The 72089-nt window shown below is 29.4% G+C and overlaps 6 protein-coding genes across 8 annotated transcripts in view; 3 read left to right on the top strand and 3 right to left on the bottom strand.

Moving 5' to 3' along the window:
* Positions 1–2163: 2163 nt before the first annotated feature.
* Positions 2164–5765, top strand: MTM1 (manganese tracking factor for mitochondrial SOD2). The gene is made up of 10 exons (XM_028049600.2): positions 2164–2483; positions 2892–2981; positions 3173–3301; positions 3414–3473; positions 3564–3734; positions 4629–4731; positions 4878–4969; positions 5045–5197; positions 5279–5337; positions 5427–5765. The coding sequence occupies exons 1-10, from the start codon at positions 2283–2285 to the stop codon at positions 5563–5565; spliced, it is 1197 nt and encodes a 398-aa protein (XP_027905401.1). The 5' UTR covers positions 2164–2282; the 3' UTR covers positions 5566–5765.
* A 2192-nt stretch (positions 5766–7957) lies between these two features.
* LOC146883937 (arabinogalactan protein 41-like) lies at positions 7958–8601 on the bottom strand. Its single transcript, XM_085666218.1, has 2 exons — positions 8329–8601; positions 7958–8198 (listed from the first exon to the last, which is right to left on the bottom strand). The coding sequence occupies exons 1-2, from the start codon at positions 8444–8446 to the stop codon at positions 8125–8127; spliced, it is 192 nt and encodes a 63-aa protein (XP_085522344.1). The 5' UTR covers positions 8447–8601; the 3' UTR covers positions 7958–8124.
* Positions 8602–9125: 524 nt separating this feature from the next.
* Positions 9126–12606, bottom strand: LOC114162373 (uncharacterized). Of its 3 annotated transcripts, none has more exons than XM_028046243.2 (3): positions 12445–12606; positions 10331–11943; positions 9126–9457 (listed from the first exon to the last, which is right to left on the bottom strand). In XM_028046243.2, exons 2-3 carry the CDS (start codon positions 11884–11886, stop codon positions 9277–9279), a joined length of 1737 nt encoding a protein of 578 aa, XP_027902044.1. In that variant the 5' UTR covers positions 11887–11943; positions 12445–12606; the 3' UTR covers positions 9126–9276. The 3 variants fall into 3 exon arrangements, 2 of the variants coding, with proteins under 2 accessions (XP_027902044.1, XP_027902043.1); XM_028046242.2 differs by having other exon boundaries at positions 10316–11943; positions 12445–12605; XR_014984415.1 differs by having other exon boundaries at positions 9321–9457; positions 10254–11943.
* A 24418-nt stretch (positions 12607–37024) lies between these two features.
* SPCH (basic helix-loop-helix (bHLH) DNA-binding superfamily protein) lies at positions 37025–40231 on the top strand. The gene is made up of 3 exons (XM_028046271.2): positions 37025–37957; positions 38511–39056; positions 39836–40231. Exons 1-3 carry the CDS (start codon positions 37553–37555, stop codon positions 39899–39901), a joined length of 1017 nt encoding a protein of 338 aa, XP_027902072.1. The 5' UTR covers positions 37025–37552; the 3' UTR covers positions 39902–40231.
* Positions 40232–43571: 3340 nt separating this feature from the next.
* Positions 43572–45519, bottom strand: LOC114162400 (putative WRKY transcription factor 53). The gene is made up of 3 exons (XM_028046269.2): positions 44978–45519; positions 44770–44898; positions 43572–44654 (listed from the first exon to the last, which is right to left on the bottom strand). The coding sequence occupies exons 1-3, from the start codon at positions 45295–45297 to the stop codon at positions 44042–44044; spliced, it is 1062 nt and encodes a 353-aa protein (XP_027902070.1). The 5' UTR covers positions 45298–45519; the 3' UTR covers positions 43572–44041.
* A 23788-nt stretch (positions 45520–69307) lies between these two features.
* Positions 69308–72089, top strand: part of SIGE (sigma factor E) — a 3350-nt gene continuing 568 nt past the window's right edge. The window contains exons 1-5 of the mRNA XM_028086846.2: positions 69308–69455; positions 69757–70464; positions 70674–70820; positions 70955–71191; positions 71476–71739. Of these exons, the coding sequence (XP_027942647.1) occupies positions 69775–70464; positions 70674–70820; positions 70955–71191; positions 71476–71739 (1338 nt within the window). The 5' untranslated portion in view covers positions 69308–69455; positions 69757–69774. The remainder of the gene's footprint in view (positions 69456–69756; positions 70465–70673; positions 70821–70954; positions 71192–71475; positions 71740–72089) is intronic.

Raw genomic sequence — 72089 nt, 5'->3', positions numbered from 1 at the left:
ATTTCAATCAATTGATTTTTTACTACTTAAGTTAAATTCATGCGTTTCATTTCAACAATTTACTTTATACAATTTAATTCTTTTTCAAGTAAATATTTTTATTTAATTCGTGAACTTAATTTTCAGCAATTTGTTGTCATTTATTTTCAATTCACTTCATCTTCATTAACTAATTTGAATGAATTAAAAAAAATCAAATTCAAGTACTTTATATTGGTTTAAACCGTTAATCTATTTTAGTCTAACTTTAATCAAATTTGAGATCTATGAGTGACCTATGTAACTGTGTGCGTACGGTGCACATGTGTACGTGCGTGTGTCTGTATTCATGTGTCTATGCGCATGGGAGTTTGCACGGGTGCATATCTTAATGTGTGTTTATGCATGAATGCGCACGTGTATATGTATAAATTTTTTCTTGCATTTATATACTTATGTTAGTTGTAAATATTCTTCTTTTCGCAACACTTTTTGCCAATATAATTAGTGATTTCATTGTTGTCGTTATGGATAACTTAAATGCTAACAAAAATAATTAAGTCTAAGTTGAAAAATAAAAAAATCTTTTAATGTTGTGTTTTGAATGTACTTCTAATTTAACTAGGGCTCAATTTGACATAACAAATTACACACTAATAAAGTTAAGAACTAAAAAAAGCTTTAAATTTGAAAATTTAAATAAAAATTCAGTTTAATTTTATATCATTTTATATTTATCAACTAATTTAATAATTTTATAAGCAATAGGTTAAATGTTTTATTTTAAAATAAGTAAAGGAATTAAACACCTATTAGCGTGTAAGTTAAATTTATTACTCACATCCTTAATTCCTATATTGATGAACAGGAAATAAACTTCCGCCTTCGGAACTTATATTGGATATTAGAAACATATTTTTAGAAATATTATAACTGAATGTTATTCTGAAATAGCTAAAAATAAGTTTGGTTCATTTTCTTATTTATTTTCAGAAGTACTTTTCAAAATTATAAAACACAAATAAAAATAAAATCAAAGTTAAATATGGACACTACAACAAATTTATCATATAATGACTAATTTTAGTGACAAAATAAATAATCATCATAATGACCAATTTAACTAAACTTTCTTTTATTTTGAATAAAAAATTATAATGATTTCTAAATTGATAATTAAAGAAATTGGTCTCTAATTAGTCATTTGAAGTCTAATTTCATTGGTAATAAAAAGTTAGTAGTTAATGTTAGTGACCAATTCATATTAGAAATTATTTTACCAATTTAGAGACCAATTATTCATTATAAAAACTATTCTGATTACCAATCACTTTTAGTTTATAAATTAATATATAAATTAGTCACAATGAAGTGACTAATTATTTTTTATCACTAAAATTTGTCATTATTAAGAGATTTTTTTTGTAGTTGGACAAAAAAAATAACTCTACTTTTTTCTTGAAAATGTAATATTTTTATTCCTTGGAAATAAAATTTGTACAAACATAAAAAGATAAAATTTATAAAAATAAAATATATTTATAACATTTTGTATTACTCTATAATGAATCTGAAAACAAATATTTCCAATTTTACAATTCTCAAAATGCAAAATAAACGCCTCCTTTCCTTCCGATATACAAACCTAAAACAATTCAGACCTAAAGTTAAAGTTTACGATGTTGAGATGCAGTGGAAAAGTTTTAGAATATATTGCAGACGAAGAATGATAGATTAATAAAGTTTTTTTTTTTTTACAAATTTTGATAAATTATCTATTTAGATAAAAAAAACTATTTTATTACTTTATTTTAGTTAAAAAATAAAAAATCAATCTATTTTAATTTTATTTATGAAACTTTATTAAATTTGTCAAAAAGATAATTTTTCATTGCAGGCTGTACTGGTCGTGGTTAGTCGCACTGCAACACAACCCTCCAAAACCTAAGGTGGAGACAATTTTAATATTTACACAGCACAACCACTTTCTAGGGTTTATTCTGTCTATAAAATGACGTATCCCAACTTTTCAACAAGTATTTAGGCCCTCCACGTAAGCCCTCATGTATGCCTCTCGCTCTTCTTCCCGTGTATATTCAACACCTTTTTAGTACTTTTACGTTGATTTTCTTCCAACTAAAAAAGCACACAAAACAAATCTTATTTTTGGAGGGCATAATTTCACTACTATTAATAAAAAAAAAAATACATAGCCATTTGAGTCATCATTTACCATTGAATCATAAAGAGAAAAAAAAAGTAATAGATTAACAGGATTCAAAGTGAATCCAAAATTTGTGGGGATGGCTTCGGAGAAAATCGAGCGAACTGCAATTGAAATGAACAATGAGGATACAAATTTGAGGGAACATTCTTCTCCTCCTCCTCCTCCATCGCAAAAATCATCCAAAACTCAAAATTTGGGAATCACAGAAAGATCTTTCTCTGCTGCAGGCGCCGCCTTCTTTTCAGTCATCATTGCCAATCCCCTCGATGTTGCCAAGGTGCCTTTCAATTTTATTCTTACACAGCGGAATCTCTCTTACATTGTTTTTTCTCTATCCTTTCTTCTTCCTAACCATTAATGAATTGTAGTTTTGATAGTCCAAAATTGTTTTCTTATGTTCAGTTTGTGTCGATACCTTTACGTGGCATTTCGTAACCTCATTTTTCCTGGTGTCTTATAGCTTTACGCTTTCTTTTTCTTTCTTTTCGTTTGTTCGGATTAATTATTCGGAAATCATTCATGGACAGCAAGAAAAGGAAAAGATAGGGTAAATTATATAATATAATAGGAAGAGAGGCAAAGAAAAATTATAGGTGCTATCAGATGATTGATGATATACAGTAGTGTTTAAGTTTCATTACTTCTAATTATTGGTGTACTGTGATTTGTTTTGCCCATGTATCAGACAAGGTTGCAAGCACAAGCAGCAGGGGTTGCATATTCTCATCCACTCAGTAATATGACTAGTAGAATGGCTTGTTTTGGCCCAAATATGGTACGCAAGGAACATAAACTTTTGCTGTTTTGTCTGTCTACAAAACAAACTCTTCTTAAATGCTTGTTTTGTCTGGTTGAATGATTTTGTTTTGTTTTAAATCCAACTTAGTTGGTAAAATGAAAAATTTATATAAGATTTTCCTGAATAGAGTTGTGCAATTAATTTGGCATTACCAATGTTATTCTTAGATGTTTGCTGATTTAAGGTGTTCTCCATCATGCCACCGGGCTGGAATCCAAGGAACAGTGTCCATCTGTCCTCCTGAGTGCTTTCGTTACAAAGGAACACTGGATGTCATCAACAAAATTATCCATCAGGTTCGTTTTCTTTTTTCTATTCTAAAACTACTTAGAAGATGTCATGTTAGAATATAAGAGAAAATTGTCAAAATATTATTATTTATTATGGAATGACAATTTGGTATTGCAGGAGGGAGTTGGTAAGCTGTGGAGAGGCACAAATGCTGGCCTGGTTCTTGCAGTACCAACTGTAGGTTAACATTTTGAATGAACGGAGATTTATTGATGTGTTAATAAAAACAAAATGACTCTGACATAACTTTTTGTGTGGTGAAATAAGGTGGGAATCTACCTTCCTTGCTATGACATTTTACGCAATTGGTTGGAGGATTTCACAGCTAAAAATGCTCCAACTACAGTTCCTTATGTACCGTTAGTGGCTGGTTCATTGGCGCGCTCTCTAGCTTGTGCAACTTGCTATCCTATTGAACTTGCTAGAACTCGTATGCAGGTATTTACAACATATATTTTCGCACCCAATGTGGGAAAGCTCTAGCTTTTTTCACTTTTTATATTCATCAAGTGTTTGTTTAAGTCACATTTTTCAATGTCATTATGCTAACTCAATGTTGTCATCATTATCATTGGCCAATTCCAATTTCTAATGACACTATTGTGTCTTTGTTTATTTGGAGGCCTAACAGTCTTACTATGTTTGAATCGGTGAAAGTTAGTGGACTAGAGTGACATCTTACTTAGTTTTTTGGATTGAAAAATTAGGATATATAAAACCTATAGGAACCTATTTCATGTTATTTAATTATTAATTATCTCTATAATTTAACAAAAAATTATGCTTTTAGTAATGATCATTGTTTTGTGCTTGTCGATTTTTTTCGTGATCATTCAACCTTCAACTTTCTTAGTTGTGGTTGGCCTATTGATAAGCTAAGTACGTGCTTTCACTATCCAATCTGTCTTGTTCTGCCAAATCTTTTTAATAACTTTATGATTAATGTCATTTCATTCCCATTCAAAAGATGGAATAGGAATTTTGGTTCCAATTTATTATAAAATATCTAAATAATAGAATCATTTCTTTGTTTTATTATGTTCTAGTCCCTTTCATCGTCCTGTGTTGCAGTCCTCCCTACCATGTCACATTTCATATTTTCAATAATCCAAACATGGACTAAAATTGTGTATTATTCTATTGTAACAAATGTTTCATATTTAATTTATTCTGTATGTTCTATTATATATTTTAATTCTTCTAAAAGTTAATAGTGATGTAATTAAGTTTTATGTTGACTTCAAGTTATATGTTCTATTCCACAAACTCTTTGGGTTCTGCTGATTTTGTTTGGAGAATTATGGGGTTTTGATTTATTGATTTTGGATGTAGGCATTTAAAGTAACTCAAATTGATAAAAAGCCTCCTGGAGTGTTTCAGACACTGCTTGGTGTTATGTCGCATGTCAAAAGCACAAATCATCCACAAAGTAATTGTAAGTTCTTAACATAATAAATTTGATTAGGTAACATCTTCTTCCAACTGCGACACGAGGCTATAAATATATATAAATTAATAAGGTAAAATGGTAAAAGAATTATTACATAATCATGGGATTGTTGATCATTTGATAATATATAGTGCGAGGTTATCGTCTTTTGTGGACTGGCATGGGAGCTCAACTTGCTCGTGATGTACCCTTCTCTGCCATTTGTTGGTCCACACTTGAACCAGTGAGTTTCTTTCATGAATATTCATTTCTTATTCTCTAGCTTTGTTTTGTAATGCCAATTACTGTTGCATTGCAGACTAGAAGAAAACTTCTTAGTTTTGCTAGACATGATGAGGCTAATGTGTTTAGTGTTGTTGGAGCAAATTTCGGAGCTGGTTTTCTTGCTGGAACTATAGCAGCTGGAGTTACATGTCCTTTAGATGTTGCAAAGACTCGAAGGCAGATAGAGGTTTCTGCTCTATTTTCTTAAACAACTATTTGAATTAATATATGTTTCATAAGTTGATCTTATTCTTATGTAATGTTGTAGAAGGATCCTATGAAGGCATTGAAAATGACTACGAGACAAACATTAATGGATGTGTGGAGGTATGCCATAGTTTGGATTATTTGTTTGAATTAATGAATGTGTTGATATAAATTGTTACTGATATGTTTGATTTAAACAAAATTTTCAGAGATGGAGGCTTGAAAGGATTGTTTGCAGGTTTTGGTCCACGAGTTTGTCGATTAGGGCCTTCTGTTGCATTAGTGATTTCGTTTTATGAAGTTGTCAAGTTTGGTCTGCATCGTCAACACTACAACACATCATCATGATTCAATCCTTCTTATTATGCCACCTTTCTTGCTGCAAAAACAAATTTTAATCGAAAGTTTTGGAGATTGATTGAGCAACATTAACTTTTTGGAACAGAATAGAATAGGAAAATCATCGGCATAGGACAAACTCTTAGGTTTTTTTGAGTTTTTCTTTTTATCCTTGTAAATTGATTTTGACAAGCACAAGTTTTGTTACAGTTGAGATTCTACTTATGAACTGATTGAAACTTTTTTGTTCCTCTCAAAAATCTCTAAATGTGAAAAAAAAAAAATCTTAGCATAGTTTTTTTTATTATTATTATAAAATGTAAAAGATACACTTTGGAATATCCTTTTCATAGCGTGTAAGAATTGCCTGGAATACTATTTCTGAGAAACATAGGCCCAAACATAAGGAAAAAAAACAAAAATACTTTTAAAAATAAAATACAATATGATAAGTCTTTACATGTTAACCATGAATATACCAAAGCAATAAATTTTAGTTAGTAAAGTAATTGATAAATCAAGTAGTGATTGATTCACATATTGCATTTATAATTTCGTTTAATCAAAAATGTCAAATTAAAAATGCACATACCTTTGTAAAAAGTGTCTTATCATGTTCTAGAAGTTTTTTTTTCGAAAACATTTTCTTTGTAAAAAATAAAATAAAATATTTGTGGTGTAAGCAAAACATGTTTGTGTTAAATGTGAAAACTTAGTTTTATGACGTGTGTGATTGTCTTTAAAAAAAATTAAAATTTTGCTTGAAAAACTTAGTTTGGTAGAAACAAGCGTGCAAACTTAATTTTAATGCAAAACTTAGATTTATTACAATTTTAACCCGAACCTAATTTACAAACTTTAATTAAGCATAGAAATCAAAATTATTTTTTCGTTAAATTGATAAAATGGTGATTTTGTCTTTAATCTTTTCTCTTGTTAAATCGATAAATTTGTGATTTTCTCCACACTTATTTTTAAGGTTTTCTGTATTTCAAGTCCAGCACATGTAATTTTAAACTCAAGTTAAATCCTTTCATCAAACTCCATGATAATCATATTACAAGCATGTCTTTACAAACTTTAAAATTGCTAGTAACTTATCCGTTTTCCTAACTTGTTATTTATTTTATAATCAAAATTAAATTTATTTGTAATTCAAAATAGTTTCTCCTTATAGTTGTTTGGTCTTAAACAATAGTAAAAAAGAGTTAAATACACCAAAACCTAATAAAACATTACCAAAATATAGCTTGACACAAATAAAAGAACTAATTAGTTCAAATAATCACATGTTATTCTCTAATAAAAAAATGGGTTGAATGTGTTGTTGTTTGCTAATTTTGAGTTAAAATTAAAATTAGTCTCCTTTCAAAACTTTGGTTACTACATTCCAAATATTTATTACATTTTTTCATGATTTATTCTAAAATTAATTTTATTAATTATGTGATTCATATTTTAGTTGATATATATATATATATATATATATATATATATAATTTTTTCAGTTTCAAAAATAGAATAAAGAATTAAAAATATAAAAAAGAAACATTAAAATTCTCTTAAATTATAAAAAATATTATATAAAAAAATTATCCTGTAACCTTGAGGCGTAGGTAATGCTGTCATTATCTTTTTGCAGTAAAGCCAATTTTGATCTCCCTACGCAATCCACAATTTTACTTTCCTGTTTTACAAATGAAAAATTGGTTTCATATTCACAATTACTCTAATATTCAATTATACCGTTGTTTTATTTCTTTTATTTGGGTTTATTTGAACCTGAATATAACACATACATTTAGTGTACCACAAACAATTATGTAAATAAATAAAAGTAATAAGAATGAAAAACTGAAGATTGGATTAAAATTGTAATTCTTTTGCAAATTTAGAAACTCAGTGTTTCGGTTTTAAAATGAAGAGACTACCTTTGCGAAATGAACAAAAGAGAGACAAGAAAGGTATATATGAAGTCTTTTACATTTTATATTGTATTATGAAATTATTTGTTTCACCTCAAATATAAGGTAAGATAGCATGTACATTACTTAATCTATTATTTGGTGTGCATTAAACATCGTAACAGGATATTATAACAAAATAAAATTTGTTGTACTTAACAATAAATACATGAAATAGAAATAGAAAACTCTGCTTCATTGCTTCAAATACCAAACTGGTTTGGTATAAAACTTGGAACATAATGTCATTCCAATGTTCAAAATATCTGTCAATTAACCTACAAAGCTTAGCCACATTTCATCCATGTTATTATGTCTGTTATCCCAGAGAGTTTCGTGTTTCGTTTGTTAAGTATTATTTATTATCATTATTTAACATCTTTTATCTTATCTAAATGTTTGAAAAGAAAGACAAAGCGCAATAAGTAAATAAAAAGTAGTCAGAAATAGGATATACTCATTGAATTCTTAAGATATTACAATAAGACCCGAATTCGTTTAAAATTTATCCCTTCCTAGTCCTCCAATGCCTCTCTCTCTCTCTCTCTCTCTTTGCCAATGACCATCCATCAATTTAAAAATAAAGCAGTAGTCCCTTGATGACTTAATGCATTATATAGGTGAGCACCAAGGCCAGAAGCATAAGAACATATGCAACTGCTTGGTCAATTGTGGTGCCTGCAAAATACCAACAATTTATTAGCTATCTGCACTGTGCTCCTTCAAAAATCTTCAGTCTTTAAGTATTGAAAATTGTTCACAGAAAAAGCAATGAAAGAAGAATGAAATCCAGAATAGAGAGAAATACCATCGCTTGTTGGGGCAGGAGCTGGAGCAGTGACTTGTGAAGAAGCCACACTCATGAGAGCTGCAATGATGAGGAAAAGAAAGGTAACCACCCTGAATGAAGCACTGGAAACGGCCATGTTTCTCTCTGCAGGTATGTCTTTCTTCTTCTTATTGATTTTCTTTTCTCTCTCTCCTTTCTTTTCTCAAACTTGAGAGAGAAAGAAAGGAGAGAGAAGACAAAGTAGCTAAGCCTGTGTAAGAAAGATGTTTGGGGTGGTGAGATTCAAGAGCCCTATCAAAGCCCTTTTATAATGCCAATGCACTCTTTTCAGATGTGGAATGAAGGGTGCACCCGCACTTTCAGGGTTCTGTTTCCCTTTTCTTTCGTTCAATATTGTTACTAACAACATTTGGTCAAACCAACTCATATTTACTTAATATACGTTTCGTTTACCTTAAAACAACCCATTTGAGTAGTTTCAACAATAACTTCACAGTTTAATTGATAAGTATTGGAAATGTAAAAAAATTGGCCATATTAACTAGTTAGAATGACTTTCAAAATAATTATTATAAAAATTAATAAGTTCATCATTTATAATAATTGTTAATAAATGACAAAAATATATTAAACAACAAATCAAACTAGTTTAGCTGGTTTTCAGTTTTCTCCTTGAAATAAGATAGCTGCTGTTTCACATAGTTCGCAGTTCCATTATTTTGCTACACGTATTCTAATTATTGCCCTTAATTCCTTAAAATAAACAGAGAGGACAAACTAAGGATTTCATGTTGAGAAAAATAAAAATTGCGTACTTTTCTTTGCCATAATTACTAAAACTACGATAATAACTATAAAAGAGTAACAGTGGACAGAATATGCATGCACGTACAGGCACCATAATATTTAAATTGAAACAAACAAAAGACACACACACATAACTGTGGATCCTAAGACTGAACGAAGTTAAGGAAAGAAAGTGTTCTCTTTGTTTATGTAGATCTGGTATAGTTGCTTTGAGTAGCGAATGGCAAAGGTTCTGCATAGTTCAACTGCTGTGGGGTCATATTCTTGCAATTCCTTGACAGACTTCTTCAAACCACCACAAGGATCTCCATGAGTGAGGTACTCGGCCAAAGTGCTGCCTCTGTAAAAGCAAGAAAACACGAGAAAGAAACTGATATAAAATAGACTTTGAACTCACTAACTAAAATTGCTAGTTTTTTCTCCGAACTACTTTTCGAATGGTCTTTAACATCGGAAGATAAAAGATGAACAAAAATTATATTATTTGACTATGAGATGAGATTGCAAAGCAGAGGGGAGGGCAGAGTCTGCGTATGGCTTCTGAATGCACTCTCTTTTACTACATATTCTGTGTTCATTAATCAATATTGTTTCTCTCATTAACATCAGTTACTATCAGATCAATTCAAAGAAATGGGTTAACCCTGTTATGCATGCTAATTCATAAATGCAATTTTCAAAACAAAAATATGTCCAAATAAGATAGAACTAAATTAATTTTTAACTACATTCTAAAACTCTTTTCATTTAATTATTTAAAAAATAATAGTTTTTAGTTGTGCTCCCGGACTCAGAAAATCTCCAATGACGATCTAATGGTAATCTATGACTAGAGTATTTAAAATTGTGTTGTCCACGCTTTAAGACCTGAGGAGAATTTTAAACTTGGTCTGGTTGGCGGTTATTCGGATTATGTGAATCTCTTGTTATAGAGAATCTTATCTTCTCAACCGCCAATTCCCTCCAAAACAGGGTTCCAATTTAGAGAGATAAGATCCTGCATCAATTCACCCCGTCCCACCCCCACACAGAAAAAAGAGACAATGTGCAACTTCTACTCTAAAACAAACATAATATTTATGTTGTAGATGTCTCCAGCATGCGTAGAAAAACCATGAACCTTTTAGGAATCATACCATGTTAAATAAGTGCAGCATAGCCAACATTATACATTGTCAGTTATTATCTGTGCTTCTACCTGTTAGCATCAAACCTGCTGAATCCTCGCTGGTTAGTATACAATGTTCCCCTGCTCATCTGTTCCTCGGAAGTTTGCTGTTGATAGAGAGCACACACAGCCTTCATACACAATTCAGAATCTTTCCCAAAAGCTGCAAGCATATCAGCCTCAAATTCCCACTCCATGTGATCTTTCTTCCTCTGAATTTGTGATAATATCTTACTGAAGTCTATGTCCTCATCAGATTCACCTCTTGCATCATCCATCTGATTATCTGGTACATCTTGTGAGTTACAGGAATCCGAGTTCACATCCCCATCAGATGCATCTTGTGATTTGCTTGATGCATCATCATAAGACAACTCATCAAGATCGTCAACAATAAAATCACTCAAGCCTTCATCTCCACAATCAGAGAAATCCTCTTGTGACTCCTCATCAACAGTAGTAGCATTTTTTGGATTACATTGTTGATGTTTGGCCTTACTAGATGTATACGATGTTCTACCTTCTTCACTTTTTTTGGCCAATTTTCTGAGTGGCTTTATACGCTGCCTAGGTGTTACTGTCCCGGTAACGTTGTACACTGCTGAAGTAGAAGCAGCTACTAAGTTATTTGTGTCACATCTGACTTCATCAGGTCTTACTGTCTGAATATGCATCCTCTTTAATTTACAAATCGGCACATCATCATCGTCACTTTCTGACTCACTTGAGACAACATTACAATTTCGTTTCCTCTTAGGTGTTACCACAAAAGGTAAATCTTCACCAGAATTCCTATCTTCCTCCTTGTTTTTGTCATAACTGCTAGACATCTTCTCATTTTCTGCAGGAACACACGATGTAACAAAAATATCTCTGCTACCCTCACTATCTAGAAAAGGGTGTTGGGCAACATTGGGTTCATCATCACTGTCAACGATATCAATTGCAAAAACAGAAGCAGATTCTGCAACAAAGGGTGCAGATAGAGCCATCGTTTTGCTGGGTTTCTCTCCAATCTCAAATGTCATTTTCCTTTTAACTCTCCCAACACATAGCACTTTAGACTCGATAACTGGTTCTAGATGCGAACTACCACCAGTCCTAATCATACCACTTTCCTCGTTCTTTCCACTTTCTTCATGGTAATAATTGCCACCTTCCAGCTTCAACTGTGAGGCCCATGATTCCAGTTTCCGGTACCTGTCTTTCCAGACCTCAAACTCACTCTCATACTTTTTCTTCTCACATTCCAGAATACTGTTTTCAATCAATAGTTGTTCAACCTCATTATCACGTGTCAAATCAATAACCATGTCCACTTCTCCATCTTTTACATTGCCAACTTTTTTCTCATTACGCCCTCCACTAAACATCCTCAAAACTTCCACCTCGCCTTCAAGTGCCCTGAGTTTAGCCTCAAGTGCTTCACATTGCTCATCTTTCTTCTGAAGCTTAAACTCTAACTCGGCACACCTCATTTCATCTTTCTTGCTTCTCTCTTCCCATTCATTACATCTACAACTTTCTGACATGTTATTGATAACAACATTGAGGTTTGACATTTCTTTATCTACCTTCAATTCCTCTTCAACAACCTCCATCAAAAGGGATTTGCAATATTTTTGTTAAAGAAGACCTACATTCCTGTCTCAGAAAGCCTGCGTTCGTAATTTTTAATATGATTAAATCCAAAAATTATGATAATTAGAAATGGAAAAATCCACTTATAGTATACTGAGAAAGAGAGAGAAAATGCAATTTCTAAAACCCATCAAAGCGCGCTTGCAAAAACAAAAGAACAGAACTAAATCAAATGCTTTTTACTCTCTAGTTAAACCATAATTTGCCTTTAAAAAATTTGGGTTCCAATCCAATTTCATTTTTTCGTTGTTCATTTTTTGTTGTCTTGTTTTTTCTTAAAGAGTTCATATCTCATGTTCATGCTAGTATCGAGTCACACTAGTAAACAAGCCACAGACATGAACCAAAGCAAATACCTCTATTTTCTTCACGTATTATAGTAAAACTATATGAACGTAAGCTACCTTACAAAGAAACAGTGACTTCCATCCTGGGTTCAATTTTCGTTTTACCAAAAGGAAAATAGAAAAAAAATATATATTAAAAAAAGTAAATTGGAATAACTGCAGTGAACTTACATTAGAGTGTGCTTGGTCAGAAAAAGCTGGGAAATTTGGGGAATGAGTGTGTTTAGTAGAATGAACATAGTTAGGGTTTGTGGGGATTCTTTTGCCCTATTTAGAAGCATTCGAGTGACATTAGCGTGTGAATCAGACAAACCCAGTATAAAGAACAAAGAAACGTTGGTGAGAAGAACGAAAACTTTAACTTCGCGCGGTAACCGTAGACATGACGTGTAGCATCTCAACGGATCTCAGGCCCAGTAGCCAACATTGTAATGGGGTTGAGGCCAACTTCTTACTACACCTCCATAATTTCTTCATGCAACCTCCATACACTTAAAATTCTAATTGTACCCCTTTTCTAATTTTGAGTTTTGTAATACATAATTTAAAAATATTTCAGAATGTGTAATTTGAAATGCAAATATTATATTCTAAATTTTACATTTCAAATATAAATAAAAAATACATATTTCAGATTATATAATCAAAATACAAAATTTATATTTTAGAACATAAAATCCGAAGGATAAAATATAAAATATAATGTTTAACTTGAAATATAAAATTTATATTTCAGATTATACTATATAAGAAAAAAAATTATGTTATAAATTCAGTTTTGCATTCCAGTAACTATTAGATTAAATAAATGGTGATGATCCAGTTCTCGAAAGATGTTGTATTTCATTCAGGAATTTACGAGGCATGTATTTTATTGCACTTTCTTATGTATTACAAGCACAAGTTGTTTATTATTTGAGGGAAGAAGTACATATGAAACCCAAAATGAAGAAAAAAATAATAATTTAATTGGATTGTATATTTCATGTAAATATTATAATAGAAAATGTACTATTAATAAAAAAAAAATCGAGCGAGACATGTGATTGACAACGCATACAACAATTAGAGCTGTCAATTTAATTCAACTCATAAGACTTGGTTTTGTCCTCGTGAACTGAGACAATAAAGTGTATGGGACTAAAAGACTTTTCATTAAAAAAGTCTACAATTTTGGTCCTAATCGTTTAGGTCATTTGTAGCCTGTCTAAGTCGTCAACCTAGTAATGTCGGCTAAAGGGTAAAGCGAGTATAGGTCCGAAGGATAAAAGGGCCTAATTTTTTTTACTATTTATATTTTTTTATTAAATTAATTATAAAATTATGTTTAAGAAAAAAAGACCTCAAATTGTTTTTAGTACTAATTAATATACTTCTATTAAACTAATTATAAAATTATGTTTAAGATAAAAAAAAGGCCTCAAAAAAATATTTGATTACTAAAATAGCTCTATTAAATTAGTTATAACTTTATGTTTGCAAATAAAATTTAATTAAATTATTGTTAGTGTATGTTAAATTTTATTGGTAATAATTATCTTTATTCTCTTATAATCAATTTGGATTTTATTTCCATCCTTTAAATCTCTTGAATCTCATATTGTTCATGTGTATCAATTTTTTCATCCTTATTTCTAGTTAATATGTTTTTTCTTTCTATTGGTGTTGTTATTTTTATTCTGTTTTGTATTTGTATTAAAAATAGAAATGTGTTTATTTTGCCTAGTTTTTTTTTTTGTGAACATTTAGATTTATGGATTTCGAGAGTATTTTTTTCATATATCTTGAGGAAAAACTGAATTCTTTTACAAAATTATTAATTAGATTATGGTTTAGTCTTTTAATAGATTAATTGGGGTATAATTCAAAGTTTAGTTTTTTGTAGAAAAATAATTTAAGTTTAGAGAAAAAAAAGACTTACTATCGAGTTTAGAAGAACAATATTTTTGTAATTATTTTTATTGATGATTAATCTTAAAATAAACAACTTTGCAAGTTTATAAAAAAAGTTGAGACTTAAAAATGAAAAAGAGACTTGAGACTTCAATATACTTATTTTCTTGACAATTAGAACCAGATTTTATTGTTTTAATTCATTCGTTTTATATATTTATCTTTAGTAGTGTTTTATATATTATCAATTTTTTATTTCATGTAAAAGTATATAGATATGTCAACTATAAAATTTGAATAAGGCTATTCAAAAATTCAAAAGAAAAGAAGAATTGAGACTTTAATTACATAACAAAAAAAAAAGCAAATATCTTGTGTATTACACGGTGTGTAGATATTTCTTTTTTGAAAGAAAAATGCCTAAACCTTGAAAAATCTTTAAAACATGATAATTTGTTGGATATTGATAATTTGATTTAATTTTAGAATTAAATAACTTAAAGAAAAATTATAGGTTTGGAAAATGATAAACCAATTGACATTCTTAATCATATAAAAAGAATAATTTTGTTTCAAAGTGCATATGTAACATATAGAATAATGTTAACAATTTTAATGTCAGTTTTTCAACCGAAAGGGTATTCTCAAAACTAAAGATAATAAAAACTTATTTAACATTTATAATGTCTCAAGAAAGATTAAACATATTACTTCTAATATCTATTGAGAAAGAAATATTAAATGAGATTAATTATGAGAATTTAATAAATATTTGTGCACCAAAAAAAGCTTGAAAAATAAATTTTAAATAAAATGCCTCATTTTTTAAGTTTGCTTTAGGCCTCCCAAACTGTTGAGCCGCCTTTGCGGCCTGGATATGACCATCTTGACTTATCGTCCAGATAGGACAGTCTCGGGCGTCATCCGAGTCGACCCGTCTTAGTTGTTGACTCGGACTAACTGATTAGTCTTGATTTTCAATCTGGATTGGTCCAAGATGACACAGTCAGACCCAAAATATTGTTTTTAGGGATCGTAACCCACTTGAGAGGAGGTTGAATTTTTTTTTAATCCCTCATTTGAGAACCCTTTAATAGGAGGCTTAATGAAAAGTTGATCAGAAGTGGACCATGGACTATTAATTAAATTGACATCTCTAACATAGTGTCCATGAGATAAGAAGAAGATGAAGTTGGGAAAGACGAAAGAATTTGGTTTATATTATGTTTTTCATTAAGGGTAAATTGGACATTTCATTATCAATGTGGTGATGGAAATTGAAATCATGGAGGTGCGGGAGTTGGCCCGGGTTGAGTTACTGATACTAATTAATTTTTTATTACTATTTTTTAAAAATGTTAAATGATAATTTGAATAAAATGTCACGTCAATAAATTAATTTATGTGTTCAAAAACAAAAAACTAAGTTTGGATGAATTCAGTCTTATTAAATAAATCCAAACACAAAATCTAAGTTTGATTAATTAAGTACATTTGAGTTTCTATGTTAAACTTAGTATAATACATCGAGTCCTTCATTTCTTTTCAATAATAATAACTCATACAAATCACAATACTTTGTCCGACATCAATTATATATGAATCATCTTGAATGGACATACTACAATTTCTGTTTTAATTTTATTTCCGTCTTGGTACCCATGCATCAATGCAACGAAAGACTGTTAAATTTAAATTCAACACTATTGAGATGCTCAGATAAATTTATGATGGACCATGCTTCTGGTAAGTGAATATGAAACCAAACACATTTACACAATTATAAATTCCATGTCACTTCAAAAGGATGGTTGATGTGATAACACCAACACATGAAATGTCACCATAAATAAACAAATATTATTTGAGAAATATATCTGAACTTTTTTTTTTTATATTTTACGTTTATTAAAAGCCATCTGAATCTAACAATTTAATTATTTACTCATTACTATAGAAATAAATTCAAAATACTAAGAATTGCTGGATGCACACATATATGGACATCCCTTTCCCCCACATAAGTACTATGTATGTATTATCATTAATATCTGCTTTGTTGGATTCGAGATGAAATACCTAATTAATATATATATATATATATATATATATATATATATATATATATTTGTAATTTATCGTATTATATTACGAAAATATATATTTTTGTAAAATATTATAAGAGTTCTACATTAGAGTAGAAAACAAACTATAAATTTAATATTTTTTCAGGATATTTATATAAGTTCTCCTTGAGTAAATATTTCAAAGAATATTTTTTGAAAATTTATCAAACAACTCTTGGTGAGCATGTTTTTCAACACATAAATTTTAACAAACTCAATATACAATAAAAATTGTGGGACCTAAAGATTCAATCTTGTTTTATGTTACATATCAAATCATACTTCATTTTTTCTAATCTATGGTATTAAATATTATTTTTAAAAGTTATTAGGTAATTGAGTATTTATTATTGAAAATATTGGTACAATCACAATTTTTTTTCTTCAATATATCATTTATTTATTAGCCTATAAAAGAGATTACTCGGTGATATTAAGTACGTATGATATATTTTTAAGTTTGACTTATGAATATCCTAATCTAGAACCAGCTACTTGGTAAATATTTCATTGAACCCATTATGACCCTTGCCTTTTCGTCTCATACTATATCAAACTAGGAGCTTCACTATGTTTGAGTGAGTCTTGGCCTCTCTTAATTTGACGTGAAACTGAAATTCATCCTTATTTGAAAATTTGATACATTTTTTTTCTCAAACTTTAAAAACTAATTAATATAATTCTTTTAACATAATTAGGTTAATTTTTATGTATTAAAAGCGTTTCATGTTAATATTTGAGTTGTTTAATGTGTTTGACATGTTCTCGCTTAATGTCAGTTGGAAAACACGATTGACATGTAAAAAAATCAATATATTTGGGTTAAAAGGACAATTATCCATTTATTTTAAAAAATTTGAAGATCAAGATACCAAAGTTGCAGACAAGGAAAAATTTCAATTTTGCGTTAAATTTCAGAGATTAAAAACATGTTAAACTTTTTTTTTAATATATATAAGTTAATATATAAATAAAAGTATTTAATTTTACTTCATTTTTATTATTATTTGATATATTTTTCATAGAAATATAAAAATGATATTTAAGTAATACAGAATAAAATAAAATAAAATATGAAACAAATTAAAAACTTTAAATAAATAATTGGATCATAATCACTACTATAAATTCTCATATTACATGAAATTTTTCTTGCAAATATATTAGAAAAATTTGCAAAAAAAGACTTTTTTCTACCATTTTTTCCAAGAATCTTAATTGGCAGGTAATTCCTTTGTGGATAATTATTTTCTACATTATTATAAAATTTACAAGTATTTCCTTCAAAATATTTTACAAAAAGTGTTTTAGACAAAATATTTTACAAAAAAATCGTAGCAATTTCTTGCAAATTTTTTTTTACAACAAAATTTGTAAGTATTTCTTACAAAAAAATTTTCAAAACACAATTAACAGAACATATGAGTTTTTTTAGTGGTGAATATTACAAACAAATAAAAAAATATCTTTAAGAAATTGTTTAATTAATATTTAAAACCGTGAAAAAAACGCATACATATATACTCATTCTATAAAAATTTATATCAATTAGATATAAGATAAATATTAAAATAAGGAATAAGATAAAGGTAAATGCTTCACACGGTTTTTTTTATCGTCCCTGTTTTTTTTTTATCAGCAAAGAATAAAATTTAATTAAGTAGAGCATTTGAGGGGTGTTCTAACCCTTATACAAAAAAACACAATCTGTAAGTGTTGATGCATAACTTAGCAAGAAAGAACGATCAACCAAAACCTACCCAAAACAAAGAGGTAGCCTTAATATATCACCATGACACTACACAGAAGACTCTGCGGTATCTATGAAACTGTTGACATTCATTGTCCCTCCCTGTTAAGCATCCATTTTATTAATTTTCTCTTCTCTCCATTTTATTAATTTTCTCTTCTCTCTTTCAGTAGACTCAAATAATTCTTCATTGAGATATGTTAGAAAACTTACTGACTTCAATCAAGGAAGTGAAATAGTATTAGGTTTCAAATGTTGATTGGTGTAATATTTAGAAAATTTGTATTAATATTTTTTATTAAATAATATTTACTAGTTTTAAATATATATGTATTATTTGTAATAATGAAAATTATATTCTATATAAGTTTTAAATAGATACGTCCTTATAATATTCTTATATAATTTTTAATTAGACATATATACCTACCTTTTTATACCTCAGTAAATAACATTCATATTTTTGTTTTGTTTTAAAAATATTATGTTACGTAGATCTTCTTTTATTCTTTAAAACTTTTATTTTTATTTTTATAATTCTTTTATTTAAAAATAATATAGTATATTTAATAATTAGATAAAGTGTGATCATTTTATTAAAAAAATCATTTTAAAGCAAGGAATTCTTGAGGTGATTTGATATGAAATTTGAGAAAGGTAAATCCTATTTCTCCATATATCTTTTAGAGCAACAAATAAATAAATAGATAAGAGTGTCGGAGTATGAGATTTGTTAGTTTGCAAGAAGCATGTCTTTCTATTTAAAACCATTGCTGTCTCGAAACATATACAAATTTAGAGGACCTGCGTACATAGTACAGAAGGAAACGTTAAAGGACCCACGCTGTCTAGGCGTTTGTCCTCTTCAGAATTGAAAGTGAAAGTTACATTTTTATTGCAAAATTTACGCTATATCAAACAATTTTTACACATAGCAGAATCAGTTCCTTTTATTAGTGTAAGATCTCTTGTAAAGAGTAAAGTAAAGACATTCCATTAGATTATATTTTCTAGAAATCATCAAGCATATCTCCGTAGGCTATTACAAATCTGTGTATATAAATATAATGTTGCAAATTACATTCAAAGTTGTTAACTCTCGATAAACAAGAGAGAGTTCTAAAAAGGGTGTTCACGAAACAAGGGGAAAGGATGGAAACAGTGAAAGACCCCTTAGGTTTGAAACATTCCATGGCTAATCTAAACAAGCAAAACGGCAGTTATTTCAGTAGTCGCTTTCACAAAAGGAGAAAGTTAATAATATACAATGTTTTTTTGTTTGATTTGAAAGCCATGTTTGCCTCAATTGCTTTCAAACTATAGAGTACACATTTTCACACAAGAAAAACTTAAACAAAACCAGTTTTACTCCATTTATTAAGAGTAATACAAAAGTAAAAACACTTTACTGTTTTATTCTAACCAAAGCAGTGTAAGATTTTGATTTCTTTTAGTCTCAAAATAACTGAGCTGGAAGCTCAAACAACTTTGGGCCACACATTTACTCTATCACTCCCTGTTGGTTTTGATGTAATTAAGAAACATGTACTGATTAAGAAGAAGTGGCGAGGTCCACCCACTTTGTCTCATCTTTGTTAACTATGTAGAACAATATTTGTTCTATTAAGTGGAAGGTGGCACGTGAAAATGGCAGGTTCCTTTTTCTTTTTAAAGAAAGACCTAGAGGTTATTGATTTATGTAGCTACTAATAGACTATAAAACACACGGATGCATACTTTTTCTCTTCTTCTACTTCTAGGGTGTTCTAATGCACTTTTATAACGTGACTTCTTCTGACTACTTTTTTTTTTTTGTGTAACTGTTGTTGATAGTTGCACCACTTCTGATCAGCCATAAATAAGCATGTCCAATGTTCATTGTTACCGTTGCCAGAAAAAAAATTTACTCTGTTATTATTTGTTTATAAGGACCAAATAATTCTCCACCTCTTTACAGTTCTTTCCCCTAAAACTCGTATTCATGCATTCTAGGTTTAGAATTAAAGTTCATAAGTACAATTGTGTACGTAATTGTAATGTCTTCCGAAAAGGACACTGCATGTAGGTGACTTGATCCTCGCGGATTAATGATATTTGTATGATTTATGAATTTGTATAAAGTGTTGTTTGTACTCACTCAACATATATAACACCTTGCACATATACTAGCCTGCAGTTTTTGACATATAGGATGGATAGCAGAAGTTGATAAAACGTAGACGTGAAATGAAGTTTTACAGAGATGAAGTGAGTGTGAGTGGTTAATATGTGATGAAAATGGTTTTGTGTTAGTATTACATTAATATCTCCCGACAATCATATGTCGGGAAATTAATAAACATGGGAAGGAGGGTTGCACCGAATATAGGCTCCAATAGTCAAAGGGAAGGGGATGGAGACATGGCATCTAGGATGGGGTATGGAAATCTAACAGAGAATCAAACCTGTGGGACTCATTTTGGGCTCAAACATCCATCCCATTATGAATGCACAATTACCAAGAACCCTAACAATTTATTTGATTTTCATCACCCCACTATCAACAAATACCGGAGAGAAAGATGAGAGGTTTAGGTGAAAAAGCAGTAATGTTTTGCTCATACATTTCGTGGGTGGTCATCAATGTGCACTCAGATTGGGAAATGAATGAAGTTTTCTAAGAAAGGACCCGGCCTATTAACTTCTTTTCATTGTATATGTATATATTTCAATTCATGTTTTCAAATTTTGTCCCACTTTCCCATTTATGTTGTGTTGCAGGCCCATAAATGATCGAGATAGTTATATGCTTGAATTTAAGTGGGTATGTACAAAGATGCTCACTGGCTTATCTAGATCCGCGTAAGCCTACCAAATCTCTAACCATGGAAATCAAACAAAATAACACCATTAAATCTTACTCTGCCAAAACAATACTATCTTATGCCATATCTCTAATCCATGTACGCTTTATAGCACAATCTTATACTTACTATCGCCTTAACAGTTCATTTTAATGGTGTTTAAAAAGTTTAATAAACTAAACTCTGTAAGAACTAAGCTTGTTTGAGCTTATCTAGAAAACAGTTTGTCCAAATCGGAGTGCTTTTCGGTTGGCAACCGTTTTCTCAAATTTAAACTGACTTGTTTGGAGTTAAATTGTATGTTTTTTTATTCATATATTGTAGGTAGAAGAATTTATTCTCCTCTCTAAAACTAATCAGTTTTTCTGGTTTAGTTTCTTAAAACAATTCAGTTTAGGTTTAACAAAACGCTTCAGATGAATCTTTTTGACAAAATCAGTTTAGTTTTTATAGATATGTTCATTTGGTTTAGCTCAAGTGTTTTTTCTATAACAACCCTAGTTTTTTCTTTTGAACAGCAAGCCTTAGTTTATTTGTTTGGTAATGCAGATGGTTTAACACTATGCGTATGTAACAATTCAGGCGTGTTATTAGCTAACGTTATCATTTGATCTCTCGGAGCAGTATATAATTCGGCACATTTTTGTTTGTGATAAATGATATTGTAAATGTTACCTTGCATACCAGGAAACCTTTGCATTAAGTCAATGTATAAAAGACAACACGTATACGTAAGAACAATTCCATCACATAGTTGCAATAATCAGTTTTTTTTTTTTTTTCTGCGAACTTTCTGTCAGATATGAAATCATTAATTCCTGATCCCTCATCAAATTACTTTACACTGGACCTTTTCCACCCAGTTTTTCCAATAAAAGTGCGAATTTCAACTAAACTCGCGCATTTACCCATGCACTTAACTTGTATTAGAATCTGAAGCAAATTTTTGAAACTTGCAAAGAACCCGGCGAAGGTTTGGTGATTGCATGCCATTCTAAAAAGTGATGTTCTTTATTAATCAACACAATTGAAGAGCAAGTTATGAAAAAGAGTATAGTGATTAAATTAAGAGCGGTTTGGCGTCATCTGAAACTGAGAGAGAGAGAGAGAGAGAGCAATGGTGGGTTGTTGAGGGTGGTAAATGTGAAAATTGATGTATGATACCAAAAATATGGACGCATTTGGAGGAAAGTAAATGTAATAAAACAAAAAATTTGGAGCCCGCAATTTACTTTAATGAAACGCACTCCCATGCTTCACTAGCAATTACTGCTGCCTATTTGTCACAAAGGTGGTACCAGCCACCCTGCCACAGAACAACACAGTGACCCCGCATAGCAGAGAAGAGAAGAGAAGAAAAAAGAGAGAGGTGCTTCAAAGTTGCAAACGGATCATCGTAGACACGGAGATGCCGTGTCTAAACATTGAAACCTACCATCATTGTAATTATTGTTCCAATATGGAACTCCGTAGAGACGAGACAAGTTGCAGATATTTGCCTCTCTACTACATCTCATCACTACCATCTGCAACATGCATTTTCCTGCCACCTTCCTTATTTATTAATTTCTGCCATCTATTATTTCTCCGCTTTGTCCTCCGTGACATCATCTATCTCTCTCTCTCTCTCTTGTTACCACATTTGCCTCTCATCTTCGTAATTGCTACCTCTAATACCACGCATCTATGTTCAGAACTATGTCATCTTCTTTTCGTATCTATGCATAGATCAGTCCTCTGAAACAATATCAGAACCAAGTTATAAACAAAATAACTGACCATCTTCTTAAAGTAGATTCATTTCTCAATCACTATTTTCCTTCTCTGAAATTAATATATGCGCTTGTGGGGCAAGCCAAATTGCTCTGCTTATTCATTCCACTTGCTCATCAAAATTCCTGGTGTGCCAGTTGCACTTTTTTTGTTTTCGATCATACACGTAACTATACAAGTACACCACACAGTTTTCTTTACAGATTATAACTTTACTGATAATGTTTCTAGTAGCGTTGTCACTGAGTAAAACACCCTAAAGTAAATACGAATAACCAAATAATTAGCATGGAGAGATATTCATGGAATCAATTAAAAAATTAAATAGTCTACGTAGCATCCATTAGATTACACTGTGAAGAAGTGACGTTGAAGTTTTGAGGAGCATATCTTAATTGAACGTTGTTGAGCTTGACCCAACACAGAGCCATGGGTCTACTGTTCATGAAACAACAGTAGGATCATTTCATAGCTGCGAAGATGCGACAAATTTTTAGTTACTTCATCTGTGTCCTACTTTTTTTAAGGAAATATTGCATGGACCACTCATGCTATTCAATACTTACAATAAGAGTGAGGAGGATAATCAAAATGTCAAATGGGAGAATAGAAAAAGTTAACGTGTGGTTCTATGTATTTATATTCTTATTTATAATAATTGACATACCTAATACATGTCATAGAAATGACGTTCATACAAATCTAAAATAGTCAGTTATTTCAGAGAATAAAACTAGTTATCGTTGTTACTATTGTTGGAAGAATAGCCAATACCAACCAATTTCAACAAATTATTCATTTTTTTAATCTCACGTGTACAGGTTAAATATTTCTTTACCGTCATTATATTAAAAAAAAAAAGCAACTTTTTAAAGTAATGTGGTTCTCTATTTCCTTTTTGGATAACTCGATTCTCTTATCGATGAATACAAATTAACTTATCAATGAGAAATAAAGCTTTTGAAAATAACTTTAAAATAATTATCTTTATTCTTTTATTTATTTTATTGCACGTCAACAATTAATGATGAATTATTTTTTAAATTATTAAATTAAAAAAGTATTGGGATGAAAAAGAAGGCTCTTTTAATGAATAAGTTACCCCTTTTCTTTTATCAATATATATACTTGTCTATGTAGAAAACGACTATTTATTTATAATTGAAATCAAATAATTAAATTATTTTATTAATTCATATTTTCAAATAAGATCATGATATAAATGTGAACTTTGACATCCCACGTCATAGTAACAAAATGGAGTCTTGGCCCCAAACTTTTTTATATTTATATAAATTAACATATAACTTAAAATATTTTTTTAAAATTTTAATATATTTTATATATTTGGTATCCAAAATTTTTTATACACATATAGGGATATCAATGGGGCGGATAGAGTAAAGGTAGTAGCTCCTTATACAGATAAATATATGCCTCGTACCCCTACCCATATCTGTATGGATATCCGTTATGCGGGTTTTCGCATATTTTTTTAATATCCATGGGTACCCGCATGTATTTACAAAAGAAAATTTTAATATTTAACAACATATTTTAACCATAAATTCAAATAAAAATACAATACATAACATTATTAAATTTCAAACAAAGTGAAAATAACCCATTTAAATAGGGTTGAATAGATATTTACAAATAAATGTAGATTTTTTAAAACCAATTGACAAAAAATAACTCATTCAAAATCAATGTGTTAGAGTATAGCGGGTTCGAGTATCCACATATACATATACTATGATATTCGTACTCACCTCATTAACATGAGGGTATCAAAAATACAAAAAATACCCGTATTCGTTACAAGTGGATATTCATTTATAATATTCATTTCCTACTTGTTGCAGGTTTTATCCGCGGATATCCGTGGATACTAATTTTTTTTAACATCTTTATACATATCTATATAAAAAATTTTGCAAACTAAACAATTTTAACATAAAAAAAAAATATTTGTTGAAGATTCGCAACTACAAAATCCATCAATTATTTTTCATCACATGAAAATTTATTAAAAATAATAAATAAATAAAAAAAGCAAAAGACCACAGTAAACCCCATAATAAAAATTGCATCTCAGAAACATAGGTAAACTATATTATTTAAAAAATAATATAAATAAATTTATTAATTCATATTTCAAAATTGAAATAGTATTGAAATTATAGGTATTTGATAACTAACATTTGTAACAATACGAAATTCAACTAAAATTGCATTATTTACAATATTTAAATTTATAGTTTTAATATGTTCAATTTTTAAATTTTTATCGTTAAAATTTTTATATTCATCATCATTTGTAGAGCTAGAATATTTTAAACTAAAATATTTTATCTGTTAATACAAATATATTTTAATTAAATATATTAATGATGGTATGTATTATATATATTTTTAATATTAATATAATATTATAATTGTATTAATATTGACCGTAGACAACTAGTATAAATGGGATGTGAATTATGATGTACGAATATGATACGTATATCAGACACGGACTTATATGATATGTCTATGTCGATAAGTTTATTTTGAAAATAATAGGACACGATACGTGATAGATACGCGATATATGAATATTGAAAAATGGGTACAATAATTCTTAAAAACATAATAAATATATGACTGTTATTGTGTTAATCCACATTAAAACAATATCTACTAAAGTTATCAACATAAAAAATATAAATTATTGTCATCATAAAAGTACCAATGTAGGAAAACTCTTAAATAATGACCAAGTTTAGTAACAAAAAATATGTTAGAGAACAATTTTCTAATTAGAGATTATAGACTAATTATTTTGGTAGTCAAAACTTTGGTAGCTAATGTTAGTGACCAATTATTTTGGTAGTTAACATCTTGATAACTAATGTTAGTGACCAATTTAGAAATCAATTCATAATAAAAATCATTTTAATTATCAATTTAGAGACTAACTATATTTTTTTGGAACTATTTTAGTTGCCAATAATTTTTAGTTTTTAAATTGATACTTAAATTGCTCACTATATAGTGGCTAATTATTTTTGTTACTAAAATTGATCATTATTCAAAAATTTTCTTGTACTGTACTACGATTTTACAAATTAGATATCCACTGATAAGTATAGTAAGTATTGATAAGGTATCCTAAAGTATCAGATACAGATACGTGTCGGACACGAATACGTGACCCAATTTAAAGTATTGGTGCATCATAGTCTATGAATAATTATTTTCACTATACACTACTAGAAATTCTCATATTATATGAGATTTTTCTTACAAATTTGTTAAAAAAAATTTGCAAGAAAATACTTTTTTCTGCAATTTTTTCTAAGAATTTTAATTGACAAGTAATTCCTACGTGAGTAATTATTTCCTACGAAATTATAAAATTTGCAAGTATTTCCTACAAAATTTGTTGTGAAAAGTGTTTTATGCAAAATATTTTGCAAGAAAATTGGTAGCAATTTTTTGCAAGTATTTTTCATAACAAAATTTGTAAATATTTTCTACGAAAAATTTTTCAAAACAAAATTGACATAAAATATGAATTTTTTTTAATAGTGATATAAGAAAAATATATAACATTTCGAATAATTAAAATAAATAAATAAAAGTTTATTTATATGATTTTTCAAATAATTATAATTATTTAACCCGTCTGATGCGTTATTGTTTTCTTTGAAACGTATAATTTGTAAATTGAAATGTCTTAATTTGATACTTAATTATATATCATATCAATCAATATTAATTTGAATACATTTACAACATATAGGATAAAATAACATAATTTTGAATCCTAATAAATTTTGATTAAATTATTTTCACATAACGTCTCTATATTTTCCTTATTTATTACAACTAATATATTTTTTTATGATTACAAAATATTAAATGCTTATCTCAAGAAAAAAGAGCTATAAGAAAACTTAATAATTAGTAAAAACACTAGTATTACACGTATCTACAATTCATCTTAGGACTTATGAAATATAAATTATCTGATAGTGATTAAAATAAATTATTAAGTAATATTTGATTTTAATCTTTCACATTTAACTTAATCGGCTGTATGTTATAAATAATTTAGAATAATAATATAAATATTTTTATTTACACCATGGCTGTAAAATAAACTAACTATTTATCATTTCAAATTTGAAAATATTTAAACTCAATATAAAATAAATCATTTTAGAAGTGTTAAACATAGATTTCTTGCATAATTGTATACACATTTAAAAAATATATGAAGTATTTGCTGGTCAATAATCAAATATATATCCCATACATGACATAAGTTAGACGATAGTTATAAATATATTGAAATATCAATCATTACCTTCTATAGTTATTTATAAAAAAATATGAATTTATACATACATATATATATATATATATATATATATATATATATATATATATATATATATATAAATATTTAAATAAAATATTATTCCTTTTATTGAAAGTTCTTTCCAGTATAAACCATCTTATTAAGAGGTGAATAAAACAAGTCTCTCTTGAAGTTTAAAAAATTGGCGCCTTCATTTAAAGCCTACATTGCTATCGTTTTTAGATGTCCCATACGAGCGTTTGTAGTTTTAACGTTGGAGTGTCGAAATTTAGTTATATATCATTTAATATATCTCACAATATAGTTAATTTCAAATAGAATATAATAGTTTTAGTTTTTTATTTTATATGTTAGTTGTAGAAATTATTTTATGTTAAGTTATATAAAATAGATATATTCACTCAATATACATGAATAAGTTAGTTAACTCATTTTGTATATATTTTTATTTTAGGGATTGAAAAGCTCCCATCCCATCCGATTTATATTTAATTTATCTTAATATATTCATTTTATCATAATGGGATGGGACCGCATTTTTTTTTTCTGACAATTTTTGTGGTGATGGTAGATACATTTCTAGAATGACAGGATAAATGAGGTCCGCTGATGTCTACGTTCATATATTATCTATATTTATTATTTGATACATTTCTTTAATTGACTAATTACTTCAATTTGTTATTGAACGAGGTATAATTATCCAAACGATATTTTTGGGTTACTTACTAAAATGTCTGCGCTTGAAGAGCTACTTTGATTAATGTATGCTAAGGTAAGATAAAATAAAAATGGATTTAACTTTATATAATTTTTAGTCTCGTGTACATGCTAAGAAAATAAAATTCTACAAAAATTAAGAAACACAACAAGAATTTTTTTTAATAATAAATAATTTTAGTAATAAAAAATAATTAAATATTAACGTGATCAATTTAGATATCAACACTAGATAATTATTAATAATTAAAATAATTTTAAAAAATTGTAATTAATTTCTAAATTAATAATTAAAATTATAATTAGTCTCTAAATTAATGAATAAAATACTTTTTATTATAAATTATTATAAATTAATCACTAACATTAATCATTAAAGTTTTGATTACCAAAAAAATTAATATCTAAATTAGTTTTTATTTAAAAATTATTTCTAAAATAGTATTTAAACATGCTTTTTTTTACTAAAATTTATCATTATTTAAAAAATATATATATAATGAGAGCCATACAGTTTCAAAACCTCCGGGCATGATGAAAACTAAAAGATTTTGATGCAACTTACTTTTATCTACATCTATATGGATAACTGAAGGAGAAAATTTAGTTTCACAACTTTGAAGGTGTCCCCACTTTTTAGAAAGGATAAAACACTTTCAAATGTCACCAGTTGTTAATCATCGAACCTTTTAAGCGGAAGAAAAAAAATTGTAAAACTTGAGGAAAATTTGCATCTAGTGATTTTTTTCTTTTTCTTTTTTAATTTTGCATGTCGAATTGTCCCTTCGATATATATATTTGTTTTTATTAAGAAAAAATAATATTAAAACTTGGGAATCTTGAGAATGTTGGTTCTTTATGGATGCTTACCAAAGTTCCAATTGAATAATGCGAAGAAGAAACAGCAAAAATAAAAAAAAAATATTATAAAGAATAAAAGATTATTTTTGGAGTTAACCCGCAACCCAAAATGGTCTTTTGGGTGTATGAGGAAATTAGTAACTTGGGTTATTATATATCATTGGAAGGTTTATAATTTTTTTTTAAATATTTGAGAATGTTTACATTTTTTAACAAAAAAAATTGCATGAGAAGGATTTGTAGTTTTGTTTACAAAAAATGCAGGAGAAAAGTTTGCAGTTTTGAAAAGATTATATGAAGGTTTGCAATTTTGGCAACAAAAATTGTATGTTGAGTATTTTTTGTGTAGGTCTTGAGGTGCTGAACCACTTTAAATTTCTTATGTGCTTTTATTTATATTTTTGTTCTTATTTGTGAATGTTCTTCGCTTGAATAAATTATTTCCCTATTGTGTGATCTTCAAATAGTCTGTCAAAGCTTATGTTCTAATCAAAGGAGGAAGACAAGCCATAGTGACCATAATCAACGTTGGGTGTTGTGCCTTTGAAGAGAGGTTAGTCTTTATCATTATTTTTGTGTAATGACTTCATTGATAAATGTATTGTTGTGTCTGGCTTGGCTGAGGTCGTGTTAGTAATGGATTCTCCTTGAGTATCGATCAATTGTCAACGACAATGATGTAGAAGGTGCCAACAACGAATTTGATGTACAAGGCAATGAAGGTTAATGACGAGAAAAGACAGTCGTCATCAATGAATTTGTGCACACAAGAATGAATTAAGGAGATCAATTGGTACATTGACAAATGTTTTTTGCAGAACATGTCAGACTTTTGGTGAGGGAGGATATGTTAGTCCTTTAGTGGGTGTTTGCCAAAGTCTCACACAGGATAATATGAAATAAAGAGCAACACAAAAATATTATAAAAATAAAGAGTTATTTTTGGAACTATAACCACAATTTTCTTGGGTTTATGTGGACTTGGGTAGTTGTATGTCATTGGAATGTTTTTAAATCTTTCAAAAAAAAATTATTTGAGAAGAGTTTACAGTTTTTTCCACAAAAATATTATATGAGTTTGCAGTTTTATTCATAAAAATTGCATAAGAAGGATTTGTAGTCTTGACTAGAAAAGGTTGTTTAAAGGTTTGCAATTTTTATCAGAAAAATTGCATGATGACTAATAACACTTTTGTTGAGTATTCATGGATGTACGACTTGAGGTGTTGAACTACATTAAATTTCTTTTATGTTTTTATTTATATATATTTTTTTATTTGTGGGTGAATTCTCCTTTGAAGAGATTTTAATAAAGGGAGGAAGACAAACAAGGTTGACTAAATAAGCAATCAATTGCCTTTGTGAGCTCATTAGGAGTTATAAGGAGAATGTTGATGTCATCTACATAAACAACAATTATGACAAATTCATTTTCTAATATTTTTATATAAATACAAAGACAAATATATCAAGTATAAAATGGGTATTAGAATTGGTCTTCATAACATTTTATTTGAGTTTGATTGTAAAGCAATGTGATAAAATTATCAAGTGTGGTTTCTTCGGAGTTAAATAATATTATGCAACCAGCCTTAGTCTTAGTCTTAGATCATGTTCAATTGCAAAAAGATCAAATAGTGATAATGATGGATAAATTTAGGTGAATTGAATGAATTTGAAAGTAAAATTTCTAATAGTTTGTAAAAAAATTGATAGATATGATAGAATAAAAAAATATTTTAATAGATTAAAACTCATTTGTCTTTATAGTTAAAATATATATGTTATTATTATTATTTTATTATTCACTGTTATTAATAAAATGTAAAACCAAAACATAATCTTTTCTTCTTCTCACATGGAATCAGTTTCAGCGCCGATGGGAATTGGTTCCCTTCTAGTTACTCCTTCATCTTCAACCACAACCTTTATTCCAAATTCATTTCAAGCCAATAACTGTTAGGTTTACATAAACAAAACATTACGATACTTGAATTTCTATTTGTTTTAGTTGAATATATTCTTTTATTCGATTTTTTGAATTGTTTATTTTATAATAATGGATGATAGTCACAATAAAAATTTCAAGGAACTTAGTAATGAGACCTGAACTCAATAAGGTAAAATATTGACATTACTCTTAACCCAAAACCTTAAGTATTAAGACAATGGGTTTATGGGTCTTTAAATTATTATATAGTGCTCTACTTTTTCATTTCTAATCAATGTAGGAATTAGACTCACACTTGAATTCTTAACAATAACTCACCTCAAAGAAATGAAGAAAACTTGTTTAAATTTGAAAATAAAACTGTATTTGTATATGTATCACCCTCATATCATCTCACTTAAGGAGATTCAAAATATTTGAATCTCGTCATCCTCTTCTCTCACTCTCAAATCCAACCATCTGAATGTCATTCTCACCCAGAAATTAATTCTCACCATTTCGCTCACACGAGTAACTCACCCACACAACATTACAAATTTGTCAAACTCAAATGTGAATATTATGTTGAGGCCAACAAATCTACCAAGTGTGTCATGATTGTATCCCAACAACCATGGTTTTAAATATATACTGTATGTATTTTCTCGTTTATAACAAAGAAAATTTGTATAAAATGTGAGAATAGAATATTAAGAATATCTCAATCCATAAATAAAATAATCTTATGTAAGATTATGTATTTAAATAATATTTTTTACAAGTTATATTTATCTATCTTTCATTATGAATGAAATTGCGAAGTTTTTTCTCCATTGTGAAAACATAATACAAGGATTAGTTTGTAGCCGTTAAATAGAGAGTAAAGTAAAGACCTCTCTGTTTTAAGAATTTTGTTTTTATTTTCATTTCTTGTGTTTATTATTAATTAAAAACTGTCTTTTTTTTTTCGGTAAAAATTTTGTATATAAACATTGGAAATAATAAAATTCTTTTTCGTAAATTCCAGTTCGAGCTTTCAAAAGTAGAAAATAAATAACTTTTTATAGTTGATAAAAAAATAGCTAAGAAATAAAAAAACAGGACCTAATTTTTATTATATATTTTTCTTTTGATTGATGAGAAGAATAAAATAAGTATTTGTTTCAATTAGGTGTTATTCTCTGATAAAATCTATTTATTTCAGTGGAGAGAAAACCCAGAACTATAGTTCTGTAGGAGGAGAGAGTAAATACAAAGAGGTTCTGAATGGGAAACTGGATAGCTATATACGCACATTTGTTATTGGTTTAATAAATTTAATTAATTTTAAGTTGATTATAATACCTACAAGTTGTAAGTTAATTTGTGAAATAATTTTAAAATGTAGTTCAAGTATATCACAAAGCCAGCTAAAAGCAGAAGTTGACGAAATTAAATAAGGATAATAACAAGAAAATCTTTAATTAAAAATTAATTTTAGTGACAAAAGTATCTTTAGAGATTAATTTAGAAACCAATTTGTAGTTAAAAGCTAATTTTTTTTGTAATCTAAATTTTGATAATTAATATTAGTGACCAATTTATATATTAATTTATGATGAAAACTATTTTAGTTACCAATTCAGAAATTAATTATAATTTTTTATTCATAACATAAACTATTTTAATTATAAAAAAAATTTAGTTTATAAATTAATATCTAAATTAGTTATTAATTGTTTTTAGTCACTAAAATTAATTATTATTTAGGATTGTAGTGTTATGTCTTGGTTAAAATTTAAAACGGTATGAATATGTTAAAAACACTAAATAAATATGTATAGTTTCATTGGTATAAAGAATAAAAAATTAGTGAATGAAAATTATAAGAATAAATAAAAATAATTGGAAGATAAAATGAAAGATAAAAATGCTTGGTTGACGAAACATATAGAAGACATGCTTGATTGTCCAATTTAATTAGGGTTTTCTTGTTGTTATGAATGACATGTTTTGGTGATAAGCTATTTCTTAAATTTAATGTCAAACATTCATAACTTAATACAATTACGTTCTATTTTATAAATAGATAATACAATTAAAAAGAATTAAACAAAATAAAGTTATTTCATAAGTGATGGAGTCTCTTGTTTTATAAATGAGAAATGATATATTGACACCCAAATTTGACCACTTTTGTTACCACCTGACATGGCATCAACTATTTCATTTAATTTTTTTTAAGCTGAAAAATGAAATAACAGTGGTGAAGCGGTTGGGGACGCACTCACGCGTGTAGCCACTTGCCACTCATCACACTCCGCTCAAATTATTCTCGTTTTCGAAAAACTATCTCCTCCACCGCTCCACCGCTTCCCCAAAGGTGCCCACAAACCCTCCCCTGCCACTCGCCACTTATCACAGAACACTCAACCTCTTCCGCACAGAACCCTTCCCGCACACACACACACCTCTGCTCGACCTCTTCCCAAAATCGCCACCCCACAAAACCCTTCTCGCACACATACCTCTGCTCTACATGTTCTTGAAACCGCGCCACAAAACCCCAAAACCCCTCTTCGAGAAACCCTAACCCACGACACATATTTTGCACAAATTAAAATTCACAGATTTTGGAATTGCAAAACAACACCCAATTCTACCACTTGCAAAAAGGTTGGACCCCAACAATGCACACCAAGACCAGACCCCATCCCACTTCTTCTAAACCAGGTCTAAGTTCATTTGGGGAAAGACTAGCCTGCAACAATTTTAAATTTATCTTGCAACCCAAGAGCAATTAAGATGTAACCCACCAAAGAGCTTTTGCAAAAATTATAATTCGCAAATTTTGGAACTACATAACAACACACAATTTTCTCACTTACAAAAAGGTTGGACCCCAACAGTGCACACCAAGACCAGACCCCATCCCACTTCTTCTAAACCAGGTGTGAGTTCATTTGGGGAAAGACTAGCATGTAACAATTTAAAATTTATTTTTCAACCAAGAGCAATTAAGATGTAACCCACCAAAGAGCTTTTGCACAAATTATAATTCGCAAATTTTGGAACTACATAACAGTGGCAAACTACATAACCACTTTTAGTTAGGGGTAGAATTGTGTGTTGTTATGTAATTCCAAAATCTGTCAATTATCATCTGTGCAAAAGGTGTTTGGTGGGTTACACCTTAATTGCTCTTGGGTTGCAGGATAAATATAAAATTGTAGCAGGTTAGTTTTTTCCCAAATGAACTTACAACTGGTTTACAAGAAGTGGGATGAGGTCTGGTCTTGTTGTGCACTGTTGGGGTCCAACCTTTTAGTAAGTGGGAAAATTGTTGTTATGTAATTCCAAAATCTGCGAATTGTAATTTGTGCAAATGCTCTCTGGTGGGTTACACCTTAATTGTTGTTTGGTTACAAGATAAATTTAAAATTGTTGCATGGTAGTCTTTCCCCAAATGAACTTACAACTGGTTTACAAGAAGTAGGATGGGGTCTGGTCTTGGTGTGCACTGTTGGGGTCCAACATTTTAGTAAGTGGGAAAATTGTGTGTTGTTATGTAGTTCCAAAATTTGTGAATTATAATTTGTGCAAAAGCTCTTTTGTGGGTTACATCTTAAATGCTCTTGAGTTGCAAAATAAATTTTAAATTGTTGCAGGCTAGTCTTTCCCCAAATGAACTTACACCTGGTTTAGAAGAAGTGGGATGGGGTCTGGTCTTGGTGTGCACTGTTGGTGTCCAACCTTTTTGTAAGTGGGAAAATTGTGTGTTGTTATGTAGTTCCAAAATTTGTGAATTATAATTTTTGCAAAAGCTCTTTGGTGGGTTACATCTTAATTGCTCTTGAGTTGCAAGATAAATTTAAAATTGTTGCAAGCTAGTCTTTCCCCAAATGAACTTAGACCTGGTTTAGAAGAAGTGGGATGGGATCTGGTTTTGGTGTGCATTGTTGGGGTCCAACCTTTTTGCAAGTGGTAGAATTGTGTGTTGTTTTGCAATTCCAAAATCTGTGAATTTTGATTTGTGCAGAATATGTGTCGTGGGTTAGGGTTTCTCGAAGAGGGGTTTTGGGTTTTGTGGCGCGGTTTCAAGAACACGTAGAACAGAGGTGTGTGTGTGCGGGAAGGGTTTTGTGGGGCGGCGGTTTCGGGAAGAGGTCGAGCAGAGGTGTGTGTGTGTGTGCGGGAAGGGTTCTGTGCGGAAGAGGTTGAGTGTTCTGTGATGAGTGGCGAGTGGTGGGGGAGGGTTTGTGGGCACCTTTGGGGAAGTGGTGGAGCGGTGGAGGAGATAGTTTTTCGAAAACAAAAATAATTTTAGCGGAGTGTGATGAGTGGTAAGTGACTACACGAGCGAGTGCGTTCCCAACCGCTTCACCACCACTGTCATTTAGTTTTTCAGCTTAAATCTCTTTTTTTTAATAAAATAGCTTATGCCAGGTCAGGTGGTAACAAAAATGGTCAAATTTGGATGTCAATGTATCATTTTTCAATATAAATAGTGGTGAGTGATTGATGACATTTTTGAAAAAATAATGGTATAATGGAAATTAATGATCTGGTTTTTGATGTTGTGCAAGTCCAAGTCTCAGCGATATATGTGCAGGCTTTTTCAGATAGAAAGCATATGTGGAAAAGAAAAAGTAGCGTGCAACACGGAAGGACAGTGAGAAGCCAATTTCATTCATGCTCAATATTCTCCACTTTTGGGTTTCCACAAATAACGCTTTTTCTCTTCAAAAACATTTATATACTTGCAACTCCATTTCCCCATAAAGAGCTTCACGCCCTTGCATTTCTTTTTCTATTTTCTTTATTTCATAAAAATACACAATTATGGAGCCTATTTGACTTTATGTTACAACCAATTTTAGCTTCACTTTACATGTTTGGAGCATTTTTATTCACTCCAAGCACCAATTATCATATTATGCATCATGCAATAATATCTAGTTATGATAAAAAGTATAAGAAACCAATTATTCTATACGCATCGAATCATAACATCAAGTTATATTAAGTGTAAGCGTACAATATATTGAAAGTAAAATTTCATTACGTAAGAAACTATATTTAAATATAAGTGAACGTCCCCTTATATACTATATCACATAATCTAACAATTACCTTATACGAGATTTAATGACAAATTAACTCATTCATTTTTCAAGTTTAGAAATATCAAACTAAATATTTTTTATAATACTTAGCAAGCTCTTAAATTCAACACTTTACAATATTAAAAGGAAGCTAAACTTAACTTCTACCAACATTATAACCAATTCAAATATTTTATACATTACAACGAACTCAGATGTTAAGTTGAATTATTCATATGAAGATAAAATCTTATCATTTCAAGATTCATGACAATCCTTTATTAAAATATTCAATACCATCTTAAGCAAAAACTACTAGTATGATAATATCACGAATAATTTATAAAGCAAAACTCCAATACAAATATAAACATTTCTTAAAGGCTTCAACATCCTACAAATATGGACAAAAACTAGTAATCTAACAAGGTTTACTTAAGTTGGACATATAATCAAACTAAATAATACAAAGATTACCAGAGTTTTTTAGAACATTAAATTATTAAATCAAACAAATTGTTCACCTGTCTAACGTCAACTGTATTCGATTCATCATTGTTAAGTAAATTAGTTACGTAAAACTAAAGAAATAATGCTCCAAAATTAAACTATTTCCAATATATTATTCAGATACAGCAATAACTTAACAAAAAAATTTGCATACAAATAATTAAAATACATCTCCTAAAAAAAGATAATTTTCATATGATTAATAAATCTTCAATGATAAGTTCCAAAAGCCTATCTCAGTACACAACTCACTAAAAAGAAGTTCAATTTGAATAAAAACACACACACACACACAAAAAAAAGAATCCTAGATGAAAGTCAAAATTAAGGGCGGAAAGTGCAAATTACTGCGACTAACTATCATAATCTAGGATTTTTATTTTTATTTTTATCAGTTTTGATAAAGATTATAGTTGTTTGTAAGGATTTTCTTATAAAAAATATAGAATATTTATGTTAGCATAGCATTATATTTATGTAGCCAGACGCGGAATTAATTAATTCTCCTTTATCGATGTGTTTTTATTGAGAACAGTACACAGTAGTAAAGCAGTGGCACTATCCATATCACACAGAAACAACGGTATTTTTAATGCAAATGACATTCATAAAACGCTGAGAAATCACAGTACTTACCTGCAAAATGGTGTTGAACTTCATTACAAAAAGCATCCACAAATTTAATGGACATCAATTCAAGTTTAAATAATTCACTGTTCCTTCCCAAATTTTAAAACATTTCAGTGACATATTAATGAAGGAGAGCAGAGGTATTTATGAGTGGGAATTGTAACGTGGATGCGCAGCGATCCTTCACCCCTCTCTCCTGTCCTTAATAGTAAAAACCACACTCTCATTCGCCATATATATGCTCATAACATCAACTCAAACTGCTTGTAAGACCCAAATAACTATCTAAAACTTGCATTATATTAACACTTTTCCAAAACCAACAACTATAGCAGCATCACTTTGTTTTACACCTTTATCATTGCTATGTACTTTAGAATACATGCAAGTTATTCTCCATTCTCTCAAGCTCCCTTCTCAAAACTCGTCTTTCAGTTTTGAATACTGGCACACTCTCTGATACTGCTGTTTCTGTTCTGCTTTCGCTTCAGCCCGTGAGATAGTATCGATCCCTAAGCATCTAAGGGTTTAAACCACATCTTTTCAAAAAGGGGCCATAACATCAATCAGCAGTAGTAGTTGATGGCGATCGTTTAGTCTCTATCACATCAACACCCCACTCATATATTTACTCCTTTTCACTCTCCACTCTCCGCTACCCTTTTTCTTGATCTTGACAAACCTCATTTTCTGTGTCCCTTTCTCATTCTCTTTCCCACTCAACGACAATTTTCCGGCACTTCAGTCGCAGGTTTCCCGGAGTCCACCCACTCCAAAACCCTCCAACATGGACGACAACTTATGTGATATTTTCGACGACAAAGAGTTTGGAAGCGACCACTTTGGTGGGGACGATCTCTTCGCCATTTTGGAGAGCCTAGAATCCGACTTAACCCATTTCCCTCCCATTAACCAAGAAGCTGTTGCTGTCTCCAAAGAGAACGAGGATGTCTCAAGATTGGTGTCCCAAAAGTCTACCTCCTCAAGTGCTCCACAAGACTATTCCGAAACTGAGTTTGAAACCTCATCAAAAACCAAGAGACAGAAGCTTACTCCCACCACGTCAGAGGAAGCAAACCCAGATGGACAACAAAGGATGTCTCACATCACCGTTGAACGCAACCGGAGAAAGCAAATGAACGAACACTTGTCCGTCTTGAGGTCGCTTATGCCTTGCTTTTATGTCAAACGGGTACGTCTTCATTTTATTTATTTATCTTCACTTTCTTTTACATCTCTTAAGCTCTTATGTTTTATCTTGAAATGTTTTTAGTGTTGTTGTTTAATTATAGTTCATTTTTTCTCACTTATGCGTAATGAATATTTATTTAAAGGTTACTACAGATTTCTGAAATAAAACTCTAAGTATTTAACGGAGAGCAACATTAAAAGCTCTCTCATGTGAGTTTTTTTGGCACATTGGTACAGAGTTGCACGTGAGTTGTCCTTTTTGGCGTATAGCTTGCCTTGAGGGTTTAAATTTAAAACAAAATTTCGTTTCATCGTTTAAGCGAGATGATTGAAAATTAAGGGTATTCATTATTTGTCTAAAGTTGCTTTTATCTCACATAAACCTAACTTCAAATATATATGGTTACTGGTTTCGTATAACAGTGTAAAGTGTGTGTTCTTCACAGATTAAATTAAGTGCACCTTGCATTTCTTGAATTAGTTGACTTTTAATTACATACTTATTTGTATAAAGTATGAATTTATTAAATTATTCTCAATGATTTATGGTTTAGGGAGATCAAGCATCAATAATCGGAGGTGTGGTTGATTACATCAACGAGTTGCAGCAGGTGCTCCAAGCCCTGGAGGCCAAGAAACAAAGGAAAGTTTACAGTGAAGTGTTAAGCCCTAGGCTTGTTTCAAGCCCAAGGCCCTCACCTCTGAGTCCTCGGAAACCACCTCTGAGCCCGAGACTAAACCTGCCCATTAGCCCAAGAACTCCACAACCAGGAAGTCCTTACAGGCCAAGGTTGCAGCAAGGGTACAACAACATGATTTCACCAACCATGTCCAACTCTCTGGACCCTTCTCCCACTTCTTCTGCTAATTCCTCCATCAACGACAACATCAACGAGCTTGTTGCGAACTCCAAATCCGCCACTGCTGATGTGGAGGTCAAGTTTTCAGGGCCCCACGTTCTTCTCAAAACGGTGTCTCAACGAATTCCCGGACAGGCTCTGAAGATAATCACAGCGCTCGAAGATCTCGCACTAGAAATCCTCCATGTCAACATTAACTGTGCTGCTGATGATACCATGTTAAACTCATTCACCATCAAGGTACACTTCGAATTCCAACACAAAAATTAATGGCTAATAATCTTCTTATTATTTCTTCGAATGCATAACCCTTTGCTCTGTTCATAGCTAACATTCCTTGATTTAATAATGAAGTTCGTACGTTAAAGACGTAAACCACCACATATATATATGAACATCCTTGATTAAGGATTTGTGTTATGGAAATGGAATTCAAAATTGAAAATGAAAAAGAAGACTGACAATGATGAATTCCAACAGTACCTTGTCACATGAGGAGGAAATGGTGAAGCCTTTTTTTATGTAAAATGTAGTTTCAACAGTACCTTGTTCTTTGGATGCCAGCTGGATACCTACCCTTAAATTACTTTAAAATTTAAGTTTATAATATAATTTTAGATATGAAAATATCATTGTCCTCGATTTTGTTTTTATCACAGTCTTAATTTACATTGAAGTGTAAAGTGACAGCTACTGAATGAAAAAACAAATTTCCTTTTTAATGATTGCTTAACATAAATTTATTTTTCTTGCATGGTATCTAGTGCTTAGTTAGTTGTTTATAGTAAGATGTAGAAGAAATGGATAGATGGGGAGTGCAGGGTCCATTCCGACATAGTTGTCCCCGATAGTATGGCCGAAAAGACAAATATAAAAATTGGTGATATTTTGATTTAAATTATTAAATTGGAGAAATATTGATGCATGCAGGTATATGATTGGACGTATGTGTAGAATATTTAGTAGTTGAATTTAGGTTGTGTATTAAACAGTGGTGATATGTGTTTGTGTGTTTATAGATTGGAATTGAATGCCAACTGAGTGCAGAAGAATTGGCTCAACAAATCCAGCAAACATTCTGCTAATTACTATAAAGAAGAGTAATGCCTGTCCAGAATCCACACCAAACATCACCATGCATGCATTTCTCTCTCTTCTCTTACTGTCTTCTACGTACGTGGCTGTACAAATAACAGACAAGTGATGGGAACAGTCAATTTAATTCCAACATTTTATCATTTTATCATTTTCTTTCTTATTTATTATTATTATTATTATTATTATTATTACAGCAATTGGTAGTGTAATTCCATCACAAGTATTAGGTAATTGTTAGTATAGTGACTACTCTCCTGTAATTGACCACTGTCAAGCTTTAATTTTTCTATGAATTAATTATATTTCCATTTCCAAAATTCAACCTTTCCTCCACAACAACATTATGTTGCTTAAATTTGAGTTTGGTGCTCCGTTCTATCTTTACTTTAAAAACTATTTGCTTTGGTCCAGCAGCAAAATATATGTAAGCATCCTTTTTGGTTTGTTTAACTTTATCCTTTTGACTTTTACATAATTTACCTCTTCTTATTTCTTATCGGAACACTAATGCTCAGGAAAAAAATGAATAAAGATAAAATTAAATAAAAATTAAAAAAGTTGATTGAAACAAATGAAAAAATTGAAAGAGATATATGAAATAAATAAATAAATGAATTGGTCTAACCATTTTTAAAATTATTTTTTTTACCCTACTTTTCATCATAAAATCACAATATATATATATATATATATATATAAAATTAATTAATTAATTAAATACATCAATATTTGAGTTTCCAACATATAAAGTAATGCTATTAAGAAAGTAAGATCACTTTTTTTCAACAATAACTACAGTTTTTAGTTACTAAAAAAAATTGTTTACTAAATATTAACTAAATATTTTTGTTACCGAAAAAAATTAGTTTATAAATTAGTATTTAATTAATTAGTGATCAATTATAACTTTTTATCCAACTAATGACTATTTTAACAATTAATAATTTTTTATTTTGTAAATTAATATTTAAATTTATCATTATAATGACTAACAAATTTTTATCATTAAAATTAATTATTAATAAGATATTTTTTTATAGTGTAAAAAGTGTTCAGATTGTTTAATTATTACCTATCGAAGAAACCTAACTTCTTTTTCTTTTACTTATTTTATTTTATTGTGTGATAGAGGTAATATATATATAATTTATTCCTTTTCATAAGTTATAAATGATAAGGAACAAAATCATTACATCAAACACGAAACCATTCACAATTCACTAACAAAATATAGTTGCTAGCAACCTCCCTTAAATGAAAGTAGTATATAAATAAATTGACACTATTTTTACCACTAGTATAAATCATTAGTCCTAATATTATTGTTCAAACTTTTAGCGGGATAAAAAAGAAGATATTTATCATTTTTTTTTTATATGAGCTACTCACACAAGGTACCATAACTTAGCTAATTGTCACATCACAGCACATCAAATCATCATTTTAATCAGTTTAGATTCTTGATAATTAAAAGAGAAGAAAATAGAGTTTAGTGTTGTATGTAGATGCTAGTACAAAATATGGACTCAAAGGGAATAGAATTATTTCATTCTTAAACATAATTGAAGACGTATTCTTAAGTGCACAATAAAGATTTGGGCTTGGATAATAAGTAAAGAGTCCTAACCGTGTCTTAACTCAATATCTCGTTTCACAAAGGGGATAATTTTGAGATATAACCGGAAAAGATATAAAGATAAATATTGGATAATGGAAGTAGCATTTATACAAATTTCATATATATTATGAAAATTGACATTTTTTAGAATAAATTACTAATATCAATAAAAGATAATGTATTGTTTAGCTAGTTTTGAAGTAACTATAATTGCAAGAATTATGTTGTAATGTTTAAAACCCGTCAGTCAATCAAAATTAATGTTCACCTATCAGACGACTAAAAATACATCAGCAAAATGCTAGTTAATAAATTTATTAACGGATTGTAAATTTTATCGGTCATTACCGACGATTACAAATACGTCAGTATTTTTATAGTAGGGATGAAATCTTGCAGTGTACTAGGAAGGACTTCTTGAATTATTATTGTACTACAACACTGTAAACATGTTAGAGTATTCTAAGTCCTCTATTGTAGTTATAAAATATTTTATTGTTGATAAGAAAAAATAGATACCATAATATAATACCTATTTATAATCTTATAAGTTTCACTGTTTATGTGTTCTTTTTTATATTCCACATCTTTCTCATTTTTATTTCATTGTATAAATTTTGACTCTATAAAACTTTCAAGTCATATTTAATTTTCGAGTTAAATATATTTTTGATATCCTCTTAATTTTTAATGAAAATTAGAATTAGTCCATTTTTTAAATTTTAATTCTCAAATTTTAGAAATACGTGAATTTAATCCTTTTAATAAAATTTTGTTAAATTTATTTGACATTTCAAATGCGTTTCTCCATTAATATTAAAACAGAAATGTGTCAAACAGGATAACCAACTCAACTACTATCATGAGACGCTTTTAGATTATTTTAGGCTAATTTGTATTTTTGTTCTAGTATAAACGTTATTGATATATTGGCCTTCAAAATTATTTTAAAATTATAAAATTTAATTGAAAAAAAAATTGTATTATTATCTTTTACTCAAAAACCTATGATTTTTACTATAAATATTCCATATATAAATTCAATGGAACTACGGGGCCCATATTCCGTGGGTTGTTTGTAACTTGCCTGGTCTGACATTTTGTTAAATTTAAGCCCATATCTATGACCTCACGTTTTGGGCTTTAAACATCCAATTATTTGTGGGGGCTTTTCTCATTTATTGTGGAAAGCAATTTTTAGGGACTAAAAAGATTTAGGAAACATTTTGTTTGACCGGGTAATGTTTACCAAACTTCTTTATGTGAAAACATATTTAAATTTCATACAATTTGAATACTACAAATTGCACCTGGAAAAATTTGTATTTCTATATAATTATCTAATGTTTTTTTTTTTTTTTACTTCAGTATATAAAAATAATGTAAAAAAATATATTCATAAAAATGAGTTTAGATTTCATTGTCAATGATGCCAGAACTTCAACGATCAATTATTTGAAGTATATTTGTAAATATTTTTGTAGACCGTGAGCTATCAACTTAGGTGAATCTTCGAAATCAAATTCATCTTATTTTTCACTGCACAAAAAAGGCGAGAAGTGAAAAATTAAAGAATATTTGTTTAAAGTAATATTTGAATTTCCCTATGTTCATGATATACATAAAAAGTAAATTGACCATACGTGAAAAATCAGAGATTAAAATTGTTTATTTATCCCATAATTCTTCACACATATTTTATTTTTTAAGGAAATATATTAACTTTAGAAATTGAGTTTGGAAAATCATTCAACAGAATAGTATATAGTCAACAGAAATTCAAGAATATTAGTTTATAGAAAAGTATTTTCAAATTTCCCTTGACAATATTGCTGGATAAATGTCACATAGACCCACTTATTTATTTGTAACCCTAGTTTTTCCTTTCTTATTTTCAATCCAAGTTGCGACTTAATGTGTAAAGCGCTATTGTACAACTAAAATCACAGTTCAACGAAATATCATGAATCTTGCTGGATTTTTGTTTTTGTGTTGGTCCGCGTCAACGTTTCAACGGTCAAAGATAAGATACCTTAACCTGCTTAGAAACTGGATTGTTTATTTTATTTGTAGAGAATTGGAAATAAATACAATGGCTTATATCTTTTTCCCCTTTCCTCTGACTCGAGAAAATGACTATTTTCATTTCATCATCAGTTTGCACTGAATAGGTATCCTGATATTAAAGCCAAAAAAAAAAAAAAAAATCAGAAAAGAGAGCTTGTGATATGATAACTTGACATGTCTCTAACAATGAAGGAAAATTCTTATTGACCAAGCAATTTTAGAATTGCACATTCCTACGACACATGGAGCTACGACACACATAGAAATGTTTTTGCCTCTTTTTCCAAAAGGGTCATATAATTCTAGAATGTTTACCTTACAGCACCTGCTGATATGTTTCCACTTACATCATATGCTTCTAATTCTATAATTTATAAAAAATATATATATAGATTTTGTCTTTTATTCAATTTCTGTTGTTTGAGTATACTCAGCAGAAAAATCATGGGTTATCGAATCTGAAGTTCTGACCATCAAAATTAAACTGGTTGAAAGGAAACTCTAAAGCAACAGCAGCTGAGTTTGGAGCTGAAGTAGCAGGTGGGATCATGTCATTGATATGAGACTCAAAAGTTCCCAGATTTGGGTTCCCTCCAAAACTGTTCACCCCACTCGGAGACACAGAAAAGTGGCTGATTCCGGATGTAGCAGGCGACATATAAGGCGAACCGAAATTTTCAAGCACATGGGGAGGGAAAACTTGACCTTCATTTTTTATGTTCGTTGATAAAGGGAAACGGAATGGAGAAAATGATTGGTCAGTGGAATCTAGGTTCTGTGTTTGGACTCTCAACCCTTCTCGGAGACTCAAAAGTAAATCATTCGGTTGCTGTTCAAGGCTCTGCAAGATATTCTGCTGCTGATTTGTGTTGTTCAGAGTTGGTTCTTGGTTTTCTAATGGAATTACTGAAGAAGTAGCCGCGGTGTGGGCCACCGTGCAGGTGTGCTTTCCTCGGTAATTGATTTCAAAAATTGTAGGGTCTTCGTCAGATCTTTGCACTTGCTTGGTTGCCATGCAACCTTGCACAGTCCTGTGGGTACATCTGTAATAGCCCCTGCAAATAAACAAGCTACATAGTTATATATATATTATATATATATACTATACATACATACAAATCTAGTTCAACACTATAACGACATAACAGTACTAAATATGTGGTTATATACCTGGGGTACATGGCTCCGAGGATGTCTTTCTGACCATATTTTCTCCAACTATATCCATCATCAAGAGGCCCTTCCACCGCCATTCCTGGTGTAACCCGAATCCTTTTTGTCCATCTCGGCAAAGTGTTTCTGACAGAGGAAAGAAGTTGATGAAGTTAATGAAATGACAAAAGCAGAAGGCAGGGTGGTGCATTGGTATTAGATATACCTTTTTTTGAAAGCATTGTGGTCTTGGTCCTTCAAATCTCTCTCGGAGTCTTCACTTCGGGGACTACTGCTGATAGGTGAATCTGACATTCGGATTGCGGCTGCTAGGGGCAGTTGTGATGATTCAGCGGCAGGAAGTGGCCCTTTCCAATTTACCATTTCAAGAGCCTTTTCGAAGGTGGAAATGATGTTGTGGATGAGGAGGTCACGGGTTTCTTGGGACGAAGAAGGTGTGTGGAGACACACTTGAAGCTGCCTTGCCAACTCCAAACCTTGTAGCAGCTCTTGTACGATGCTCTTTGGGTCTCCCATGTTGTCCATGTAGGCACAAAAGATGAACCCCGTGACTTGTGTACCAGGTGATGAAAAATGATTGGTTCTGTGGAGAAAAATTTGATGTGGCACATACCAAAGATGGGTAAACTAAAGCATGGATTGGGTAGGTTTGGTGGGTGGTGTCACCAGAAGGAGAAGGAGAAGGAAAAAGAAAAGGTTTAGAAGCATATAGAAGAGAATAAGAGAAAATGGGTTAGCGATGAGGTGAGTTATATGGGATTTTTAAGGTGGGGTTGTGATTTTGAATGAAGCAAAGTGTGGGAAAGCGCAGAAAATAGAAAGGAAAAGGAAAGTTTGACTGAGAAAAGTGGAGTGGATTTTGTGTACTCGGACTAGTCTTTGGTCATAGGAAGGAATCCAGCAGTTCAAAGGGTAACGATGAGAGGTCCAATTGCTGACCCATTCTCCAGCACATACCCTTCTTAAATCTTTAGCATTGACCCTCTTCTCTTCAATAACTCACTTCATTCACACGCAGTAAAAAAAACCTAATTCTTTAATTAGAACAAAAAGAAAACTTGTAAAGAAAAAAGTCAGAGTGATGAAAAGGGTAAATTTGGAAACAAAAGTGACTAGGAATCTTCAAACCTTGTTCCGCGTCATTACCATTGTACCTTCCAACGTTGTTATAGAAGGTTTGTGACAATGTTGTGACGTTGCCCATTCACTTTGCTTCCATCACAACATTTCAAGTTCCAACAATTCTCACTGACACTTATTATAATTTATAACATTCCGGAGTTGTTTTTGCTATACCTGTTTCCGGATGGGGTACACTCGATAAACTAGTTAAAAAAAATTACTAAACTAGATTAAGATAAATTTGTGTTATGTATTAATTAACAACTAGTGAATGCGAAATTCTTTTTTCTTCTCTTTATGTAACTATTCATTTCCCGTCTAATCAAATCAAATTCATTTGATACGAATTACATCTCAAAAATGATTTCAATTTAATTCGATTTAGTTTAGACATGACCCCACTCTTAAACTGTACAAATTAATGCCGCGAACTGTGCGAGCGAGCACGAAAGTCTTACGATGTAGTGAGGTGTATTTATTTATCTCTCGTTTCTCATGCACGTTTTTATTTTCAATTGTAATCGCATCTCTGTCTTGTAAGATACTTTAATTTGCAATAGAATAATAGATTTGATTTAATAAAATAAAACTTTTGTTCCATCAGTATCTTTACTTTTTAAGTAATTGTTTTAATTGATCATTTCATTGGACGATTCTTGTTCCAATGCATGCATCTCAGCCACCCCAACCTTCAGTACGGACACAGACGGTTTTCATACTACAACTTTCTGTTCAAAAATATTGTCATAAAAAACTTAAATATAAATCAATTTTAAATTTTCAAAACCTTATTTTATATTATACTGCCTCATTTTTTACAACATAGATAAAGGTTTTAGAATTTATTTTAAGCTTTTTAAATACACAGAAAAAATTGTAGAAAATTATTTTTCTAAATTTTCATAAAAATTAAAATCTCACAAAATATAAAAAGTTATAGCAATAATCAACTATATTATTCTAAAAATATTCTCATATTTAAATTAACATTATTTTTAATAAATATAATTCCAGATGTTTTATATAAAATATTTTTTATTTGATGTTAGAATTTCAAGTGTAAATTTAACCCTATTATCATCGGCGAATCTTAACTAATATTTTAAGGAAGTGAAAATAATGCAATCAAAATTTATAGATTTAAATATTTTCACTAAAACAAAGATAATGAATACATAATTTAGAATAACCATAATTATATAAAGAAATAATAATTATTGTCATTTGTTCTTTTTCGTATTCTTGAACTCATCAATAATTGAATCACACTAAAATTTTCAGTTATTTCTTTTTCAATGTAAATAAACAAATTGTCAACAAAAAATTCATCTTCCATCTTTATTCAACAATATTGTTTTGATAATTTTCATTACAAAAAACAATTTTTCTATTATAGTAATGACTCACCTGTAATTCTTTGAACTTTAAGAGAATAAAATTATAATTGAACAATTGAGTCAGTAGTATCATGGTTCTGAATATATGTAAAAAAATGAATTTGTCTTGTTTTCATTTTCACACAATTTCCCTTTTATAATTTTTAAAATATGAATTTGTTCTTTTATTCTTCACTAATATATTTTTTTAAGATTAAGACTAAATAATAATTTTTCATAATCTAATAAAAAATTGAAACATAATAATAAAATAAAATTCATGATAATAAAACTACAATTAAAAATCGATTATGAAAAAAAAAAACATAGTATAATATTTTTTTCTTCTACATTCCTAAAAATAATGTACAAAAAAATCGTTAGATAAAAAATAATTTTAACTATTAAACTAATATTTCACTATCAAATAAGACAATAAAAATATATTTTTTTTCAAGAATGGAAGAAAACATATAAGAGATAAGAGTAGATGCAACAATTATTTTTACAAAAAACAACAAGTAAAAGTAAAATATGAGAACAATATGTGAAAAAACTCAGAAGATAAATGAAAAATATCTTAAGATTGAAGGACATAATATATATATATATATATATATATATATATATATATATATATATATATATAACCTACATCTATTACTTTAATATTTTAGAATATAAATACTATGTTTCTTTTCTTACATAAAATGTGACTCTTTAGTAAAAAATATCTTAGTTTCTTCCAATGAAAAACCCGACATATAATTATTATTTTTAATATGTAAAAGTGGCTAATTATAATGTTTATTTATTAAATTTTACTTAGTTGATGAATACTCCTTTTAATATTAAACTACTAATTACTTACACTCAATTTCTGATAGATTAAACACTTACACTTATAAATATTATAAAACTACTTTATTTGTCTTCCATTATTTCATACGATTGTCAAAATTGATTCTCTCACTCTTCATATCAATTATTTTTTATAACTTTCAATTTCCAATTCTCGACACTCCCGTCACATTTATTTATTCACTTCAATTTTTTTATCTTAGACATAAATTTCTTAAATAATATTTTAAATAATATAAACATTAATATATTTAATAAAATTTATTACAATAATTAAATTATATTTTATTGAAATAAAATGACCTAATAAAAATTCGACAAACAAGCGTTGATATAAAATCAATCAAAATACCAACTTTTCTTAATTAAATATTCGTATTGTTTTACTAGAACGTTGATATAAAATTCTCTTTCTTTCAGCTACGTTTTTTCCTCTTTCATCGTGTGAGGAGCATATCAATAGGGTCGTTGTGTTCATGATCATCATATTAAAAGATAAATTTTGACATCTCAGGGATTAATAGTGTTCTATATTAATTAAGTCCTTTATCTAATAATGTGTATTTATATATATATATATATATATATATATATATATATATATATATATATATATATATATATATATATATATATATAAAGTATGGGACTGGATTCTTGTTTAGTTTTTTTATAATATAAATTCTTTATCGGTTGACAAAACTTCTTCTCCGACACGAATCGCCAAATTTTATGGTGGCACAATCTATAATTAAAAAACAAAAAAGATTATAAAGAATAACTTTTTAAAAACTCCGTTTTATTTTATAATTTATTTAATTTGAATGAAATGTTTCTAAGAACTATATTATCAGTCAAATTAAAATATTCAATCACGTACACATCTCATTATCATTTTACCCAGTTTTCACTTCCCAAATTTCCCAAAAAGTAACCACTATGTTCCCAACACAGCTTTTCAAAACCCTGCTCACGATGACCTCTATTCTTTTTTACTTTTGTCTTCATTTGCAACGTTTAATTCATTTTTACATTTGTTGATCTTTTATGTAGGATACTAGTCTTGCAATATAATATAGCGTCGAAATAACAACTATGACCTATTGCTGACAATTATACGAACACTCTTTTTTTTTTTTATCAAGCACTTTAATAAGATTGATATAAAGGGCTGTTAATTAAAATTATAAAATTTTGACACCAGTTTTTTAGTTTATTTCTCACAATAAACTCTATATACGATTGTATACGATTAGGATTAGAATTAGAGCTACGTAAGTACATCACATAAATATAATAATAATAATAATAATAAATAAATAAGTTGGCTTTAATTAGGCTTTCTTTTGGATAATAATTATTTTTAGAAAAACTTGTTTTTTTAGTAAAACACTAAGTTAGAAGATAGGGTAAAAAAGAAGTCTCAATAAAGTAGAATAGATCACTTTTGTATATGGAGTGATAAGGTGACTCAATTTGGTGAAATTTAAAAGGGAGGGTGAGAGGGGTTGTAGGTTCAACTCTCGATAATAAAAATTAATAACTAACATTTAGTATATAGACTGACAAGGTGATCTGTTGGGTAGAGTTTAGAAGGAAGGATGAGAGGTGTTGTAGATTCAACTCTCCCACTAACAAAAATTTACAACTAACAATTGCCTTGGTTAGGTGATGTTTTAGAAGGGAGAGGTTGTAGGTTCAACTTATAATTTATCTTGATTCAACTTGACTTTTGATTTATTTTCTAGTCTTATGCCAAGAGAAAAATACTTTAAATATTTATAAATAAGGACACTTTTAGTATATTGTTTGGGTTGAATAAAAAGTCACAATTATCGTAGTTCAACTTGGTTTTGCTTTATTTTTGAGTCTCACGTCTCCTAAGATATGAAAAGCAAGGGTTTTATGTATGTATAAATAAGATTACTCACTAAAGAAAATATCATATTATAAAATAATTTTTTTTGAAAAAAAAAATATATATTTACCAATTAAATAGCATTTATCAACAAATTTTACTAATGAAAAAAAAATCATCATTAAAATCAAATTTATCGGTAAATTTTAGGATTTTAATTACGTAAAGACATCCATCGACAATAGATTTGTAGTAAAATTCATTGGCAATTTAAAATTTTTATTACAGACAAAAATATTTTTCAGTAAACTCATCAATAAAATGGGTGTCAAAGTTTCATCTTTATGCTTTAATCATATCATAGTAAAATTCGTCGATAAACTCATCAATAATATTTTTCTTTTTTTATAATCTATTAGTAAATCCATTGGTAATTGAAGTTTTTGAAATTTCATTAGTAAGCTTGTTGATAATCAAATTTTTGAAAATTCTTCAATAATTGTGTTTTCTTAAAAATCCATTAGTCATTTTGTTGATAAATCTTCCCATAAATGGGAGTTAAGTTTCTTGTCAAATTTGACGAAATATTGTTATAAATTAAATAGAGGTGGGTGAGAACAAGAATAGAAGAAGAAGGAACAAAAAGAGGAAGAGAAGGAGGAGGAGAAAGAGAAAGAAGAGGAGGCATCAACGACGAAAACAAGTGAAGCAACAATGGTGGCATACACAACAATACTAATAGTGACGGTGGACAAGGAGGAGGTGGAGGAAGAAAAAGAAAAAAGAATAGAAGAAACCAAATCAGAATATTTATAAACGGATAATTACTGACAAATTTTTTGTCATTAATAATTACCGATAGATTTTTCAATCTATCAATAAAATTTATTAACGAGCATTCTAGTGATATATTTTTTGTTGAGTAAGTCATCAATTATTTTATTTTATCAATAGATTTTTATGATTATTTAAGAATTTTAACCATTAATAAATCAATTTTCTTTTTGTAGTATATTTATATGTCTTGGTATACAAACACTTTTGAATTAACTTAAGAGAGAATGTACATTTTCTATTAGATACATTTATCTCTTGTAGGTTGTGAACTAATTTTTTAATTTAAACAATAGAATGATGTAATTTAAATCATTTCTATAAATTTTATCATTAATTATTTGAATAATTTGAAGTTAAGATCTTTTTTATTCCAGCAGTAATATTGATGAAGTAATAAAAAATATATTTTATGATTATATAGTTGTGATCTATCCTTTATAGCAATTATTTACTAAAAAACGTTAAAATTTTAATTGTTATGATAAGTGGTTTTAGGGTAAGAATAAAGATTCTATTTGTATTCTTACATTACAATTCTTTTTCTTTTTCTTGTTAACAGCGTTGATTACCTTCATCTTCCCGCATTCCAGTGCTAAGTCCATTTTGTTTTTCGCCTTTTTTTGTCATTTTTTTGTTTGTTTTCTATTAAAAACTTTTCTCCAACACAACAACAAAACCTCTTCGACCACGTTCTATTTGCACCATTCACTTACAAGGTAAGTTTTACCACTTAACTTAGTGTTTTTCTTCGATTCTTTCATCTATATTATTTTGGCCAAAAGAAAATTATTTTATGAAAGAAATGTCAATATTGTCAATGAACATCTTTTTATGTGTATTTGATTTTGATTGTACGGAATAATTTGGACTGATATGGATTTTTATTAATCGAGATGCGATGGTAATAAAAGTGAAGTTGGATTTGTGAAAAAAAATATATATGTAAAATTTGAAATCTTGAATAATGTGAGTCATGCTTAATGAAATATTTGTGAAATTTCTATAATGGCAATGTTAAGATCCGAGTAAAACTTACAATACTAACTATTCTTTAACCAGAAAAAGGTGATCGCACTTTATGTCTCATTTAAATCTACGTCAGTTGTTGACAAAAACTTTCTAAAATAGTAGTGACAATGGACATTACATTGATAGTTCTTATATCTTCCAAACAAAATATAGAAGATGATGAGATCGAATTTATATATTTATCTTTACAAAAGTTTACATTATCAAATTTGTAATATTTCTATTTATTTTCAAAATTTTAAAATCCTCAATGGTGTCAAGAAGGTTAAAAATTTAAAAGAAGTGGTTAGTATTTGTATTTCACACAACGGTAGACAATTGTTTGAATTTTCGCTAGAAAAAACAGGAATATTTAATATCTCATGAATCTCGAATGGTGTTAACAAATGTGGAGAGAAAAAAAAAATCTAAATGAAGTGTGAATGATTTAACTTGCATTAATTAATTTGCACCGTCCTTAGTTTTGAAAACTTCAAAAAATATGAATTAAACAAAAGTAAGAATCTAGAAATAGACCAAGTCAACCTGTGTTATTGCCATGAATGGAGACACAATGGAAACAAGTTGTGTTACGGTCAACGTTAAAGAACGATGAATAAAAAGGGTGTTTTTAAAAATGAGAAATGCAAGCACAGGTAAGGTGGTCGGAACTTCTGCTATGTTTTGAGATATGGAATTGGAACATGAATTTTGATTTTATGGGTAGGAGATGATGGTACTAGGAAACAACCAAAGTTGGTAGAGAAAAACTAAGTTTGGTAAGCCGCAAAGTTTACGGACATCTGGAAGAAAAAGAGTGGGCCCTAGAACCAAAGCCCACGGTGGTTGGCCCACCTAAGACTTGGGCGTGAGAAATGTGCACTGACCAATGTCTAAGTTGGAGTCTGTAATGTATCATGCTGGTTTGTGCAGCCACAGGGTCAAGCTTCAGGGCTGATTTCGTAATTATGTCCATTGCGTGTCCTTTTACGCTGTTTCTGCTGTGCACCGCCGAATAAATTAGCCATTCTTCACTGTTCCAACTGTATATAATGATTATAGTTTAACTTCTTTTTTTTACTCATTTTTGAATAAATTTGAGTAGAAATATAAGAAAAAAAAGTAAAATTGAGAATGATTGGATTAAGAGAAAATAGTTATTTATGGTAAATTAATTTAAAACAAAATATAATTTGTTTAGATTAAGATAAAAGTTATTATTATTATTTATGATTTTTTAATTATTATTATTACTATTTTATAAATTCATTTTGATTATTATTTTTTTAATAATTATTATCGTTATTATATAAATGTATCTATATTATTATTATTTATTATTTAAAAAATTATCATTATTTATATAAATTTATTATATTACTATTATCATTATAAATTTATTCTATACAGGCATAGTATTAATAAGAAATGAGTATTGTGAATGAAGACACAAAGAAAATTTAAGAGTTTGTATGTAAATTTACAGACGTGACTTTCTTCTTTTTTCTCATGTTGAGAGGGGTCCTACCCATATTTTTTTCTTCTTTCTTTTATTGCAAATCAGAGGAAATGAACATAAACAAAGCAGAACAATCCACCATGCCTTTCTTCATCTACAATAAATCATTTAAAACAAGGACAATCATATTTTATCCATCACAATTTTATCTTATAATTCGATGGCAGGATTTACCGTTTGACAACAGATCAAAAGTTATACTCATTTCTCAATATCAAATGGTGGAAGTATATATAATTAGTAGTTAGAAATAATGTAAATGGAAGAGTGATATTAGAATTGCGTAAAAAACAATACCGCTCTCTTTCTGGTAAGGTATGCTAAAAGATTGAATGTCCAAAATTAAAATATATGTATCTAATGTCTTACTTTTTTATTTTAAAATTAATTAATGAGACATTAATTTCATATCTAGGGATATCAACAAAAAAAAATTCATACTCGCGGGTATACGCGGATAAACTCCGCAATTGGTAGAAAATGAATATTGTAAATGGATATATGCAGGTAATGGGTACGAGTATTTTTTTTTAAACATGTATGTTAACGAGACGGGTACATGTATCATGGTATCCCTACCTTAGATAACCATACTCATTATACTCTAATTTAAATTAAAAAAACATGATTACAACATTAACACATTGATTTTGAATGAATTATTTTTTATCAATTAGTTCTAAAAAATCTTTATTTCTTTACAAACAATCATTTAACACTATTTAACTATTTAAATAGGTTATTTGCACTTTGTTTGAAATTTATGAATATTTTGCATTGTATGTTAATTTGAATTTATGGTTAAAATATGTTGTTAAATATTAAATTATTTTTTTTGTAAATACCTACGAGTACCTGTGGATATTAAAAAATACGCGGGTACTCGCATAATGGATACCAGCAGCACAAATATAAATATGGGTGCAGGACAAATATTTATCCAGTGGGTAGGGTACGGGGGAGCTACTACTCATATCCTACTCGCTCCATCGACATCTTTATGCATATCCTAACCAACAAAGTCTAGCAACCTCTCTCGACATGTTATTACTGATCAGTCATCATAAACGGTTCGCTGAAGAGTTAAACTCATCACGGATAATTTATCAAAAACCCAAAATTATGTATTATCTATAAAATTAATAACCATGTTTAATATAATTGATATTAAAAAATAATATAATTTATTGATTAATACTAACCCACAATATAATAAAATAGAGAATAATAATTTTATATAATAAAATTATATAAAATACAAAATAGAATCTTTATTTTAGTTTATCTGTTTTTTTTATTGAAAAGATTTTCATGCAAACAATTAGTATTATGCCAAGATTCAACATGTGAACAAATTCTTCCTAGATGACCATAATTTCCTCCCGATTTCATTTTGCACTTCTAAAAATTTAAAGAAAAATCCAAATTCATTCCTCTATTTAGCAATTTCAGTTTAAGTTTTGAACCGAATAATCTAAATACATGTCATATTAGTTAATAATGCTAAACATTAATATTTTTATATTTTGGAATTTACAAGAAATGTGTAATTTAAAATACGATATATATATATATATATATATATATATATAATTATATATTTCAAAATTTACAATAAAAAATACATTTCATAATTTACAATCTCAAATAAAATACAAAAATTATATTTCAGATTATAAAATTCAAAATATAAATAAATTGAACACATATAACTAAAATTATAATTAATCTATTAGGACCATCAATGGCCTATCCCTAGAGATGACAAATATACATGCTTTCCGTGGGTATTGTGTGAATCCGTCTCCGTTTTGATTCGTTTTGACTGGGTATAGATATGAGTATGAAAAATTCCCAACTTTTTGAATTGGGTATGGAGATGGGTACAAGGATGTACATATTCATCCGGTTTCCATTTAAATTATTAAAATATTCATAGTCAATTAAGTAACACACACACACACACACACACACACACACATATATATATATATATATATATATATATATATTATTACACACTTTCTATTTTTTATTTTGTCTAATTGTTTGGTTTGTCATAAAATTCATTCCTATCTCCAATATTTTTTTCATCTTAATATAAATAACATTTATACAATTATGTTCAAATAATGTATGCCAATTAAATATTTTTTATATTTCACATTTGAATATTTATATTATTTTTTCATATTTTTATTTATTGTATATTTTATTTTCACATGAGAATGTTTAATGGTCTCAATTTAAATGTTTAATAGTATAAACTTTTCATTTATTATGTAATATAAAAAAATTATCTTCTCTACTCTATTATTATTAATTTTTGTTTCTTTTGAAGAATTCTTTTGTTTCGTTAAAATAATCTTCACGTTATTTCTTAACCATTAACTATGTTGATAGTTGAAAAGTTTTTTTAAATTTCTATGGTATTGTTCATATTATTATACCCTTAATTATATATTTTTTTCTTTGTGCGATCTCATTTAATATTCTCTCAACATTTGGTAAATTTTTAATATTTCTATTTGTTATTTAATTTTATAATGTATAATACTATTTTGTATATTTTATATAATTATTTTTTATTTTCTAACTCATTATAATACTGTAATTTTGTTATCATAATTATATAAATAAATTTTATTTACTATAATATAAAAATTTAATATAATTACCATGATTTTTTTTATCATTATCCAACATATATAGAAGTTCAAAATATATAAGATCTATGTTAAGATTTTATTATTATCAATTTAATCTTTGTTCTTTACGTGATTTTGATCAAGTTGTTAAAAGTAGATCTGTCTAATTATCTTAACCACGAAGGGATCTGAATTGATTAATGAGCTTTTCTCTGGTTTAAGGTGAATCTTGAAGAAGTCTTTAAGTTCTAAATCTCAATTAATCAATTTCGCAGTTCTGGGTTAGTGGACTGTTTTAACTCAATCAAGAAAGATTGTGAGAGAAGAGAAAGAAGCAATACACAATAATTTATACTGGTTCGATTCAAGATGAATCTACATCCAGTCTTCTCCTAAGTAACTCACTTAGGAGGATTCCACTAACACAGATAGGATCCAAGAATTACAAGAACACCTATATAATTCTAGACCCTAAAAACCCAAGAACTTGATTTACCAATCAAGAACTCCCCTTAGGAGCAATGGATCCACGCAATTGCACACTTCACACAATGAAGCAACTGTAATCAGAAATACAATAAACAGAATCAAGAAACGAATACACCTATGTTGTGCAAATTTGACAATATGCTCCTTGATTCAAGCAAGACCCATCATGGTAGAATCAATTATCAATCTTCTTGGATCTGCACTTGAATGATCTTCCAGAATGCTCAATATCTCTGTGTCTCTTAGAAGGCTGTCTCTCAGAAGGAATCTTAGTGATCTGTCAATTTTCTCCAGACTTAAAACAGATTTTAAAAACAACTTTTATACAGAGTTCTCTACTGTCATTAATGGATTAGCAATTTACCTAATCGATTATCGTGGGTGTATTTTCATTGCCTTAGTGCAACAATACTCACAACTAATCCATTAGTTAAACAACTAATCATTCATGTTTGCACAAGCAAGAGTGTAATGGTCCATTGCAGCACAATGTAGGCCTAATTCACAACCTGGTGCAGGCTTGATTTACATCTGATAAAGATAAACTATTAGCCTAATGCACAACCTAACTAGACCAAATTTATTATCTATTCTAATCCAGTAGACATCATCAAAACCATTCTTCATTTATAGGTGAAGTAGCTCCCCCCTACCAACATAAGTGATATATTATAATTTTTATTATTATATTAAAAAAAGAAATTCATTACAATTTAAAAAATTGAAATAAACATACATTCAAAATATATTTTAAATTGAATATTTGTTTTCCTTTTATATTTTTTTTTAAAATATTTTTAAATTTTTGTCCACTAAGTTTCATTAATTTTTCAAATTTAATAAATGTTTAGGTTCTCATCAAATTTTATTTGGTATTCTAGTGTGAAATGTATACAATTATAATTTCTTTTTAAATATTTGATATCAACCCTCCTCTTTTTAATATTGAATATTTGAAAATATTATCGTAATTTTCTATTATTATATAAAAATATATTAATTAATTTTGAAACATGAAAAAATGGATACAGATATGGGTATGATAGTATATCCGTTACCCGATAAAAATAGGGATGAAACAATAATTTGATATCGATTATATTTGAATGAGGATAAATTTCAATATCAATATCAATGCGAGAAGAATATTTTCCTCACATAGTTAACCGTGCAAGCACGGGAAAAGAAAGGCTGAAGCAACATCTATCCATGAAGTGCACATATTCAATGTATAACAAAAGGTGGAAGTGAATAAAAGGTTTAAATATACATTTGGTTTCTATTTTTTTTGTTTTTATTCAATTTGGTCTTTATTTTCGTTTTGTGATCAATTAAGTCATCATTTTCATCAAATTGTGGTCAATTTGGTCCTTTCCACTAATGGTGTTTAAATAGTTAACGTTTTTCAACAGTACATGACACATGTCAACTCTTGGTTTTTTTATTTTTAAATTTTTTTTTAATTTTAATTTTTTTTTAATTTAAAAAAAATTGTCCACGTGTCAAGTCACAATTGTTTCACGTGTCAATGTTAGAGCAACGTGTAAGTTTGTGGTTGCTTTTTGTTCAATTTTGCCCCGATATTTGTTATTTTTGTTTAATTCAGTCTCTATATTCGTTATTTTTGTTTAACTTAGTTCCAAATTTTGTTAAAATAGAACTATTTAATTTTTAAAATAGACATTATTATTAGTTATTTTTTAAAATTCAATTATAAATTATAATATTTAATTATAAATTAAATATAATTCTTAAATTCAATTGTTAAATAGAATATAATTATTTAAATATTATTAAAATGTGATTATTAAAATTTTAAAACTATATATTAATATCCGTAAAATTCACTTTTAAATTTAAAATATTTAATATGTTTATTGTATTTTAGATATTAAAATCTAAAATATTTTATATTTAAATGTTAATTTTACAAATATTAGTTAACTTTTCTGAAATATTTTGAATATATAAAATTTTTTTATATATCAATTTTAAAAGTATTTTAGAATATAAATATTAGAAAAAAGATTAATAATTATATTTTTATAATATTTAAAATAATTATATTCTATTTAATAATTAAATATAAGAATTTTATTCAATTTATAATTAAATTTAATAATTTATAATTGAATTTAAAAAATAATAAATTCAAATGTCAATTTTAGAAAAATATTAATATAATTTGTATAGAAGATATTAAATTTAGTGTTAATTTGAAAGGGACAAAATTGATTTATTTTAACAAAAATTAGGATTAAATTGAACAAAAATAACGAATAGGAACTAAATTGAACAAAAAATAATAATACTACCACAAACTGACACGTGGCACTAGCATTGACACGTGACACAATTGTGACTTGACACATGAATAACTTTTTTGAAATTAAAAAAATTAAAAAAATCAGAAGCTGACACGTGACACTGTTCAAAGACATTAACTATTTAAATACCGTTAGTGAAAATGACCAAATTGACCATAATTTGACGAAAATGAGGACCTAATTGAATACAAAACAAAAATATGGACCAAATTGAATAAAAACAACAAAAATAAGGATCAAATGTATATTTAAACCTCAATAAAAAAAGGTTTACTGTTATTTTAGGTAAATGTACACGATTTTGTATTTTTTTTATACTTTAGATTATTCAATCTAAATTATATTTTGAGTTTTATATTTCAAAATATTTTTTTTAATATTTTAGATTACAATATAAATTTTGTATACTGATTTAAATATTTAAAAATATAATTTCTTTTACTTTAAATTATATATTTTAAAATATATTTTATATTTTAAATTGTGTAATCTAAAATATAACTTTTATATTTTATATTTTAAAATATAAATTCTGTATTTAAAATTATACAATTTGAAATATAAAAATATTGATATTATTATTTCATATTATACTATCTAAATATTTATGCAATGTAAAACTAAAATGGAAAATCCTAATTTGAAAGTTTTAAATTTATGAAGGTGCATGAAGAATTTGCCAACATGGGAATATAACCACATCCATAAAGTAAGGAAAGTTCACAAAACTAGAAGTACACTAAGGAAAAGTCTACAAGAAACAAAATATTCAGAGTTCAGTGGACAGAACAACGTATAGGTCACTTTTTTAAACAAAAAGTCTTTTCTAGAATGAGAATTTAGAAAAAATATTGAATTCAAAAAATCTTTATAAAATTAAAAAAAAATTATACACAAAAAAGTATTAATTTGTTTTAACATTTAACTGAGAACATGCTCCCATTTAAATACATAATCTAATTTAAATAGTTAATATTGACATTATAATATACCTTAAATATATTACAATTATGGAAATCCTATATTTTTCAAGAGCTGAAGAAAAACCATAAACTCAAATATTAAGATGTGTTCCTTTCAGATGATGGATATGAGAGAGAGTGTAAAGATGAATTTGTGTAAATTTCGGTGAATGAATTTTTGTGTTTTTTTGAGTAGATTTAGAGGATAAAGTGAGTGGATTTGGAGATAAGTTTTATGAAAGTTAGTGAAAGATTTGATTGATGTGATAAATAAAATAAATTGTAAAAATAGATAGAATTAGAAAGTTACCAAAATACCCTTGATGGAAAAAAAGAATGATTTTGTAATTTGATGTTATAAAAATAATTATAATTAATTAATACGAATTAAAAAAATATTAAAATTATATAAAATAAAAAAATAAAAAAATAAAATTTTTATGAATGTAAAAAAATTATACAATTAAATTTTAAAAAAATTATATAATTAAATTTTAAACTAAAGTTAAATAAAGTTAAAAAAAAGTCAAAAAAAGTTAAAAAAATTAAAAAAAAAGTCAAAAAAAGTCAAGAAAAAAGTCAACAAAAGAAGAAACCAACGACACCAGTGTCGTAACAAGTGTCATCCCTTTATAAACCAAGGCACTGGTTACGTAACCGGTGCCATCCTCTTCTCAAAACACTGCAGCACCGGTGTTGCACCGTGCATATCACCACCACACCATGTCCATCGTCCAACCACAACCACCACCTGGCCACCACCGCGGGCAACCACGCCACCCCTTCATCCTCTTTGTCGACCACCACAGCCCAAACCACCTCCTCTTCTTCCCCTTCATGCACTCAATAATCACACAGACACACACCATAACGATAGCAAGGGTAGTTTCATAATCTGTACAAAATATATGCAATATCTTCGCACTTTTGAGGGGATGGATTAAACCATCCATTCTCCAAATCGCCTCTCGTATATCCTTTCAAATAATCACAAACGAACGCACTGGACTACCAAAATCGACTCTCTCAAATTTACTTCAACAATATAATTTCCTCGTACGAACACTGCGTTAGTGTCATATTCACATTTGTGTAACGATTACCGATTAAAACTAGTAATTAAAAAACAACTAAAAGATACAAATTCAATATAAATATTTTGCACAATTTCATATCAGCTCCAAGTAATCGTAAAATAATCAAATCACTATTTTGGAATTAATTATTTAAAATAAATTAATTCTAAAATTATAATATGAAATATGGATTATCAGTAAATTCAACAAACAATTTTAAACACAAATCAAGAAGAATAAAGTTTAGTATCGATCATTAATTCTTTTAAAAAAATAATAATAATATATTAATTAACTATTCACGTTAAATCATATCAATAAATCAAATATATGAGTAAAAGAATGGTAATTTTAATATATTTTTCAAAAGCTAAATAGAATGGTACTCTACTAAGCACGTTTTACCAAGTTGTGATTCATCCAAGTAAATATTTATTCCACTCTTGTTAATGAAAAATTTAGATTCATTTTAAATGATGCTTAGCATATTTATTTTAAAAACAAAAAAAAATGAAAACAATAAATACTAAATATAAAATACATACAAAAATAATCCTTAAATAGTGATGGAATCTTTATTTGTACTCATCTATATAGTTACACATTTCCTTCAGGCTTAGATAGACGGTAGTAATAAATAAGGGACAAATAAATGTAAGCTGCGATAGACTTTTGGTACGCTTAAACAACATATTTGTTTAAAAAGCAAATTTAATTTTGTCTTTTTATATGTTGTATGTATTTTTTAAAAGTCTAACCCACAATTAAATTTGAAAATATATGTTCAATTATAGATTCAAAATAAAAAAGTATCTTACTCTAAATAAGTCATCAATAATCATACATAAATTTCATACACATTTTTAAATACTTGTCTATAAAGATGTTTTATTATTCATGTTATCTAAAACGGCATAGAACGTTTTACCAACCTAAGCTTTTCCAGTTCCTGCAATGGTGTTAAGTCTTTTACATGTTGGATCTGGATCTAACTCCTTAATCTGATCATTTAAAACATACAGAGAAGGAGAATAGGAAATTCAGTGAGTGAGGATAATGGAACTAAAGTCTGACCATTCAATTAATTAAATTGTGTCAGAGTAAGGTGTATCACGTATGATTCCAAAGCTCCTAAGATATGTTTGATGACATAGATCTGAGTATCGGACTGTGTTTACAATTAAATCACGTATATGAACTAATAACGTATGTCGAAAAGAATTGGCTTCCCTCGAAAAATTTGACATAAAAGGCTAAAATAAGTCATATTTTGACTTTTTTTTGTGTGTGAAGAAATCTATCTCTTATCGCTATTTTATTGATTCATGTTGATGTAGTTTTTACTAGTAATAACATTATTGAAATTAATGCTCTAAAAGTTCATTTTCATTTTAGATTTTATATTAAAGATTTTGGTCATTTCAAATATTGGTTGGCCTCGAAGTTACTCGTTCTCTTGATGGATTAGTTTTTTATATACGTCGTTCCTTGCACGTCTCTCACGTCCCACGTCCCACGTCTTCCGTGTCACGTGTCACGTCTCACGTCTCAGGTTTCAGATCTCACGTCCCACGACCTACGTCCCACGTCTCACGTCCCACGTCTCATGTCTCACATCCCACGTCTCACGTCCCACGTCTCTCACGTCTCACGTCCCACATCCCGCTTCCCACGATCCATGTCTCACGTCTCACGTTCCACGTTCCACGTCCCACATCTCACGTTCCACGTTCCACGTTTCACGTCCCACATCTCACGTCCCATGTCTCACATCTCACATCTCACATCTCACTTCTCATCTTTCTCGTCTCACCTCTCTCGTCTCACGTCTCTCGTCCCACGTCCCACCTGTCACGTCTCACGTCTCATGTCTCATGACCCACATTTTGCGTCTCACGTGTCACGTCTCACGTCTTACGTCTCACATGTCACGTCTCACATCTCACGTTCCACGTCTCACGTCTCACGTTCCACGTCTCACGTATCATGTCCCGCGTCACACGTCTCACGTCTCACGTCTCTCATCTCATGTCATGTGGCACGTCCCACGTTCGACGTCCCATGCCCCACGTCTTACGTCTCACGTTTCATGTATCACCTCTCACGTCTCACGTCCCACGTCGTCTCACGTTTCACGTCTCACCTCGTCTAACGTCCAACGTCCTACGTTTCACGTCCTACGTCCCACATCCCATGTTTCACGTCTTACGTCCCACGTTTCATGTCTCACGTTCTACGTTTCACGTCCCACGTCTCACGTCTCACGTCTTTTGTCCCACGTCGCACGTCTCACGTTTCATGTCTCACGTCCCACGTCGTCTTACGTCTCACGTCATCTCACGTCCCATGTCCCACGTCTGACGTCCAACGTCCTACGTCCCACGTCCTACATCCTACGTCTCACGTCTCATGTCGCATGTTCCACGTATCACGCCTATGTCTCACCTTCCACGTCTCACTTCCCACGTCGCACGTCTCACATTATAGCACTAAAATACTTGATTCTTTCATAAAATAATGGTGTTTTTATCCTTATTGATCGAAAGAAGATAAAAGACATTATTTTATCGGAAATAGGAAACCTAACCTTATGCAACAACAATAATTTGAAACTTTTGCAGATGTCTGCTATCCATACATGGATGATTTTAGAAAAGTGTTTAGATGTTCGCAGACAATATTTTTTTATTGTTTTCTATTTTGATATTCAATATGCGAAGAGATGTGGCACAAAATTCTAATCAAGGGTGGGCAAAAAATCAATTTTTTATAATCCAATCTATTTTTTCTATGATCTAATTCATTCAATATCTATTTTATTAAAAATTCAATCCATTTAAAATCCATTTTATTGGATATGGACATCAATCTGATATATATTTTATGAATTGGATATCCATTCTCTAAATCTAGATTTTCAAAATGGATAATCCAAAATATCCAATCCAAATTTTCGGTTTATATTTTTTGTTAGGTTAGGCTAAAAGTTGAGACTAACTAGTCCAAATTTAGTCATATTTGATTGAGTTGGCGTGACCCTATACAAAATTTGGCCGAATTCTGTCAAGTCGGTCTCGATCAAAATTTGGCTCAACTGGTCCTGGACAAAATTTGGAAGTATTTGGTTGAGTTCACCCCGACCCAAATTTGACTGCATTGGCCTGAGTCGACCTAGACAAAATTTGACTGTATTCGGCTGAGACAACCGCGACCAAAATTTGGTTGTATTCAGCCTAGTTGGCTCCAGTCAAAATTTGGTCGAATTCAATCGAGTTGGTCTCGATTGAGATTTGACCGAGTCGACTCTGACCCAAATTTGGTCGTATTTGGCTGAGACGACCTAGGGTGAAATTTGGTCGTATTCAAATGAGTCAGCCACGACCAAAATTCGACCGAATTCAGTCGAGTTGGCTCCGGTCAAAATTCAGTCATGTTGGCCTCGACCAAAATTTGACCGAGTTGGTCCTGGCCTGAATTTGGTCGTATTCGGCAAAGTCGATCGCGACCGAAATTTGGTCATATTTAGGCGAATCGGTCCTAACCTAAATTTGGCCAAATTCAGTCCAGTTGGTCATGACCAAAATTTGGTCAAGTCGGCACTTGCCCAAATTTAGCCATATTCGGTCGACTAAGTCCCGAATAAAATTTGACTATATTCAACTTAGTCTGCTGTGATCGAAAATTGGCCATATTCAGTCAAGTCGGTCCCAGCCGACGAATTTAATGGAGTCAACCCTGACTGAAATTTGACTGATCAGGACCTGACCTAAATGTGGCCATATTTAGCCAAGTCGGCTCTGGCCAAAATTTGGTCGTATTAGGCAAAATTGACCCTGGCCGAAATTCAGTCAAGTCGATCTCGACTGAAATTTTGTCAAGTCGACCTTAGCCCAAATTTGGTCACGTCGTCCCCGACCGAAATTTGTTCGAAAGTCATCCAAGTTCATCCCATGCTAAAATTTGGCCTTGTTGGCCTCGACAAAAAATTTGCCAAATTCTATGGTGTCAGCCTTATCGAAAATCTAATCCACATCCATTTTGGATCCAAATAATGGATGTGGATCCAAATTTGTTTCCATAGGGCTGACACCAAAGAATTTGACAGATTTGGCCGAATACTTCCAAATTTTGTCCAGGACCAACTGGGTCAAATCTCGATCGGGACCGACTTGACAGAATTTGGCCTAATTCGGTTAAATTTTGTACAAGGCCACACCAACTCAATCAAATACGACTAAATTTGGGCTAGTCCGTCTCAACCTTTAGTCTAACCTAACAAAAAATATAAAGTGAAAATTTGGATTGGATATTTTGGATTATCTATTTTAAAAATCTAGCTTACGAAAATGGATATCCAATCCATAAAATATATAAAATGTAGATTAGATTGATATCCAGATCCAATAAAATAGATTTTAAATGGATTGAATTTTTAATAGAATGGATAATAAATGGATTGGATCATAGAAAAAATGGATTGGATCATAAAAATTGGATTTTTTGCCCACCCTTAACAGAAACTGATTTAAGCAAAATTATACATATTCAACCAATCCATACAACTTCAAAACCTCTACAGAGACCATTCGAGTATCAAACATTAATTCTATCAAAATATTCACACCAATTGCATCCAATTGAACCTATAACATACAATTTTTATTAAACAACGAATAAAACCTAAATGTTTATCGTTTTCAAACATTACAACCCAGTTCACATATCAAACACATTAGTCAATTAAAAAATAATCATATAATAACATTTCTAACAAGTTTGTGAGACATGATAGATATTAACTTCCCTTACCTAGTATCCTGCTTAAACAACTCTATAAACGTCAAACGTCTTTAACTCCATAGGATGCTCTATCTACACATAGAAACATCACAAGAACAAGAATGATCAGGACATACCATTATGATCATTGATCAATAGAGACTCATGCTGATAAATAAAATGACGCATGCAAGCGGGAGAGGACTTACATGCAACAAAAAACATAAAAGACAAAAAACGAGAGCGTAAACTTAACTTACGCGAACGGAGAAATTGATAGATCCAAATTGAAGAGCTCACCGAGAGGATCAATTCTACGGTCTCGATTCTTCAATTAGATGACCAGAAAAAATAGAATACTTAGAGAGAAATCAGATAGCTCTAGAAAAGTGGTTTCTAGAGAGATGGTGTGTTTTAAAATAATGAAACTCGTTTATAACAATTTTATTTATACTAAAACATGTTAATATTAAAATAATCGAGTTTCACTACTTTTAAACCACTATTACTTCTAAAATATCATTTTCTAGAATGTTACAAGGACCATGTGAAATTATTCAGTTATGTGAGTTTTGATTTTAACAAAGCAACATCTAATTATTTAGATATAATTTTAATAATTTAGATATAATTTTAATGAATTTCAATCCATCAACTCAACAAACATTAATCAAGATAATTTCTTCTTTTATAATATGTAAGGCTCATAAATTCTGCCTCTAATATACTCTTTAACAAAATTTAACCAAGGTTATAATAAATTTAACATCTTTTTTCCTGCTCAATACATCTTGAAAAAAGGTTTACCAGGATTTTTAACGAATTATTTTTAGCAAAGTTATTTATGAGTTCTGCAAATTATTTTTCACATAAATGTTCACAAGAATTTTTTGCAAATGTGAACCACCAAAAAATTTCCTGAGGAATTTTTTGCAAAATATTTTCCACGACAAAGTTAGCAGGAAATTAGCATTTTTCTAATAGTATCAAGGTACATGTTGTGACAATGAGTTCTTTCAATCTTTTATTCAATAAAAGAATCATAATATCAGTGTACAATCTCATGTATAAGTATGATATAATTAAAGTTAATCCAAAATGAATTGTGGTGATACAATATTCATGCCTATTTTTTTTATTTATTCTAAAGTTTATAGAGACAATTTTCTCTCGCTAATTTCCCTCGCAAATTAACTACAAAATTTTTTGTCGTTAATCTTTCGCTAAATAACGAAAAATTAGTAAAAAGATATTTTCTCTTGCTAATTTTCATCACAAATTAGCTGTTTTGTTGTAGTGCAAGTTGTATCCACTTTTGTTTTAATTTGTTTATTAAATATATTTATTAAATCAAATTTCATTTAACATATAATAAAAGTAACAAAAATTAACATTTTTATTTAATTGACTTAAGGGTACTCCTTTATCAAATTTATATAGTAGAATGTATGAAGTACGGCAGCCCAAAAACCCAAAACTTTATAAAGATAAAAAGTAGATTTAACATTTTTTTAACATATATATTGATTGAAAGAACAATGTAATTTGTTTTTCGTTATTACACTTGAACATAGGAGCAATGGTTCATAGATATGCAAATAAATACGTCCCCATGGGTATTGTTCAAACTTGTTCCTGTTTTGACAGGAAATTCTCGTATTGATTGTGTATGGGTATAGGTATGGGTATGAAGAATCTTCGACTTTTTCAATTGGGTATGAAGATGTACATATATCCCCACCATAATACTCGTCCCCGTTTAAATTATTAAAATATTCACAATTAATTAAGTAATTATATATATATATATATTTACTATTATTTATTTCTTCTAATTATTTGATTTTTCATGAAACTCATTCGCATCTCCATTACATTTTTCATCTTAGTATAACCTTTATGTAATTATGTTCAAAAGATGTATGTCAATTAAAAAAAAATATGTCTCACATTTGAATATTTCTATTATTGTTAATATTTTTATTGTATATTTTCCTTTCATATGAGAAAGTGTAATACTCTCAATTTAAGTACTTAATAGCACAGACATTTTGTTTACTAAGCAATATAAAAAAAAATTACTTATTATTATTAGTTTTTGTTTCATTTGAAGAACTCTTTTGTTTTGCTAAAACAATTTTTGTTATTTCACAACCATTTAGTATATATGTTGATATTTGAAAAGTTTTCTTAGATTATTTTTCGTCTTATCATACCCTTAATTATACATTTGTTGTCCTTTGTGCGATTTCTTTGAATAGTCTCTCAAATTATTTTTAAATATTTGTTAATTTTTTAATATTTTTATTTGTTGCTTATTTTCATTGTGTAGAATACTATTTTAATATATTTTATCTAATTATTTTTTTATTTCTAACTCATTATCAATCATACTGTAATTTTTTCACTATAATTTATAAATAACTTTTATTTCTACAATACAAAAAATTTAATGTAATTGTCATGAATAATTTTTTATCACCATCCAACATAATTGAAGTTTAAAAGATACAAGATCTATGTTAAAATTTTATTATTATGATTATTATTTATTTTTTGTATCATTTTTTATCAAGTGGTGTATTATAACTTTTATTAGTGTATAAAAATAGATTCATTAAAATTTAAAAGATTGAAGCAAACAAACATTTAAAATATATTTTAATTTGAATATTTGTTTTCCTTTTATATTTTTTAAAAATTATTTTTAAATTTTATCAACTATGTTTCATTAATATTTGAAAATTTAATAAATGTTTTGGTTCTCATGAAATTTTATTTGGTATTATAATTTAAAATGTAAACAGTTATAATTTATTTTAAAGTATTTGATATCGAAGAAACAAACAACCATCCGTCTAATATTGAATATTTGATAATATTATGTTTCCTTTACCATAATTTTTTATTATTTTATAAAAATTAATTAAAATTAATATTGAAGTGGTAAGAAAACGTGTATGGGTATGAGTACGAGATTCTACCCGTTATTCAGTGGAGATGAGGATGAGACAAAAGTTTGATACCCGTTGAATTTGGATACGGGGATATGATGAATTTTTTCTATGAAAATGGATATGGAATAACGAAACCTGTTCCTACCCTGCCCCATTGTCATCCCTAATAGTTCATTATTGTGGCAATAGCAAAAGTAAAAGTTGTAATAATTTATTAATTATTCGTTTTCCTCAAAAATAATATACATTAGTATTTATCAAAATAAATAAATAAAAACTAAATATTTCCTATAATAAATTACCAGTAAGTAACTTTGGTGTCGAATTCCTTGCAAGAATCACGACTAGATTTTCATAAATTTTCTTGCTCAATGATGATAAGCATGATGAATCATAAACTTCTTGACCTATTTTTGTCGAGTATTCTTAATGTCAATTTTTTCTGTATTTTACAATTCTAAAAAACTTATCCATAAATTTGGAACTTAAATACATGAGTTAAAATGCAAATTGGCAAGGATGATGGTGGATATTGCGCTACGTATCCAATAAAAGGCCTCTTGAATTGGATCCCACAAAAAAGTGGCCAAAAATTTTTCGCCTCAAGAAACAGCCATCCACGTGTCAACCTTAAGCTCCACAGCACAATCCTCTTCATACTTAGCCACGTCATCACTACTAACGTGTTCCCATCACGAACCGCATATTCTACTCACACTAATTCCTGGCCGTTGATTTTTCGGAGACAAAAATTGTGGTCATCTTAATTCTCGCATTTCGCTTTAAATACAGAAAAACTCAAATCCCGCAACTTTTCTCTGTAGATTCCTCTCTCTGGATTCATTTGCTTCTCGCTGATCAAAGGTACTCTTCATTCCGGCTTCACTCTTTGTCTTTGAACATATATTTATTTACTTCTTCATTTGATTCCCCTACTTTTGTTTGATCATATCATATCGCGGCAAGTTTTTGATGGTTCGTACTGCAATATGTTTACTCGTCCATATATTATTATTTTTTGTGTAAATTTTTGAAGCTATATTAATGATTAATCATGAGAATGCGCTAACTGATTGATAATTCTCAGTAAGGATTAGTTGTGAACCTAAGTTGATGATGTTTTAAGATCTAGCATTGAAAACTTGTCATTTCTTTCTAAACACAGATTATTAGGTAACTTGGTATGGGAGTTGTGACTGTTTCTAGCTCAGCTGCGAGGACTCCAGTGGGATTGAGTACAAACTTTTCCTGTAATCGTCTGAAGAGACCTTTAATTATAGCATTTAAAGGGGATAAACAAAATGACTCAGCTTTGGTTGCAACTCAAGAGAAAATCCCTGTGCCCATTGAGACTGCCAAGACGCAGAAGAAAAAGATAGGGAAAGCTAACAAAGTGCCTAAGAGAGAAAGAGTTGCCTTTGCGGAGGAAAATTCTCCTTCTTCCTTGGATGTGGACTATAATGAAGCTGCTGCTATGCTTGAAAATATATACAAACTCAGCCCTGCTTTTGATGCTGGTAATGCAGAATGTATAGATGGTAAAATCAAAAGGGTCTCCCGGAGAAGGAAGAAGATTGTTGACGATTGTGAAGAAAAGGATGTAAACGATGATAGGGTGGTCAGAAACCAGAACAAGAAAGCTAAACGGCTGAGTCTTGATGCGCGGATTTCATTAAAGAGGAACTCGGACGGGGATGAAGTCGTTCCCACTCGAAATAAAATAAAGAATAGGATTGAGAAGATTGAAGAACTTATTAGGGAATATTCAGCATCAACTGATTTTGTCGGTATGGATTGGAGAAGAATGAAAATACCTCCTGTTCTTTCTTCTTCAGAGCATGCTTGGCTGTTCAAATTGATGCAACCTATGAAGGTAAGCAGTAAATTACAACTAATATTTTTGTCCCCTTACTTTGATTCTTCTATTCTTGAAATATTAGTATAGATTTGTTTGGTTCCTGAGTAGCAGGGATTCGAGGATTTAATTCCATTCTTAGATAACTTTTGTAAAATTCAAGATGTCAGGAAAACTCAGAATTTGCTTCTGTAGCAGACATTAACTCATAATTGTTTGTTTTTCAGACAATACTTCAAGTGAAAGAAGGTTTACAGAAAGAGCTAGAAAGAGAACCTGCTGATAGTGAACTAGCAGATGCAACAAACATGAACATTGCTCATGTAAAGAAAGCATTGGAGGTTGGTCAAGCTGCAAGAAACAAACTCATAAAGGTAATTCTAATTCTTAAGTTCTTTCACGACATGACTTTTGAAAAAATTCAACGTATGAAGAAGAAATTACTGTCAGTTTGTTGTGTAATTTGAAATGAGCAAGTTATAAGCAAGTGTGATCATGTTTCTTGCAGCACAATCTCCGGCTTGTCTTGTTCGTTATCAACAAATATTTTTCAGATTTTGCAAGTGGCTCTAGGTTTCAAGATCTTTGTCAGGCAGGAGTTAAGGGACTTATGACAGCAATTGATCGCTTTGAACCGAACAGAAGATTTCGGCTGTCAACATATAGCTTATTCTGGATTAGACATGCTATCACTCGTTCGATGACTCTCTCAAGCTTCACACGTGTTCCATTTGGACTTGAATCGGTATGCATTCTCACTGTTCATGGTGATTAGTGTTTTTGTTTAGCAGCATATGGTTCATGGCTTTTATTTCTTTAGTTTTTATTTCCATGTTATATAGCATCATATTTTGTTTTCAATGTCAACAAACTGTAATTCCTAATCAACCACTTTTGTTGTGGTTGCTTGAAGGTATAATCCAGGATTGTTTTATTTAGACAATATATTTAGAAAGGCTTGGATATAAAATTAAATTTAGGCTGTTGAAGTCTCAACTTTGGGTAATTTCTTCATTTCTTTTGGAGCAGGTTCGAGCAGAAATCCAAAAAGCTAAAACTGAGTTAACAATTGAGCTTCAGAGGTCTCCAACAGAGGAAGAAATAATAGAAAGAGCTAAAATATCCCCGGAAAGATACCATGACGTAATGAAGGCATCAAAATCCATTCTTTCGCTGAACTCGAGACATATAACTACTCAAGAGGAGTTCATTAACGGGATCGTTGATGATGGGGGTGTTAATGGTGACAATAGTAAGCAACCTGCTCTACTAAGACTTGCTCTTGATGATGTGGTAACTACTCAATCTCTCGAGACTTTATTTGATCCCAAATACCTCATTCTATTGAAGTTTGCTATGATCATAGTGGATTTGTTCAATGAAATCTGCGAAATAGACAATTAAATTTGAAAATTTTCAGAAGTCAGAAGTATTTAACACTGCCCAAGTATGATAATCATATTCTTGTCAACAGTATATATTACTGTTTTTTATTTCTTTCCTCCCTTCGTTGACGATCTTGACTAATAGACACCATACTACTGGTATCGTTTATAACATAGGAAAGGGAAATGTTATGAATACATTTTCTAGTATACTTCGAACGTGTACTTATTTGTATGTGCGTTAGAGTGTCCATAGAA

This window comes from Vigna unguiculata, chromosome 9, assembly GCF_037176805.1.
Source record: "Vigna unguiculata cultivar grain cowpea cultivar isolate G323 ecotype 2 chromosome 9, ASM3717680v1, whole genome shotgun sequence".
NCBI classification, from domain to species: Eukaryota; Viridiplantae; Streptophyta; class Magnoliopsida; order Fabales; family Fabaceae; genus Vigna; species Vigna unguiculata.
Note: the sequence above shows the minus strand (reverse complement) of the source record. Positions and strands in the feature narration are given on the sequence as shown.

Bases quoted from the DNA above. Each gene is read 5' to 3' on its own strand.
- MTM1 (XM_028049600.2), top strand. From the start codon at position 2,283: ATGGCTTCGGAGAAAATCGAGCGAACTGCAATTGAAATGAACAATGAG. The intron at 3,302-3,413 runs GTTCGTTTTCTT...TTGGTATTGCAG, and splicing joins TCAACAAAATTATCCATCAG to GAGGGAGTTGGTAAGCTGTG. The intron at 5,338-5,426 runs GTATGCCATAGT...CAAAATTTTCAG, and splicing joins ACATTAATGGATGTGTGGAG to AGATGGAGGCTTGAAAGGAT.
- LOC146883937 (XM_085666218.1), bottom strand. From the start codon at position 8,446: ATGGCCGTTTCCAGTGCTTCATTCAGGGTGGTTACCTTTCTTTTCCTC. The intron at 8,199-8,328 runs GTATTTCTCTCT...GGTATTTTGCAG, and splicing joins TCCTGCCCCAACAAGCGATG to GCACCACAATTGACCAAGCA.
- LOC114162373 (XM_028046242.2), bottom strand. From the start codon at position 11,886: ATGGAGGTTGTTGAAGAGGAATTGAAGGTAGATAAAGAAATGTCAAAC. The intron at 9,458-10,315 runs GTAGAAGCACAG...TTGCTTTTACAG, and splicing joins AGCAGGTTTGATGCTAACAG to AGGCAGCACTTTGGCCGAGT.
- SPCH (XM_028046271.2), top strand. From the start codon at position 37,553: ATGGACGACAACTTATGTGATATTTTCGACGACAAAGAGTTTGGAAGC. The intron at 37,958-38,510 runs GTACGTCTTCAT...TTTATGGTTTAG, and splicing joins CTTGCTTTTATGTCAAACGG to GGAGATCAAGCATCAATAAT. The intron at 39,057-39,835 runs GTACACTTCGAA...GTGTGTTTATAG, and splicing joins TAAACTCATTCACCATCAAG to ATTGGAATTGAATGCCAACT.
- LOC114162400 (XM_028046269.2), bottom strand. From the start codon at position 45,297: ATGGACAACATGGGAGACCCAAAGAGCATCGTACAAGAGCTGCTACAA. The intron at 44,899-44,977 runs GTATATCTAATA...TTCCTCTGTCAG, and splicing joins CACAATGCTTTCAAAAAAAG to AAACACTTTGCCGAGATGGA. The intron at 44,655-44,769 runs GTATATAACCAC...GTTTATTTGCAG, and splicing joins CTCGGAGCCATGTACCCCAG to GGGCTATTACAGATGTACCC.